Source organism: Furipterus horrens, unplaced genomic scaffold (genome assembly GCF_987537825.1).
Source record: "Furipterus horrens unplaced genomic scaffold, mFurHor1.1.pri manual_scaffold_6, whole genome shotgun sequence".
NCBI classification, from domain to species: domain Eukaryota; kingdom Metazoa; phylum Chordata; class Mammalia; order Chiroptera; family Furipteridae; genus Furipterus; species Furipterus horrens.
The window spans coordinates 153,551,430-153,623,518 of NW_028327176.1; the positions used below are offsets into that span (position 1 = coordinate 153,551,430).

The following is a 72,089-nucleotide window of genomic DNA, read 5'->3' on the forward strand; positions in this document are numbered from 1 at the left end:
ATTTGCAAAGAAAAAGAAATTTTATTTGCATTTGATTGATGGGGAGATTGATGGGAGGATGACAGCTAATAATAGTTTGGGCTTTGGAGTGTAGAGAAAACCTTTCCCTGGAAAATAGTGTACATCCCCTTCCAGTAGAGCCTAAGAAAATTAGAAATCCAGCTTGTATAGCCCATTTAGCTCATTTGTCCATTCGGAGTATAACTTTTAAAATACTGATGAATCTCCACCACTGGAGGACACAAGGGTGCCCTCAAGCATTCGAACTCATCTGAATTTAGTCAAAGGCAACACAAGTTTAAACTTTCCTGTTAGACTGCAGAATGAAGATTTTTGAAGTATATTTCTCACTTAAGGTCACAGCCTAAGTGCAATTTTAAAAAGCAAAAAAGGAGAAATTCTTATTTCTTTAAGTTAATTTACCTATTTAGAATTCTACTATTAATTCTAGTTTTAGAAATAATTAACTTACACATATCTCAACTTTAAAAATTCTTAAATTATTAAATAAAAGAGCAAATAACAGAATCTAATCAAGGAATCTACTCTCCCTCATAATTCATTCCACTAGAAGAGAATTTATTAATAAACCTAACCACAATGCTGTAAAGTGTCATAACTTCAAAGATTAAAGAGGCTAGGTATTTAGTTAAGTAACAGAAGTTGTGGAACAAGAATCCAATGCCCCTGAATATTCACTTCACTACACTAAGCTACTTTTCTTACAAATAAACTTCAATTATCCTTTTCTATTGTGTATATTAAATGACTCCACCCCAAGCCAAAATAGAAAATTAATCTGGTTCTAATATTTATTTCTATTCCATTTGACTAGAAAGTCAAAAGTATTCATTTACTACCATATACTCTACTGTTTTATGAATGTAAAGTTCATGAATTAGTGTTATAATTGTTCTACTTGAAGAAAAACCCAAATCAGTACACCAAACTGTAGCTTAATTCAAATAGTATTGAATCCATTACTGCATTCAAAAAGAACCTGATAATATGTGTTACTCAACTTGTTAAATGGACCAAGTGACTACAGGAGAAAAAGCACAATAGAAAAAAATTTAAACAATGGAATATTGCCATCTTGTGGTTGAGTGGAGAAGTGCAGCAATTGAGTCGCTTCAAAATACTGTTAACTCTCCTGAGCATCAGAGCGACACATTAACATTGCTACTCATGTAAAGAGCCAATATCAATATAATAGTCTTATTTTTTTCCATAATCCGTTTACAACCATTTTGCTTAACAGATTATCTTCAAGTAAATTTTAGTGGCATTAAGGTCCCCTTAAATATGCCAAACCTTATTAGCACCCTTGCTAAAATTTTCTCAAAAGATTGCTTCTCTATCCATCATGACCTAGTACTTTGATACTACTAGGCAACAAAAAGGCTCAGGTGCAATGCATTTGGTGTCTAAAGAACACCTGAAGAATTAACTCCGACCCCCACCCCACACCATTTTGGCCGTCTACCTTCCTGTACCTAATACTTGAACCACAAGCACAACAGCTGCTAGCACCTACTGAGAGTGTTTACGCAAACTCAATCCTCACAATCCTAAGAGGTAAGGACTATTATCATTTTCCTTATTTTAAATAAGAAGCAACTGAGGAACAATGAAGTTAGTAAACTGCACAAGAGTATGGTGAAGAAAAAAGATTATGGTGAAGAAAAAGGGATCTTAAGCTATTGAAATTTATAATAGCATACAAATCAAAGTTTTCATGTAAAACCTTGAAAACCCATCTTGTTAGTGTGGAAGAAAAGGGGCCACGTATAAATCTGACAAGCTCAGGGGAGGCCTGCGTGGCGACCTTACAAACTCAGACCTAAAGTAACCACAAAGGATGGTCTAAAATTAAAACTTAGTACTGTAACTAAAAGCAGGTAGTCAAGTCCTAGGCTGGTATTACTCCCTAACTATGGTCAATCGTTACCTTAATTGAGCCTGTTCATTGTCATTTTGCACCTATGATAACATACCTTTGGAAGGTCAAGGTAACTTCCCTTTTTCTAAAATTCTTGGGCACAACCTCTAGAGCTGAGAACACAAATCCCCTCATTATCATGTTAATTGTAACTGCTTATTATCCTTTACCCACCTCCGTAAAAGAAGCGTCATTTTACCTTTTATCCAATTCCAGAGGTCCCCCTTTGCTTTCACCCACCTCCCTATCTATCACCAACAGGTTCCCTGTAATTCCCTTATGTTGTATAAAATACGGTGCTAAACTATTTTCTGGAGCATTTCTCAATCCGTTGAGATTTGCTTCCTGGGAATGAATTATCATCAGTTTGGCTCAAATAAACTCACCAAAAATTCTCTAGAGGTTTGAATGTCTCTTATGATGACATTAGTACCACAATATAAATAAGAAATGTTATGAATCCCAGATATCAGAGAAGCTTCAGAAGTTAGAAACCAGATGCAGGTTAAAATTACTTCAACGCAAGAACTTCAAAGAATTTCTTATTGACAGCAATGCTAGTAGCTTTGGTAGGAGGGCTAATATTAGTTGTATAACCAGCATTAACTCATGCCAGGAAGAGATGTCTTCATTAAAGGACATTTTCCCTCAGGGTTGAGGTCTTAAAGTGTGATTTTAAGAAATGAAATGACAATAATAGTTGATAGCTACTTTACCCCGACTGGGACAACATTTTTCCCAGATGATTTTTATGATATCTTTGGTGTTGGGGTTTTCACCACATGGCAAGTCTTCCTTCTCCTTGTAAAAAATTATACTAGAGCAACACTGACTTGAATGTACCTGTAAATCATCTCAAGTGAGACAAGAAAAAGCTGTAAGGTTATGTAAAATTTTTATCCTTTTGATCAGAAATGTGCTTGCATTTTAAAACTTCTATAATGTATTTACGTGGTTCAGCATTCAAATCCCTATGAAAGTAGCCATGCTCATCGTACCAGATTCATGATAACCTTTGGTATTTGTGTAATTGATTTTGTGTATTTTTTTCCTTTACACAACAGGTGGTATGTCATGTGTCCCGCATCTTGTTTTCATTTGATACATCTTGAAGATCTTTACATATACTGTAGTACATAGTTCTCATACTAATGGATGTTAAGTATTTAACTTAACTTACTGAACATGCAGGTTTTGATCTATTTTAAACAATGTTGCATAAATTCTGAAGCTCCCTTTGCAAATTACGTTTAATTTTCCAAAACGGAATTTTGATATGTGAAATTAAGCTCAAAGGGTTATAGTGACTTACATACCCTACTGGAATGACTATTTCCTCAAATGCTTGTCAACTGTTTTTTTTTTTTTTTTTAATTTGTAATGATAGGTTTAAAAAATTAGGTTAAAAATAAGTATCTTCATAGTTCTGAATTTCTTAAGGTTAAAGATCTTTTCATATTTAAGAACTACTCGTGTTTCTTTTGTACTAAACTGCTCACATCCTTCTTGCTTAACCTTTTGAGTGCCAATGTTGCTCTGAGCAACACTGACAAATTTCCCAAAAGTGCCAGTGTTGCTCCCAGACTTTTCTCGATGGCTTTAAATGTAAATAACAATGGAATAATTCGTATTTTGTTTTGTTCTTTTTGTACCTCAGGTTATACATGGATATAATTTTTCCTCATGTTGATCCAAATATCAAATTACGTATGGCAAAGAGGTAAAACAAACTTTCTCTACTATCTTTAGATATTGACCTGAATAGTGAAAAGATGCAATTTGAAATACCACCTCACCATTTGATTTTTCAATTTGTTAGCCTACAAAATTTTAGTTAAATGTCAATTGTTTTATAGTTTGGGTTTGCGGTCATGCCCAGGAAGGCCTTAGTTCCCAATATTATGGTTTTATTTTCCCTTTCCAATTAATCGGATTTTTCTGGTCTATGTCATAATAATTTTCCCCCAATATGGCTGCCCATTATCCCAACAACACGTTAAGGAATCTTTATTCCCTAGTAGGAAATTTCATTTTTATCTAGTGTTAATTCCCAAGTGCTTAAGGTTTTTCTCAACATCTGCAGCATGATCCTTCTCATTATATACCAGAACCATAGCTTTTACTTTCAGAAATTGATTGCTATTGTCTTTGTTCTTCCAAGGTATCTTCTGGTTATTTTGACATATAGCTGGTTTCTATGTATTTTTCTTGTACCAAGTAACCTGGCTGAATTTGTTCCATACTTCTGAGGCTTTAGTTTTATATAAATACATACCATGTTTCACAAACACTACGTTTCACTATTTCTTTAATAAAGGACTCAGTTTCATAATTTCTCATGTCATGAAGGTTAAAATGCTGACAGATATGCAGCGAGAGTAAAAACATGGGTAAGAAAAGCACAAGTTCCAGAATACTGGTTACTTCTGAAGAGCAGGAAGGGAATAAAATGGAAAAGTGCACAGAGTGCTTCAACTCCTTCTGTGTAAGTTATCTGAAGAAAAAACTTAAGGCAAACATGCCAAAAGTGTAACATCTGTTAAAAGTGATTGACTGACTGTTCATTACAAAAGTCCAGGTACTGCCGTCAATGCCTGAAATAATTCTGATAACACAGGGCTTACCGAGAAGCATTTTTGACTGATCTATCTTCTAGCATTCTATAATTTTTCTCTCAAAAGAATCAATTTGGGCATGGCCATAAAAAGAAATTTCACTAATTTTGGCAAATCCCTAATTTTTTTTTCCCCTTTGTACACCTTAGAAATAATGTCATTTGTCTGCTTAATATAAATACAGGAAAGTTCTGGTCAAACACAATCGTATAATTCCTTGTCTGCTTGGTATATAGTGGGGGTTGGCAGAGCCTGTATGAAAGTTACAGATTCCTTCTGTTTATGAATTTCTTCTTTCAATTCAGAAATTCCATTTACAGTTTTGGGGAATCTTTGGTTCAGCTCAGAGTTAATGACTATATCTCAATTGTATAGCTGTACTATTAATTTCAGAGATGTCAAACCACTGATATTGACTAGCTAACTTATAGGGGACAAGATGGTAGAACTCCCATTCCATTAAATATAATAACTACTGTAAATATTCTTTCCTGAAGAAATAGTAAAGAGATGTCTTTGAAGTTTTAATCAGTATCTTTCACCTCTTTGTGTTTTCTAATTCTACAGAAATGGTTATGTCATTTGTCTCTGAAAAAGAAATGTCATGTTATAAAAAAGACAAAAGACAATCCAAGAACAATTTTTTAATAAAGATAATTACAAAAGATGGAAAAATCAGCTCAGAAAGGCCAATTACTTCTTTAATAGATCAGTTTTTGCCATAATAACTCACATCAATTTTAAATACTATCACATAAAGCATGGTGGAAAAAAAAAATTTGCTTCATAATTAGAAACTCACACTAAAACTTGCCAAGGAAAAAAAAAAAAGCCATTTAAAAAATAAATACAGTCCATGCCAAAGTAGTAGAAAATGAAGCCAGAAGTCTTAAAAACAAAATTTTCTTCCAAATATTTCCTCATGTTTTTTGTTTTCTGAAATTGGACACTTTCAAATTCAAGGGTTGCTGAGCTGTTCCGATTTGGCTCTGTTAAAAGAGGCAACATGAAATGTTAAAAATGGTACAATCTCTGTCTAAATACACTGACCTGTCAATCAGGTCCTGCATGCTCATACCAAGAAACACATAAGCTGACAGTAACGCCTTAGGTGCTTTTGGAGTCTTGCCTGCCTCAATAGATAGTAGTTTATTATAATTGTTTTCAAGTTCTCCTATAAAGGCTAGCCCGAACTTTATATACAGAAATAAGCACCATGAAAGACCATTAAGTGCCTGTACAAAAACAGCAAAAAAGGTCTGAGATAAATTATGTAAAAGAATACAAATTATTCAGTTACAAACTGATTAGTACTGATCTTTGTGATTTTTTTTTAAGGCAAGCTACATTCATGACAGATGGGCAGCTAAACAGATGACATATGAACTGTTGGTTAAGGTGACTTATGTTGTCTTCTGTGTCAAGCGACTAAAATTCAAAGCATCTTATCTAACTTCCGGATGTTCCTGGGCCCAGTCTAGTACCTCTAAAAAATATACAAACCCAAGTAATTGTGTTTACTATTTGCATAGAATATAAAAATAACTAGATAAGTAATATAATTTACCCTTTGGTATCTGTTTTTTCACCACTATTATCCTTGGATTTATCTTCTTCCTTAACATCTAAAAACAAAAATTAGAAGAGATTAAAACCTATTTTGAAATATAACACGTTTTAAAGTATTCCTTACTTAAAGTATAAAAAGCTGTCATATATCACCTTACCATTTATGAATTCAATAAGTGAACAGGCTTTGTGTTGGGCACTATGCTAAATGACAGAGGTTCATGGTACCAATGTTATCAACATAATCCTTGTCCTCTTGAAGTTTTGCTTCTGTGGGATCACAGTATTACAGACGGAATATGTGCTATGAGGAAGTTAAACCAAGAGACATAAAGAGAGCCCAAGATGATCGGAAAAGGCTACACGACATGGCATTTGAAAGTTTCCGAAAGATAGCTCTTGAGTGAAAAAGGTGAGAAGGATTTTGAACACAGGAAAAACTTAAAAGAACTTTGACATAATGTCCCAGCCAGTGTGGCTTAGTTGGTTAGGCATCGTTTTGTAGGGCCAGGAACTGTGGCTTGATTTCCAGTTGAGGCAGATGCCTGGGTTGCGGGTTCAGTCTCCAGTCAGGGCTCATGAGAGAGATAACCAATAGATGTTTCTCTCTCTCAATGTTTCTTTCTTTCTCTCTCTCTTTCCCTTTCTTTATCTCCAGAAATAAAATCTTTTCAAAAAAAAAAAAAATTTTTTTTAAAGAATATGATACAAGAAGGAATTAGCAGGTTGGTGGGAAGAACTGAAAGACCAGTGACTGGAGTACAGTCAGAAGAGGGGAGAATTAGAAAAGATGAGCTCAAAGACACAATAGGCTAAATCCTGTTGTTTATACCATTTGTTTTTAACCTTCATTTTAACTAGTGAAACTTTAACGTAATAAAAAAAATGAAATGGCAGGGGTAATGCTATAAACTCAAGATTGCTAAAGAAAATTAGCCCAAATGTGCTGAATATTTTATTTTTTTAAACTGAAATTACTCCTATTAAGTTTAATATTTTTATTTTTTAGAAGGGAAGGGAAGGAGAAAGAAAAGAAGAGAAACATCAATCAGCTGCTTCTCACGAACCCCCCCACTACAGACCTGGCCCACAACCCAGGCACATGCCCTGACAGGGAACTGAACCAGTGACCTTTTTGTTCACAGGCCGGCACTCAGTCCACTGAGCCACGCCAGCCAAGGCTGAATATTTCCTTTAAATAAGAAAATACACCAAAGCTGTGAGGCAATGACCTAATAATAAAGATATATTAAATGATAAATACTGCTATTAAGCATTCTACATAGACATTTCAGGGACTGGTCTCAGCCAGAATACAAACATGTGGCAACATGGACATTAACACTTATTTCGACTTCTGGCTTAATTTTGGATATGTAAACTTAAAAGTACAAAAACAGGATTGGGGAAGAAATGGCCCTAACTTAAATTTTTAAAAGTTTTCCATGGTAATATTTCATCTGTAGGCCAAGATTTTAACAATTGCAAAGCCCTATAAGAATATTAAAAACTGTTTTAAGTTAAAAAAAAATGTATCAAGTAATTTCGATGATACAAGTATGGAGGAGCTAAGATTAATCTACTACCAGGCCATTAAGCCAGACCAAAGGTACTGTCATTTTTAGCTAACAGAGCAATGGCAGACAAACATCCTAGTGTACTCACTTTCCCATTTGGAAAAAAAGACTTGGAAATGAGAAGAAACACCAAAAAAGGACAGACAAGACGACACACTGACAGTGAGAAAAAAATACAAATACTAGAAAAAATCCTACAGCTAAAGGTCAAGTCCTCCTTACTTCAATCACTGCTAGGATTTTTGAATGTCAATCAGTAGAGAAGAGCAGATTGAAGCCATAATTGTAATATATTGGGAAGTTAAAATTATAAAATGGGAGACAACAGTATATAGAGGAATAAATCCACAAGTAAAAGAACAGAAACTAGACGTGTCGAGATATGCTATGAATTCTCAACTCTAGTAAAAGAAAGAGAAAAGAACCTAAGAGCCAGCTTACTTACATAACTTCAATGTGATAGATACAGGATAAGGATGCTGGACCTGTATATCCGAATGTCAAAGTTCACAGGTCAACTAAAACTCATGCCCATCACCATTACTTGTTTACAGGTATCAGGCATCTATTCAGGAAATGCACCAAGTGCTGAAAATCCACATACTTAAGACACATCCCCTAGCCATGAGCAGCTCAATATAGTAGGAGATTATGTAAAATCCTGTGAGGTACTATATTATGATGTGTTAAATAAAATGACTGATGCGTGTATAAGTGCTCTGGGAACTCAGATAAAAGATAATAGATTCTCATAGCAAATTCAATGCCCTAAAGCATCTATTTTCTCAATAGATGAACTGACAGCATTTTTTAAGTTAAGACATCAGAAAGTAGTATCTCGTCCTCAAGCCAGCTCCCAAATCCCTTCCTATCTTTCCTCAGAGTTTTTGTTTTCTTCAATTTCTGAAAAGTCTATTCCCTGAGCTTTTCCAAAATCAAACTGGTCTAACGATCATGTTACTCTTCTTGAGTTTTATTCCCAGCAAATAAAACTTTAAGGAGTTAAAAATTATCCTAAATTTCAGTTTCGCTCACAGACTCTAAATGGACGTATAACTACTTTGTCTTCTCTCTCCCCAATCTATATCATAGTACAATGTTCATTATGCTAAGCCCATATAAACCATGAGAAGGCAATAAGGTTTCCTACATTATAAAAGCAAAACTGATTAATAACATTTAGAGAGCTCTAAATAAAAGTTAAGATCTAAGCACCACTTACATGGGAACAAGTCACCTACCCAGCACCCCACACCTCCAATGCTTGTATAATTGACTTCAGGATCTCATAAAAACTGCAGTGCAGCTCACTTTTTAAAAAATTACAACTTTAAAACACATTTACCACCCCCAAAACCTCACCTGCTTTTTTGTCCTCTGTCTCTTTCTTGTCTTCCTCAATTCTAGCTTTTTTCGCTCCTTTCTTATGATCAGCCACATTCCTACGACCTCCTTCTCCTTCATCCTCTGAATCTGAGAATTCTTCATCACAAGCTATCCGTTTGTCTGAAGCTCGAACTGATACGTAAAAATTTTTAATGTAAGTTTTGACAGAAGTAGTCCTAAGTTTTACAATCATTCTAGCATACTCTTGTACAAATGTATTAATTAGCCACTACATTTAAAAGTAAAGAATAACAGACCCTTAATCTTAAGAAGAGAACTGAATGCATGGTTTGCTAAATACTAAAAATTTGGCTTTGATATAGAAAGAAATAATTCAAAGAAACATGAAAAACATCTGGGGATCTTAAAAAAACTTTACAGAGGAAAAAGAACTGTTCTAATAGGAGGCGAGGATGATATCATAATTTAAAAAGTAACCTTTTATTTCAGAGCTGAGGAATAGACAAAATAAATATACTATTAATACCAAATATGTCAATTTCTATACCAACAGCATAGGTTATAAATCTAGCACTCGTATTAAATAAAACAAGAGACTGTAGAATCCATCAAACGGACGGTGCTTCAGGCTATTCAATTTACTCTAAATAAATGGTTTACCTTCCAATTTATACTCAAATATACATAAATGGGTAGTAGTTTGCAGAAACTTCTGATCCTATGTAGTCATATAAACTGAAATTGCTGACACTCAAATCAGTCTTTGAGACATAAGGAAGTTAAACTATGTCAGGTTAAAAATGGAAGAGACAAAAACAACAGTGTGCTAATGAAACACGACCCATTGTGTTCTTGGGCAACTAAAACCTTTAGTTTGTAATGTTATTTTAATAAATCAGAAGAACAAATTAGAATACACATCAAGGCAGTATCTTACTAGAAATTCTCTTGTCTGGATCTTCTCCATCTTCATCTCCACTGTCTTCATGAACAGCATCTTCCGGAATAGCTTGCATTTGGACGCCAGGTGCATGAGGTAACATGCGTAAATTTTCAAATAATCTCTGTCTAAATTACACACGCAGTTATTAGACAAAATTCACTTCCTTTCAAGTTCCTTTTCAGTATTAAGAGGAAACATTAACCAAAAAATTTCATCTTTCATTTAGCGAACCAATGACTTAAGTAACAAGTTCATCGAGTACCAATAACTTTATATATTATTAACCCATTTAATCCTCAAAAATTACAATGTAGGTTAACTATTTCTTCCCCCATTATTTCATTGGTAAGGAAATATAAGCACAAAGGCAAATTAGCTAATGTGTGGCAGAGAGAACACAAACCGAGGCCTGTGTACAGCAGTCCCTCTCTATATTGTGGTTCACTTATCGCAGCCTCACTGTATCGTGGGATTTAAAAAACTATTATATTTAATTCTTTATGCGAATTTTTCGCTTTATTGCGGGATTTTGTGGTACTGTATATGTATGTTGTTAAAGTTACGTAGGTTTAAGAGTGCAGAACATGTTTAAGAACATAAGTAGTGTTTATAAAAGCATGGAAAAGGTTAGTAAGGGAGTGGGAAAGGTTAATAAGGGACTGGGAATGGTTTCTAAGTGTGTGGGAAGGGTTTATAAAGCCTTAATATATATATAAACACTAAAATAAATGTAAGGTTCCTATTTTGCGGATTTTCACCTATTGCGGGGGGGTGGGGGCGGTGGGAGGGTGTTTGTCTAGAATGTAATACCCACAATAAATGAGGGAATACTGTACTACCATGTCTTAAACACTTCGTTCTTCAAGACAAAGCTTTGGTATATTTTAATGAAGATCATTTTATTTTACTTTCATTTAAAGTGAGGGTATATAACATAATAGTGTCCCTTGCCAATTAAAAACTGATTTTTTAAACTGATAGAAAATTTACATATTTTTGAGCTATGAAGCTCATACATTCTCCATTATGTTAAAAACAAAGAAATCAATAATCTTATGGCTCCAAATGCTTTTGAAAAGGCCAAAGGAAATATCGTTTGTATAAAGCTAACATGACCTACTGCACATGACCTTCTAAAGGTTCTTAAAGCTATCACAAATGTTTATGAAAATAATTCACTGATGTCTTACTTTATCTTTTCCATGTATTCTGGAGTGTTCTGGTTCGTCATATTTGAAGGACTAATATGCAGTTTGAAGTCTGGTCCAAAATACTCAAAGTAATCATTATATGGCAATTCTATTAAAAACAATGAAATGAAGTTACATATTAAAAGCTTAGTTTTCATACAAATCCATGCACAAAAATCGAGATTCAACTTGAGAAATATTTCCAAAGGAAATGTTTAAAAGTGAATGCAAAGTGAATTCATTAACTGACTGCTCTCCTATTCACATGGTTTCAAAATCTAAGCATCCATCCATTTCTATATATTGACAGTCCATTCAATAACGATATCATAGTAAGAATACTTACCATTGGGAATCTCACAATCAAGGGCAACTGCAGTCTCATATGTCCAACAGCGAGCAACATTACGAATTGTGTATCCACCTCCCCCAAGCATCAATAATGGTAAATTGAAAGTTTTTACAACTTCTACACATTTAGCATGACCTAAGACAAAGAGATTTGGGTAGCAATAAGTTTGTATTGTTAATAGTTGAAAATAAAAATTTAAAAAAGACATTAGCCCTGGCTGGTGTTGCTCAGTGGATTGAATGCTGGCCCGTGAACCAAAAGGTTGCCTTTTTGATTCCCAGTCAGGGCACATGTCTGTATTGTAGGCCAGGTCCCCAGTCGGGGGAGTGCAAGAGGCAAATGATTGATGCATCTCTTGCACACTGATGTTTCTCTCCCTCTCTTTCACCCACCCCCTCTCTCAAAAATAATTACTGTAAATAAAATCTTTTTTAAAAAAGATAGCAAACACAGAAAAAATTTTAATTAACTGAATGGCTTTTTAAAAATAACATAGAAAAATTTCAAATTTTTAGTCTACAACTTTTCAGTGATACACAAAACCCAGTAAGACATTAACTGGCTATTTTAGCAAGTGTTCCTGACAGAAAAGTCAAATATACAACTATATTAAGACTGAAATATAAATATAACACTTTTATTAACACAGGAAGATGTTATGTGATGTAATGATGTTCTGTTCATGTGAGATTACATGGGGGAAAAGAAATCAAGTAACAATGAAACATGTACAATGAAAGGCTATCCAACAAATTTTAATTGTAGATTATCTTTAGGTAGTGGTATTACGAATAATTTTCTTAAGATTATAAAATTAATATGCCCTGGCTGGTGTGGCTCAGTGGATTGAGCACCAGACTGAGAACCAAGGGTCACCAGTTTGATTCCCAAGTAAGGGCACATGCCTGGGTTGCGGGCCAGGTCCCCAGTTGAGGGCATGTGAGAGGCAACCACACATTGATGCTTCTCTCCCTGTCTTTCTCTCTCCCTTCCCCTCGCTCTAAAAATAAATAAATAAAACCTTAAAAAATAAAAGATTATAAAATTAATACCTATTACTATTAAAAATAACTTCAACAAATTTCTGTCTGTAGAAATCTGAATATAAAGTAAGCCTAACATATTACTATTAACTTCTTAGAATATTATCATTGCGGTACGTAAGTCAATCTTTAAAGAAAGAAAAACATCCTTCAATTATAGAATAAAGCCATGCCTGTTAAAAAGTATTTGGAAAAAAAGCCTACATAAAACTCCACTATCCAGTTAGTTTTTAAAAAAAATAGTCCCTTTCAATTCCCTCTGAGTTAATTTTTAAAAGTTTAGTGATGTTTTTTCTTATAATTATATATTGTGAGCATCTTCATTTAGTATTTTTCAGTAGTTGTATTATATAATAACTCAATTTTTATTACTGCTAATAGAAAAATCACAGCTTTTTTATAATAGATAGTAACTGCGTATTTTTAAAGACAAAACATAGTTAACTTACAAACTTCCTAGAGTGGATAGCTGGCTAAACAAAGAAATTTACTTCCCCTATATCTCAAAACCTGATAAAAATGACTATAAAGGGAATTTTTTAAGGCTAAAATCTATAAAAATGGAAGACTGAGACAGAACACGACAGTAACAACATAAATGGAGGTAGGAAGGAAATGAACAAGAGGTAACTGACTAGCAGACCTGAGAAATCTGAATAGAAGATGGCAGTGGAAAACATTTACACTCAAGTTTAAGATTGGGGATTACAAATCTCCTTATATGCTTTATACAAATGAAATCCTGTCAGTTAAAATAGATTTATTATTGTAAAACGCTACAGTTTATAATTATAAAAGCTATTGCTTTTAAGTATGAAAGCATTGAGAACTTTCAAAGAGATAAGCAGAAAAACTGACAGTGAATACATATTTTAAGAGTACGTTAGGTAGAAAATTTTTGGAAGATCATATACATTTTGAGGCAACAGATGGTTATCAACACATACGAAGTTCAACAATATAAAGCAGCTGCTACTTGATCATCGTTAACCTACCAAGAAAAGGGGTAATTAATGCCATCTAGTTCAACCTCAAAAAGCAGAAAAATATATTATACCATAACTCATGCTAATTGGTATGGTAGCAAGTATTAACAGTAAATAAAATAGTCTTTAATGTATGTATTTAGCTATTTAATACCATCAAGGCCAATAGTCATTCTGAAAAAAGTTCTATGTGAGAACTCTTCAAATCTATGAGGGAATTCAAAGCAGAATATCAACTTGTTACCAAAAATATCACAAGAAAAACAACTCCAAAATCATGTACAATATCCACAATGATCTTAAGAACTCATTAAGTAAAAATTTCAGATTTATTCTTATTCCCTAGAAGTTCATTCCATAATGGTCATTTTTTTTAAAACTTTGGTCTGCACTTCTAACATATGTTGATTTCAACACTTGATCTATTTAAGTGTTGGCATAATCTCCTAATCTCCCACACAATTTTTCTCATGGAGCCACTTGAAAATGTGCTCCACCAAAATGAGACAAAATTCAGAGGAAGGTCGGGGAAACCACAACAAGGGGAGCCAGTACAATAGAGAACCAGGTCTAGAGAGGATACTCATCCAAACAGGACCAGATCAGAAAGGGGTTCTTTAAGGTTAAACTGAGAGGATACTTGATGCATCTGAACATATGAAGCTACTTAGACATGGTCATTTACTAATATGTAAAGAAAAAATTAAGTAAATGAAAAATCAGACAAAAAGAGCAAGTTATGCAATAAAGAAAAACTGATAAGCTGAAATGTACTTTAATGTTATTGATGATGCTATAACCACCAGCTTTTACCATAACCTAAGCTCTGTTATAAACACCAGATTTTAATGGTAAAAATAGGAGATACAGGATCAGAAGGGTGTGTGCGTATTGGGGATAAAGTGGTGAAAAGCTGAACTCCTTCATAAGAGGAAGTGAAGAGACAGGCTAAAATGAAAAATTATAAGTAGCAAAGCATATTATTTATAGAAAGACACACACCAAAAGAATCAACTGAAAACAGTTCTCCTGGCTGAGATTGCAACAAGTCATATAAAATTATTCATGTATAAATGTAGACAAAATAAAAAAAGACCTGAACAAGACCTTCCTGGAACAAGATTAATATTAGTTATAAAAATTAATTCCAAATACATTATTTTCTGGGACTATCACCCTTTATTTAAAAATTTTTTATTGATTGATTCTGAGAGAGGGAAAGAGAGAAGGAAACACAGATTTGTCATTCCACTTATTTAATGCATTTTATTCACTGGTTGATTCTTCCATGCGCCCTGACCAGGAATCAACCTGCAACCTTGGCACATTGGGTTGATGTTCTAACCAACTGAGCTACCCGGCCAGGGCTCTTATCACCCTTAAACTGCTTACCTTTGACCGTCAGATTGAAGCAACCAAGCCGGTCACCAGACAGTGAGTCTGCGCCACACTGTAACACCACAGCACTAGGTTGATACATCTCCATCACTTTTGAGATAATCTATGTACAAGATAAAAAAATGTTATTATCTATAATAAGATTTTCAAATTCATTTCGGTTTTGAAAATAATAATACTTACAGGCTTAAATATCTGCCCATAAGACTCATCATCTATACCATCTCTCATTGGAAAGTTGACAGCATAGTATTTGCCTTTTCCTGCACCAATATCCTAAAATACAAAGTAAAATAGGTCTTAAGAGAGTATTTCATAATAAAAAGTTTGACATACTTATTAAAATAATTTTTAAGAGATTAAAAGAGGAGGCAACAAGAACCAAATCTGAATTCATCATGTAGGCTGAGAAAGGAAATAACATGGAATAGAATAAGTGCACATTTTAACATTTATAGGCTGCTTATAAAGCTGAAAAGAGCCAATTCGTTAACCTGTAATGATTATTTTGGGGAGATTACCATAAACAAGGCAAATTGAAGTTATATATTACATTAACCTAATACATTAATCATAAACAAGAGTATGCAAGAAAATTTTATGAGTAAAACTACAGAAAAACAGAGCCAAAGAAACCTGAGGAATAATTGTCTCTGTAATGCAGAATCCTTCTTGTGGCTCATAATCTGGCATGAGTTTACATATGATGAAAAAAAAGCCCAGATTTTCTTGAAGTTTTAATAGCTTCAGACTAAAGCATCAATATCTGTTCTCTGATTAGGCTTGAAATAAAATTTTTTCTACTTGTTGACGAAGTACCACTCTAGGCATTTAACACTTCCCAAAAGAAGCAAAGGAGAGAAGTTGATGACTGGGTTGCAGCTAACACACATACAACAAATATACATATGTATTTATTTGTGAATGTAATGCATGTGTACACATAGGTATCTCTGTATGTGTATATGTGGATATATATGTTTATATTCCTAGAAGAGATGGAACAGAAGACATTTCTTTAAAACAGTGCTTTAACAACAGCAAAGGACTGGAGGTGACGGATTCTTATGTGTTTTAAATTACAACATTTCAATAAATATGAATCTTTATTATTATTAACATTTGTACTTCCCTTATCTCTTATGGAATGATCTCAGCTTGAATCCAATTTTTTGAAAAGCATATTTTATCCTTCAATATTAATGTGATTATGATCCAACATTCCTTTTTATTGGAGTGACACACAGATCAACAAAATTGTACAGGTTTTAGGAGCACAATTCTACAACACATCATCTGTACACCATAGTGTGTTTACCACCCCAAATGACCCAACTTTTGATGAAGAAAAAGCAAGCGGAATTACACGCACAATTTTTCTTAAAGAAATCTAAATTTTTATATGTAACTAAGTAAGAACTATATAAATGTAGATAAACTAAAGTATTGTGAATCCCTAGACTCCTGCACTAAAAACACAGTTGGAATATATGCTATACTCAGTTTGAGGGGGGGAATCTAAAAACACCCAGACTTTATTTTTTAAAAATTATGTATTCATTCTTACATATAAAAAATTATGTATTTATTCTTACATCTTTAAACTTCAGTCACCTTTAAAATACTCTCCATTGATGCAATACACCTATTGAGACAGTTTCCACACTGCTCAGTTTTTGAACTTGTCGATTTTGATGCCTGTTAGTGCTTCCGCTGGTTTTAGTTTCACCTCTTCCACATTGGCAAAATGTTTCCCTTTGAGGACTTTTTTTTCAACAGGGAAAAAAGAAAAAAGTTGCTTGGGATGAGATGAGGTGATTAAGGAGGGTAGAACATGGGGGTCATGCCATTTTTGGTCAAAAACTGCTGAACACTGAGCACAGTGTGGGCAGGTGCCCTCATAAATCACCCATCATGAGATGGGCAAATGCATTGAAAGTCTTCAAAAAATTGTTTTCACTGAGGCTGAATATAGCCAGCCTCTGATAATGAATGCCAGCTGGTACACTGATACAGATGGGTTCCTAGAATACTCACCTAGCAGGAGAAGCCTGTATTGTAAGAGGCCTGCCTTCCAGAAGTTAAATCCGTTTTTTGGGGTTCCCCCCTCATGCAGTAAGTTGATCAGCAGTTATCATTCTAGGCTCGCAACTCAGAGCTGTTGCCCTTGTTGGACCAAGCTTTAACCCTTTCATTTCTTACTCCACAACCGCTACTTTATCACACCTTTATTTTTATTCTTCCACCTAGACACTACTTATCTGATAAAAGCAAGCAAAGTTTTAACAATGATCTAAGTTCAGAGTAACCTTCTTTTCTGATTTACAATTAGTTATCAGGTAGAAAAGGGAATGTTCATTAAAATGCCATCCAAAGATACCCCTAAGTTTCACGAAAATCCAAATACAACTACATATACAATGTAATGTTTTATTTTAATTTCCTCACAAAATTTTGGGGACACATATAATATCCAAAAGGAAAAAATTATGATGGCTTTTCACATAGAGTATAAAACCATAGTGAGGAAGAGATGTTCAAAGACATTCTCAAATCTTTTTTAAAACAAGCATTCTTTAACAGCTTCAAACAATCGAAAGAATACTGTCAAAAATTCAGAGACCCCATTTCCCATTTGAGATGAATTAGAATTATATTACAAAGACATTATCCTTCCTTAAGCTTAAAGTTGAGAAACCTTTTTTTCCCTTTGATTTCTATAGGGATGTGATGACTGTAGACAAATGAATTCTACTGGTCTAGAGTAGTGACTCTCAGTTTTCCAATGTTAAGTGTGCAGAATAAACCAGAGTTTCTGGACCTGATAACATGTGCTTCTAACAAGTTTCCAGCAGATGCTAATTTTTGCTAGTCTTAAGGATACAGTGAGAACCAAGTGGGGAAAGGCTTCAAAGAAGATAACTAGCAAAGAACTAAAAATATAAGTTTGCAATTTTAAAAGCAACATAATTTAAAATGAAAAAATTAAATAATTAACCTACGATTTATAAGTAAAAAAAAGGTTTTACTATCACAACTATTACTGAAAGAGCATCGCCTTCTGATCCAAGTCACATTTCATACATGGATAGCCTCTTCACACAACCACATCAATATTACAACTAAAATATAGAACAACCATCACTCAGAACTGTCAGAAATCCAGTTGAAAGGAAGTCTGACAACTATGGAACTGAAGAAACCACATCCATCCATACTGGTAGGAAGGACACAGACATGGAATGGACAGGACCCACACCTATGTGTGGTGGATAAAAATTCAGGGGTATCTTGGGACTGAGGAGTCCCAGCCCCACACCAGACCCCCCAGCCCAGGGTCCCAGTGCCAGGAAGATAAGTCCCCACAACTTCTGGCTGCACAAACCAGCAAGGACTGAGTCGGTGAAAGAAACTGCTAGAGCCCCAAGCAGTACATGTTAAAGAACCCACATGGACCTACTCAGACTCACTCCCTCTGAGCTCCAGCACCAGGGTAGCCGCTTGAAAGGCACCAGTGGTACACAGGGAAAAACTGAAGTGTCTGGCATCAAGGTGAGCAGAGGCCATTGTCCCTTTACTAAGCCGTCCCCTTACAGAGCCAGCATGTCTGACAGTCCATCTACCTGGCTAACACTTTTTGACCTGCCTTGGAGACCCCCAGAGATTCTGCCCCACCCAAACCTCTTTTCCAAATGAATGGCTAGCCAGTCTTGGCACATGGTACACAACTTCCTAAATCCTCTCAAATAAGCAACAGCTGGCCTCAGCGAGCTCCAGGCCTGACATTAGCAGCAGCCAGCCTACATTCACAGCTTGGGAATCTTCAAACCCAGCACAAAGAGCAGCCATCTCAGATCTGAGATTGCTTTATAGCTCAGGAAGAAGGGCCAGGAAAAACAAAGGTGTGTGCTGACGCTGGCCTGCATCACCTGGGAAATTGCACCGCCAGCTCACCCAGAGGACAGCTACAGACCACATAGGAGAACTACCACCTTTCTCCTGTCGAGCTGATCCTCCACGGAGGGTGGAGATTGGTGATCAGTGGTCATAGCCAGCTCACAGCTGACTGTCCTGAGTAAATCCCTCTGACTGATCTGTCAACAGCAACCAAGGCTCAACTACAAGAGGAGGGTACTCAGCCCACATGAAGGGTGCACCTCAAATACCCAGCTTGGGTGATAGGGGAAGCTGTGCCACTGGACCCTATAGGGCACCTACTACATGAGGCTATTCTACCAAGACGTGGAGTCAAAGCAGCTCTACCTAATAATAGAAACAAACACAGGGAGGCTGCCAAAATGAGGAGACAAAGAAACAAGGCCCAAATGAAAGAACAGATCAAAACTCCAGAAAAAGAGCTCAACAAAATGGAGATCAGAAATCTATCAGATGCAGAGTTCAGAACACTGGTTCTAAGGATGCTCAAGGAACTTAGCGAGGACCTAAGGAGCTTTAAAAAGATCCAGTCAGAAATGAAGGATACACTAATGAAATAAAGAACAATTTACAAAGAAATAACAGTAGAGTGAATGAAGCCTAGAATCAAATCAATGATTTGGACCATAAAGCAGCAAAAAAAAAACCAACTAATCAGAACAAGAAGAAAAAAGAATCCAAAAAATGAGGATAGTAAAAGCAGCCTCTGGGACAACTTCAAGGGGTCCAACATTTATATCATAGGGGTGCCAGAAGAAAGCAAGAAATTGAAAAGTTATGTGAAAAAATAATGAAAGAAAACTTCCCTACTTTGGTGAAGGAAATAGACATAACAAGTCCAGGAAGCACAGAGAGTCCCAAACAAGATGGATGCAAAGAGGCCCACTCCAAGACACATCATCATTAAAATGCCAAAATTTAAAGATAAAGAGACAATCTTAAAAGCAGCAAGAGAAAAGCAGTCAGTTATCTACAGGGGAGTTCCCATAAGACTGTCAGCCAATTCCTCAAAAGAAACTCTGCAGGCTAGAAGGGATTGGCATGAAATATTCAAGATCATAAAAGGCAGGGATCTACAGCCAAAATTGCTCTGTCCGGCAAAGCTATCATTTAGAATCAAAGGGCAGATAAAGAGCTTCCCAGACAAGAACAAATTAAAGGAGTTCATCCATCACCAAACCGGTATTATATGAAATGTTAAAGTGACTTATTTAAGAAAAAGAAGATCAAAACTATGAACAATAAAATGGCAAAAATATGTATCTATCAATGACTGAATTTTATAAACAATCTAAACAAACAAGAAGAACAGAAACAGAATCATGGACACAGAGTGTTTTGATGGTTGCCAGATAAGAGGAGGGTATAGGGAGCTGAGTGAAGAGGGGAGGGGATTAAGAAGTATAAATAGGTAGTTATAGAATAGCCATGGGGATGTAAAGTACAGCACAGGAAATGGAGTAAGTAGCCAAAGAACTTATATGCATGACCCACAGACATGAACAATGGTGGGGGGATTGCCTGAGGGAGTGGGGGTTGCTGCGTGGAGGGGGAAATCAGGACAACTGCAATAGCATAATCAATAAAATATAATTAAAAAGTGAATAAATAAAAAGGCACACATTTAAAGAATACTTTAAGGTCACGCTAAACTTTTGGTTACTAAATACAGTAAACCATAATGACATATCAATATAAAAAATAAGTTTAACAAAAATAGTTTAAAATTAATGTTAAATGCTATGCTGAGAAATGTCCCCTATAATCCAGACTGAATTTAAGAGTTTACATTTCTGAATTAAACTTCAACTTGTATGTGGTTTGTTTAAAACAAACAAACAAACAAACACTAGTGAAGCAAAAAACCTTCAAGAAGTTTGTAGAAAGAGGATTTTACCAGTGGTTTTTATATTCGTAAAATATAAGAGTACCAAATGAAAGAAGCTAACAGATACATAATAGAAATAAATGCACTTCATGTAGTAGCCAGCCAAGATAAGCTATGGCATTTATCTACAACAAATTTCCTCAGCCTAAGAAAAAAGATATTAAAATTAGACCTATTAAATCAAGACCAACCATAAAAGGAGGGCAGTACAAGAACCTAAGAAAAGACTTAGTCAATTATTTTATTCTATCAATCTTTCTAATAAATACCAATGTAGGCTACCAGTAAGTACATTTTGAAGGTTCATACTGTACATTAGGAAAACTGCTTCATGCTTTGTTGATGTTCAAAAATATTTATTCAACCAAAAATAGTTAAGCAAGAGAAAGTCCTGTAAGTTCTCATTAACCTTTGCTTCTCTGGGTTGGGGGGAGGTTAGGGGGTGGAGGGATTGAGGAAAAAGGACTCATGGACATGGACAACAGCGTGGTGATTGCTGTGGGGAGGGGAGTACCACGGGACTAAATGGTAATGGAAAAAAAAAATACAATACAAATTAAAAAACAAAACAAAAAACCCAGAAAACCTTTGCTTATAATAAGCAAAACTGAATCCTAGCAGATGTTATAGTTCATAAAATGACTCAATTCTGCACATAAGCTTCGAATTAGTGACTTGGGAAAAATATTAGTTTAAGTACAGGATTACTAGCCTCCTAGGCTAATCTTATATTTATCGAGACAGAATTCAGTCTTACCCTCAAATCCCCTGTTCCAGGAAAGTATTCCCCGTATTTATGGAATGATACAGTCATTACACGATCTGTCGTATAAAAAGCTTCTTCAACACCATCACCGTGATGAATATCAATATCAATATATAAGACTCTCTGATGATACCTGGAAAGAAAGTCATACTAAGTTATTTAAAGGTTTTAAAACAGGAAGAATCATCATGGACTTTGAGTTATTGAGTTCCGGAATGCTTAATCCCCCTGAGAGACCATTTAAATATCTGAATTTACAATCTGAGCCTCAGACCTTTAAATCCTCCCTTTAGGCCTTATCTAGGTGAGAAAATATACTTGCTATGAAATCTGTCCTATGTGCTTTAAAAACATAATAAGTACATGTTTCTTTATAGGAACAACTGAAGATTATACCATTTTTAAGGTTGTTACTTTTTAAAAAACATCTCTCTAGTAAATATCCAATCTTACAAAATAGGGTGTGGCAATCTATGGTCCATAGTCCAAATTTGGCCAATAGCCTCTTTCGTACAGCATTTGAGACAAGAATAGTTTTTACATTTTTTAAATGACTGAAAAATAGAATCAAAACAAGCTTATTTTATGATACACGATGAATAAATGATACTAAAATTGCAATGCCCATCAATAAAATGGCATTGTAACATGGCCATACTAATTTGTTTATGTACTGTCTATGGCTTCTTTTGTGCTTCAGCTGCAGAATTGAGTTGAGTTGTCATGACAGAAACCACATGTGGTACTCTTATCACTTTACAGTGCTGCTTGGAACACTATAAATCCCAGTAATACAGTTTTAACTCAAAGGCATTTTAAAAGCCACATGTATCACAAACTGCGACATCTTATTACCAGTGCATACCCATGTCGAAACAAGAAAAAAGGAACGTGAACTTCAAATGTCATCTTTTCAAGGCACAGTGAAACGAGGATTTTTGAATTAGATGGCAGAGCACTGTATTTAGATTACAACGATACTACAGCTTTGTTAAAAGATTACAATATAAACTGACATTACCAGACTAAGTACTCATAAGAATGTTCTTAACTCAAAGGAAAGGAGTATTCAGAAACCTTAGAACATAAAAAACAGAGTATCTCACCATAGCAGAATTTCTTCATAAAAATAAAGCTGTTAGCAAAAAGTCTGAGTGGCTCATGAGCTGTTTAACCAACAGTCAATTAAATCATGCTTGATTGCACCAATATAGAAATGTGTCCAGAGAAGTAAAATTAAGCTTATTTAAGATTATTAGCATGTGAGCAAAAACTGTTGCTCAGAGATGAAGACATAGGAACCAACATCAATAGTGAATTAAAAACAAGGCAAAATTTCAAGTGGTTTTCCTGGGCTCTTAATTAGTCAACTGACAGAGCCCAGTTGTTGATTTGAGGAGTCAACACAAAACTTTAAGTGACTGAAAAATCAGCCTCTATAAATAGTGTGCATGGAATAACTGCAGGCAACATATTCAAAAGTGAGAAAACACTAACTCAATACAAAACGAAGTGGAATCTGCTCAGATGTGCTACAACTGATGATGGTAAAAAAAAAAAAATCTAACTTAGTTAATTCTAAAGTCACATGTACCTTTATAGGTATCTCTCAAGCTGCAATCAGGGATAACTTTAACTCCTTTAGCAACTTACAGATAATATCCATTTTTAGAGAACAGGGAGCCCATACTATGGAACTAGGCAGTTATAAACATTTAATTCAGTAGGTAACCAAATTTTCTTTAACACAGGTTTCAAATATTTGCCATCAGAACTTTAAAAATGTACAAAATTTTAGAACATAAAATGTCCAGGGTCATATCATTTTTCATCAGTTGACTGTAACTCAAATCTAAATTGCCAAACTATTTCTAGTATTTTTTAAAAGGGTACCTAAGGGGAGTTGTTTTAGACATTATGCATTTCTCATCCTTAACAATCCAAGAGTTAGGCAAATTTCCTCTTATTTCTACAATGATTTGTAATAAATCCTTCAAAGATTCATCATTAACTATTTTCAACCTGATTACTTGATGCTGTTTTAAAAAGCTACAGATTTTTATTGTTTTAATTAAACTACTTTTTCACAGGAAAAATATCATCACAAATTAACTTACTTTAGTAATTCAAGGATGGCAAGCACAATATCATTAACATAACAGAATCCTGATGCTTCTGATTTCTTAGCATGATGCAATCCTCCGGCCCAATTAACAGCCATATCAGTTTGTTGTCGGTTTAACTTCACAGCCCCAGCTAAGAATCAAGATGGGATAGACTTTTAAAATGTTTAAAATTAAAAATAAACACACCTAGACAAAAGCCCTGTTAGGAAAGAGTATGCCACGGGTAAACCAAGAGTTTAAACTCATAAAAGGCAAGAATCATTGTTCAGAGCTCTAATAGTCAGCAGTTTCTCCTTAGATAAATATGTTCCTAAAGTTGTGATCTGATTGAATATATGGAAAGGGGTAAGGTAGCTAGAAGAGAAGAAGGAAAGTCTGTAAGTGAAAATGAAATGGCAGTTAAGAAACTAAAAAGTACAAAAAAACAGACAAACAAAAAAACCCAGACACAACCTTGGAGGCACTATGATCATAAAACATGTGGGGCTTTAGCTAAACAAATACTGTAACCCAAAAGATACAAAGTGTATATCAACTTTAAGACTGAATCAGGATACTTACCAACTGAACCACCAGTTGAGAGCTGACAAAACTCAAAGAGTCCATCAAATACTGGACAATCTTCTCCAACATTAACTGTGAAAGATGGATTTCATTAATTTCAATACATTCTGTGAATTACTAAAAGCCTTTTCTTACAAAAAGCATTTCCAACAAATACTTCTTTATATGATTCCACCATAAAACATACACACATCACTGTAGTAATCTAAAGTTTGTAATTTAAAAATATAATTTATATTTTATCCAATATAACTGAAGTGTTATATTACAAACACTATCACCAAATCTTACCAGGATTATCTGTGGACTATTTTTGCTCTATCAAGAAATCATTATCCATCAAAATATAAAAGGCATTTGCTTTTATTACATTAAAACATAAACTTAAACTTTCTAGGCATTTCTCAAACATACAACAATAAATTAAGATTCTAAAAAGTTTAAGTAACTTCAATTGCTTTGTAATTTACTTAAAAAAAATCCTAAGTACACAGAACATTCCTAACTGAAATGCATTTTAGGGAGCACTATTAGGATATAACAGTTGGTTGCCTATGCCTATGGTTAACTGTGATCTTCAAAATGGTAAAAATTACCTAGGTTCATGACAGCCAAGATATAGAAGGGTCACTGTTAAGGCACAAGGAAACAAAACATACAGATGCACATAGACACATGAAACATCAAGACATAGTAGTCCTTAGTAATTAGAGAATGAAAGGGATGTAGATGTATATGCATAACACATTCTCATATTCTCCCCACTCCCCAAATTATAGCCTCTTCAAAAAGCATCGTGATTTTATATATAGTTTTGTACACCCTTAAATTTTGGTTTCTTACTGCTCAGATATGATTATAATCTTAATATAATCCAGTATTATGTAAGTTTTAAATCAATCTTGTTAAGTCATTTGCCCTAGGGCTACTCATGACTTCTTAATCTAAACCTGAATGTCCACTGGGGGAAAAAAAAAAGATACAGTATTCCCTCACATATTGCGGGTATTACATTCTAGACCCCCCCGCAATAGGTGAAAATCTGCGAAATAGGAACCTTACATTTATTTTAGTATTTACATATATTTTAAGGCTTTATAAATCCTTCCCACACTCTTATAAACCGTTCCCAGTCCCTTATTAACTTTCCCCACTCCTTTATTAACCTTTTCCACACTTTTATAAACACTACTTATGTTCTTAAACATATTCTACACTCTTAAACCTACGTAACTTTAACAACATACGTATACAGTACTGCAAAAATCCCGTGATATAGCAAAAAATCCACGATAAGGAATTAAATATAATATTCTTAAAAGTCCCGCAATACAGTGAGGCCGCGATAAGTGAACCGCGATAGAGGGACTGCTGTAATATCTATCTTATTAAATAAAATAAACGATACAAATGTATATAAAATTCTACGAATGAGATTTCTCACAAATACACTTAACAGTATTACTGAAACTGTTCATTTTTAGACATCATCACTGAAGTCCATCAATAAAAACAGTGATGAGAATGCAATCCAGTATCAAGCTTTAAAAGACAATAGTCCAATCATTTTAGGGTAAATTTTGCATTCCACCTTCAAGTCAATTAATCTGTAGTAATATACTTTTCATTTATAAAAGAGAACGTTATGTAAAAGAAAATTAAAATCTTCATGAACATCATAACAAAGGGAAGTAACAGAGTACATGTATTTACAGTCCAGATTAAGTTAACCACCCAAACAGAAGACAAGAGGTATATACATCAAGCTAAGGCCAAGCAAAGTATAATCATTTTTTTAAAGCAGGGGACTGAGGTCTCCCTACTAAGAGCCATTATCCCGTTAACATGGGACCAAAACGAAGAACAGGAGAACATCCAAATAGCTCTTCGGCAGTATGGCAGACCAAAAGACTTCAGTAGGTTTTTAGGAGTAGCTTTAATATTTTTACATTGACCTTTCATGTCAATAAATAATTAAAATAGTATTTTAAGTCAGGAAAAGTACCTAGATTTGGATAACTCTAACGAGAAGCTTCTAAAATACCCATTTATATACTTATCAATACTAATATATACTTTTAACATAAACGTACATCTCTGCATCTGCTTACTATACTCAGACATGTTATCTGGTCTTATTGAACGTAGAAATTTGATGTACTCATCACTGTGGTATTTTGTCATTTCTTCAGCAGTGGCTTTATGGGGCCTCTGTGAAGAAAAATGTTAGAAATGTTGAATTTCTGGTTATATCAGAGTTATCAAACATCAAGTACAAATTTTCCTTTAACAGTTCTCTCAAATGAACCAGGTCTTCCAGAACAAAATAAATTCCAAAGCTAATTCATACTTCTTTAAAAGCATTAGACATGTCTTAACACAAACTACAACTTAATCACTTTTTATTGTAGAAATAGGTCAACCCTTATTAAAGTCAAATTCATGTTCATAAGTGCTTTCTTTTTCAATCATAAACCTGCTCTGTACCCAATGATTTTATCAATGACCTCCCAGAATGCGACTCATTCTCCATTTTAACTCTTTGTTCACAATCTCTTCCTTTTCTTTTGCCTAGCCAAATCATCCTTGTTCTGAAGAGCTCCATTTCATTTATGACACACTTCTTCCCCAAGGCTTTCTGATTAGACAATCCAGCTCCTCTCCTTTTTTAAATGTCTACACCCAAAGAAAAATCTCATACATATTCCCTAACACTGTTAACTGCTTCAAGACTTTCTTTTCTCCCCAAATAGGTATGAATGTTTGTGTCTTGTATCTGTCTATACATGTACTCTCATCTTTATCTACAAAGACATTTAAGGCAGTTGTTGTATCTTATGTTATTCTGTACTCTGCTCATCCACTGACACCAATAAATATATGTAGGATTAATTTTATGTGTAATTCTTTTGTAATAATCCCAGATCAACTCTTCAGCAGCATAGACAGATCAACAATTATTGCAACAACAATATTTAGTACATTAAACAGTTATTCTCCAGAAATGTAAAAACCTGTGGTAGGAGAAACCATTTTTAAAACTGTTGAAGGAAAAAAAGAAAAACAAAGGTACAGGTTCCACTCTCAGTTTTCTCTGAATAAAACAAAAAGAGAAGTTTCTATTTTCTTTCAGACCTTTTCATTAGTTAAATGCCCTCCTCAAGGGGAATAATAAAGTTTCATAGTAGTGTTAAAAAAAGTGCTATTTACTAAAATGTATACTCACATATATTTCCATTTTTCTATATAAGCCATAATTTAGCAGCAAGTTATGGGTCATGCGGATTCTATGAGGTTTCATAGGATGACCCTGTCCATAGTAATAATTTCCAATATCACCTAAAATAGAAAAAAGACAAATTTGAATAATGCAAAAGAGAATCTTCATTAACTATGTAAATTTATGGTGTTCACCGTTAAGAAGGCATTTACCACCTAAACAAGATTTATTTAAAATCTTAAATAATAGATTTTGCAACTTTCAAACTATTATGCACACTTCTATATGCTGATGACTCCATTAGTAATTGTTTATTTATAGATTAAGGCAAGCAAGTTTTTCTAATTTATAGTTTACTTTCTTCTTTAGGATTAGCCCAAATGAAATATTCTTTACTCACTTACAAACATAAATTTTTGTTTCTTAAAACAATACCTACTTTTAGTATTTGATGATAAATTCAAATGCTTAAGGTAAATTCTCTGAGTTTCACTGGCATAATTTTAAAAGTTTACAGCAGATTATTATTTCTTGGATGATTTGCTAGTACCCCAGAAATCCCTCTAGCTATTATTATGGGAACTAAATTGCTTTATACCCAAATCAGTCTATAATGGAAATTTTAATAACAAATTTGGATCCTAAACAAAAGTTCTGCACTGATGATATACTCATGACATTTTTTAAGGTATTAAGGGTACATATTTTGTCTTAAGTTATAACTACTAGCCTATCTTTTTGTAATATTTTATACCCCAATATCTTAAGATTTTAAAATAAACACCAAAATCACACCATTTCAATAAAATCAATACTTTTAGGTAAAGCTTTATAGTGTTTCTGTAATAAAGTTTTAAGGAAGCCTCTCAAACATATTTACGTACTATTTTTCTAATGTACTGGGCATTTTTTACAACAGCCTTTATTAGAAATTACTTTTAGTAATAACTCTAGTTTTAAATGAGCAGCTTCAAGAGTTTGTTAGGATAGCGAAGATGATTTTAATGGCTTGAAGTCATTCATTTCAACATGGGTTTACATAATAAAAGCTAAAGACAAATAATGCCATTTACTCATCTTCAGGATAATACCACCTTTCAAAATCTTCCCTAAACACATAATTTTTTTGTTCAGTGGAAACTGGGAACTCAAAAAGCTTTTGTTTCTCTTTTCCAAATATATAATAGTACAGGATGAGTGTTCATTTTTATTAACATACTTGTATCTAATAACATTACTACTTGATTTTGTTGATATACCTCTAATTTACTTAACCCTTCATTTTCAAAACAAGTTCCTTTCTGAAAGCAATTTATATATACATGGTCATAGGGAAAGCCACATTTCTTAATTTAAGTGCCAACAGCAAAGCTAAGGCAATATAGACAAGCAACAAAGCAGAACTACGAGGATATGTAACATGCCTGTGCATTTATCACAATTCAGAGGCTGTAAGTGTGGGAAACAATCGACCTTTCAAGGAAGAATCTGCTATATAAAGTTCTGTCCTACATGGGGCAGTAGATAGTTCCTTAAAAGCAGCCCGACCTTAATGAATTCTTACATATGGAAAGTCCACTAGTTACGAAGCATCATGTACCCAAGTTAGTGCAAGAAAGGTGTTTCTAAGTTACCATCACCACCAAAGATCATGAGAGAAGGACAAAGGGCTTCTAGTCTTCACCGAACTTCCACCTGCCTCTGTGTAAAAATTACCAAGATGAAATGTTTCTAATACAACCATATCTTAAGATCAAATCCCTCTAGAAATGAACATATTGAATATCCAATGAAAAGCCACCAATAATCTAATAATGGGAAAGATCCCCAATAACCTATATCACAGCTGTGATTTCTCGTCAAGCGTGTTTGAGAGAAAATGATTAGCAGTAATTAGAATTTATTGAGTGCTTCCTGGGAGGCAGTACTCCACACACTTCACTTCTCTGTTAATATTCCCAACACCCCTATGATGTAGTAATTATTATTACTGTTTCTATTTTATAACAGTGAAGAAAGGTGAGACGCAGACAAGTGAGGTAATATTGCCAAGTCACAAAGCTAGCAAGGAGAGGAGCAAGATTCAAACTTAGGCAGGGCACCTCAGCCAATCTCCCGAATAGCTACTGGGAGAGCAATGGCACTTACAGTCACTAGAAAGAAATGGTAGGGAGAAACCTGACACAAAAAGGACACACGGAGGATACAGTATTTTAATAGGAAACTACCTCTCTAATACATCAAAATTACTTTGTCAACAATAGGGTCCTCAAATTATGGATGTACATAGGTTTAAGTAAGTTTCTCTGCTACAATTTACAGGCTCTACTCCCACCAAGAATCTGCACACTACCTATTGACACATGTCCACAAGGGCAGCCAAGCAACAAAAAGTTGCTATTTGGTTTATTAAGAATTGTTCCAAAATGCAATGGGGGAAAAATGGGAGAATGGTAACAGAACAAGAATTTAAACAAACAAACAAATAAAAAAACTGTTCTAAAATGTAAGGGGTGTTAAATGAAGGAACCATTTCCATTTTTTTTTCCTGCTTAATCCCACATCTCAAAATTCTCTAGAAGGCTGTTTTGTAGCCATTCACTTATCTTTCTATCTATCTTTATCCTCACCTGGGGACATGCCCATTGATTGCAGATAGGGAAAGGGAGGAAGGGAGAAAATCATCAATGTGAGAAACATGGATGAATTGCCTCTAAAATACACACCCCAACCTGGGACCAAGCAGACATGTGCCCTGACCAGGAATTGAACCCACAACCTTTCAGTTTACCGGACAGGACACTCCAACTAAGCCACGCCGTGCCATTCACTTTTTAATAGACAAATGTCTCTTCTTAGTTTTTATGAACCTTTGGCTTTTCATTCATCTTATTTAAATGGCCAGTAATAAAATTTGGGCATTTTAAATGTTATCCTGATATTCCTCAAAATAATAAAAAATGCTTTACCAATGAAGTAAATATCCAGAAAAATTAGCTCAAGGTTGCTTCTTAAAAAAAGACACACTTTGTTACTCAAAAGAGATTACAATAAAGAAGTAGTTATCTGCAAAATTTTATTAACTGCCCAATCTTCAATAAGCTATCAGAATGGAAATGGCTACTAAAGCCTACAATATCTTATCTAAGTCCTTAGGACTAGATGTACTTCAGATTTTTTTCAGATTTTATAAAAGTGATATGATCGTCGTCGGCAGCCGTCCGTCTCGAGAGACGATGGTGTAGCTTCTTAAGAGTCTATCTGCACCGCCGAGAATGGCTGTGCAGTCCGACTCGGGAGTGACACGGTATCTGTCTCCTCCCGTGTTGAATCGACATCTTGCGATGTCGCTGGAGTGTCCTCTCCAGTGAAGCTGAAGCTACAGAGCCTGGGCAGGGTGATATGGAGGGTCTGCTGTTGCCCATGCAGCAGACCCCCCCTCTCTTCGCAGCTGAAGGATCCAAGGGAAAGACGGAGTCAATACAGCTTGGCTTCAGGTGCGCCGCAGGAGTTGCCGGTGTTGACTACAACGTCAAACCGCCTTAGGGACTCCGGCTCTGGATTTTCTGTCGGGGTTTACTCCCTTAGCCTTTCCCCTGAAGAGGTATGCCGCAAGGCAGCGGAGGTTTTTTGGAGTCAGAGTTTTCCTTCTCTGATGTGCCCTGACTGGAAGATCGAACCAGCGACACTTAGCTCGCAGGCCGACGCTCAATCCACTGAGCCAAACCAGCCAGGGTTTAACTAGTACTAGCTACCAAATATCAGACTATTTAGATTTCTTCTGGAAGACTTTACATGTTTCCACAAGAGACACAGGTGATTATTTTATATAAACAGGTATTAAAATATCCATCCTTGCCCTGAAGAGATACATTACGTCCATTTCCTAATTAGAATCTGACCTAGGCCTCTAAAGTCTTTCCACCTCTCTAAGATTTTGTGATTTATAATAGACCAAGTGTAAGAAACAGCTTCCAAAATTTGTATTGCTTCAGACAAATCAGGTAGGACTTTCAGGTCGTTAAGCCTACCTTCTTTGTTATATTTTAGAATTCCTTCGCTAGAGAGTAACCTACTAGAACTATTTACCATGTTAAGCTCTTTGTGAAATCTTTGAAACAGGTTACTACTCTATTTAGTATAATTTAAACTGGCTCTTGAAACGTTAATTTAACGTTCCCGCTCAAACTCCAAATTAGAAGAAACCCTCAAATTAAAATCTGACTTTTATAACTTACTGTATGTACCATGAACTCAAGCTTACCTAATTCTTGAGTACTTCTGTATCACTCAAAAGTTTTCCTAGAGCAGGACTCCCACCACCGAAAGCTCCAAAGCAGGGTGGTATTTCCTAATTGAACAAAGAGCTACAAAGAAGTGGGTGGCAACCACCTCTCGGAGAGGCCGGCCAGGGGACCCATGCAGCCTTGGCCACACACGGACAGTAACAGCCCCACCTTTCCCTACCACCGTCCTCGTTCCCGAGAAGACTGCCTGCCTCAAACTCGAAAACCCGAGTTTTCATTGAGGAAGTGAAGCAGCCTCTTCATTTGAATGCTGAGAAAGTGGCGCTCAAAACACCGGCGAACAAAAGCATAGGGGATGGAGTGCACGCAAAATATCGGCGCGAGCGCGTTCCCAGCCGAACATGGGTCCCCACCCTCAGTAACGACTCTGCAGCCCCCACCCGGCTCAAGGGGCCCGGGAGGAGGCTGGAGGCGGAGAAAGAAGCAGGCGCTCCGCGCAGCCAGCGACTGGGAGGGGAACCAGCCGGGATGGGGGTGGGGAGCGGAGCGGACTGGAGGGGCGGAGCTCCTGCGGCCGCCGGGCTTTGTGTGGAGTCTGGGCCGGGGCAGATGTTTCGACCTGGGGGGAGGGGTCGGAGGCAGGGAGCCGGGGCAGGACACCCCCAAACCTCCGCTCCCGTGAGTTGGCTGGCGAGAGAGATGCCAGGGAGGGTCGTCCCCTCCGCAGCCACAAGCACGAAGCTGGGGCAGGCCGGCGCCGTCCCAGAGGCAGCACACTGGCTGCCCTGCCGGAGAGAGACCGTCAAGAGGGAAAGGGGGGCGTCCCCCCGGCTCGCGTCGCAGAGTCCACAGGGACGGCTCACCGCGAAGGGGCTCCCACTTACGGTGTGGGTCCGCAATGGGTTAAGATTCGGGCAAGCGTCGATCCCACCCCCTTCCCACCCCTCAGCACCGGCGCCCTCTCGCTACCCGGGCCTGAGAGCCCGGCGCCGCTCAGGGGCTGGCGCCCCCGGCCCTGCCCTCCCGCGCTCCCGCCGGTTGTGCCTCTCACCATCGTAGTAGTAGCAGACTTTCTTTTTGCCGCCTCCCTGACTGTACGCCATGGGCTCCCCAGCTACCGCCGCCTCGGGGCTCCTCCTCCTGCTGTTGCTGCTGCTGCTGCTGCGGCCGCCGCGGCTCGGCAGGGAGAGACAAGGGCTGGGGCTTAGGTGGGGCCGGCCGTCTCACGAGGAAGAGCAGGCCGGAGGCAGGAGAGGAGGGGGCGCCGGAAGGGCTCGGTACGGCCCGGCGGAGGGGCTGGGAGCGCGGAGCGCGGGGTGGCAGCGGCGCCAACTCGCGACACTGGGGAGGGGGAGGGAGTCTCCAAACTACCTCCCGAGTCCGAGGGTAGATGGGACCCGTCCACTGTGGCCTCCACAGGGGAGGAAGGCGCGACTAGAGAAAGAGGTCCCTTCGGTCTTAAGATGAGGGGCCTTCTAATGATAACTCGGAGAAGGCAGGGGCAAAAAAGTCGTAAAATTAGGGGAAAAAGGCAGGCTTTTGCTTTTTAAGTCGCTGAAAAGGATGGAGCGGGTGAACGCTCTCCCCTGTTGGATGTTCGCACAGTGGTCGCGCCTATCTGGAGCCTGCGCAGTCGGGGCCTCCCCAACCGTAGCCTGGGCCGCCCGGACCGCCCGGACCGCCTCCGCCTTCGCCTTGTCCCTTGTCCCCCCGCCCCCACCGTCGCGAAGCTATCTCGGGAGCCTACCATGTGCTGCAAGCCCCGCGGGGAGGAACCCCTTTGGCACGCCTCCCGGGCCCAGGAACCCACTAATCTGTAGCTTGTGGCGCTTGTGCGCCAGGGCGCCTCAGTTTTCTCTTTTATTCATTTTGTCTTGCTTTTATTTTCACCAGTACTTGCTCCGAGGGTCTGAGGTCCTGCTTAAGTGACATCACAGACGTCGAGAAGTAGAGTGTGCTGCCGGGGTTTGAATGAGCATTTATGTGTTAGGCACAGGCCTAAGAATTTTCATTTGTGTGTTACACTGATACCTAGTGGACTCATTTGAGACTTCCATCAACCCTGAGACGTATTATTTCTAATCCTTCTTTAAAAATTGGGATTAAGGAACTTGGTCCTCTCAACTGTTGATTTGTGGGGTTTGAATTCAGTCTCCAAAATACACACCCCCGAGCTACTCCACTGTACTGCCGCTGCTGGCTGGTCACTGGAAGACCGGAGCAGAAAGATGAGAGAAAAGGTTTTCGAATCTCATGGAAGTTATGAATACCTGTGTCCCTCTGTTCAAGTCAGCATTTATGGAGCACCTACGCTAAACGAGACACGGTGCAGAGAGGGGGATGGGCCGCTGCTGACAGTCTTTAACGGTAGCACTGGTATCCCAACGATATCATTTACCATGACCTCCAAATACACACTCTCCTACTCCCCCACCCCACCCATCAAACAAACGAAAACAAAGAAACCCTTTTTGAAGCAGGAATTATTTGGAGCCACTACCAAAAATATCTCCTTTGTTTAAATATTTGACTTTAAAATCCCCAAGGTGGTCATACTTAAAACAGCAATTTTCTTGGACCTCTCAAAATTTAGGAAAAAATAAATCCAGGACAATCTCCCCCCACCCCAACCCCTACCTCCAGTCTGTTTTTAACAAGCACCCCAGGTAACTGAAGCAGTTGTTACAGTAACCAGTGTAAGAAACATTGATTTAGAAGAAGAGTATTGACTTTTAAAGTTTTGCTCTATCAAGTATAGAACAGAATAAATTAATTTAGTAGAAATTGATGTGCTTCTCAGAACCAACATAGTTAAGTCTGACATGAGACTTAAGGAAACTCCCCTCATACTACCTCTACCACTGTGCCCCTCATGAGGTGGTTGTACCCCTCTAGCTCAGCACTTGCTGTGTTTCAGTTGCCCACAACTTCTCAGTAACGTTCTCATTAGAATAGAGTTTGAGGAGAGTGCTGCACATGATTGTATCTTTAGTGTTGCTCATAATTGTATCTTTAGTGCCTATGACTGGGGATGAACTTAAACACTTGCTTTATCTGTAAAATGGGGCAATATTACTTGGAGGATAAATTCTCATGAATATTGAATAGCTCAAATAAAAAAATAAATATGGGGTAATTTTTAAGCAATAAAGAACTACATGTGTTATTACAATTACTGTTATAATAACAATTAGTATTGTTATTGTTTGCATCCACAACACTCAGACTTGAACTTGTGAGAACAACCTAGACATATATAGCTGGTTGGCTGAGAAACTTGTTATATTGTTTATTATTTAATAATTTTAAATCAACAGAAGCAAATTATGTTACCCTTTGAAACTGGCATTGGACTCCTGAAATTAATCCAGTGATTGAGCAGGTCATGAGAATTATGTACCTAAGCATCTATAATGAGTTTTAAATCATTAAAAGTAAACGTAGAATCAGTTATTGAAACCTATTGACAAGCTCCAAACTTCACTTACTCTTTTCAAACTTTTTTACCTTTAGAAAAAAGGGAGTTTTAAACAATATATTGAAGAAAACACGTTGAGAACATAGTTCATTCATAGAATGCATAATTGAAGATTGTCTTTATTCTTAAACTATTTTTCTTTAGTTCCTGCTCTGTCTATATGAACTTATTTTTCCAAACTTGAAGATGTTTAGTGCTTTGAGATTATTCAGTGAAATGGTTTGTTAAACATAAATGGATTATTTAGAAATAGGACTACAGTTATGCACTACTTAACAATGGGGATATATATGTTCTGAGAAATGTGTTGTTAGGTGATTTCATGTTTATGGGAACATCATGGAGTGCACATAAACAAACCTAGATTGTATATATATATATATATATATGGCATACTATCGGTCGTCGGCAGCCGTCCGTCTCGAGAGACGATGGTGTAGCTTCTTAAGAGTCTATCTGCACCGCCGAGAATGGCTGTGCAGTCCGACTCGGGAGTGACACGGTATCTGTCTCCTCCCGTGTTGAATCGACATCTTGCGATGACGCTGGAGTGTCCTCTCCAGTGAAGCTGAAGCTACAGAGCCTGGGCAGGGTGATATGGAGGGTCTGCTGTTGCCCATGCAGCAGACCCCCCCTCTCTTCGCAGCTGAAGGGTCCAAGGGAAAGACGGAGTCAATACAGCTTGGCTTCAGGTGCGCCGCAGGAGTTGCCGGTGTTGACTACAACGTCAAACCGCCTTAGGGACTCCGGCTCCGGATTTTCTGTCGGGGTTTACTCCCTTAGCCTTTCCCCTGAAGAGGTATGCCGCAAGGCAGCGGAGGTTTTTTGGAGTCAGAGTTTTCCTTCTCTGATGTGCCCTGACTGGAAGATCGAACCAGCGACACTTAGCTCGCAGGCCGACGCTCAATCCACTGAGCTAAACCAGCCAGGGCAAAAGGATTAAAAGTATACTATAGTAAATACATAAACTAATAGTTATTTGTTATCATTAACAAGTATGGACGATATAATTAATGTGCTGTACTTTTTCACAGCTGGCATGCAGTAGGTATGTTTACACCAGCATTAACACAAACACATGAGTAATGCATTGCACTAAGATGTCACTAGGTGATAGGAATTTTTCAGCTCCATTATAATCTATGGGTCTACTGTAGTATATGTGGTCCATTGTTGACCAAAATGTTACATGGTGCATGACTGTATTTAGAAGCCAGTTGCCTATGCTTATGCTAAAAGTTAAACCAAATGCAGCAGATAGTTTAATTTTTAGTTAGTATAAAATAATTATATAAGCTAAAGATTTCTTGGTGTTAAATTCTATGTAGCAATTCCATAAGGTAATACAGAATATAGAGAAGTATAATGACTAACACTAGGGTGTTGTCACTAACTAAAACAGCTTCAAGCTGAATTCTAATCTCAGAAGCATGGTGCCTATTTTCACACAGTATTTATCACAAGCTGTAACTCATAAATCTGGATAATAACACCAAACAATGAAAGATTCTAGAGCTATTGGAACCATGTATTTGTGTAATAAAATTTAAAATTGCCCATTTTCATTAAAAATATATTTTTGAATCATAGCTTACCTACCAAATTACTCATCTATATTGAACTTTGCTAGTATTTCCTACTCACCCTGTATATGTTCTAATTCTTCCTCTTTTCCTCAAATCTGATAATCACTCCTCTCCACTGAGCATCAGAACAGTACATATAGAAGTGGTGTATGCACGTTTGGACCATCAAGTGGAAAGCCAAATAATGAGGGTGGTGGAACAGAAGGATAAGGACCTGGGTCCTTGGAGACTTCCATTATATCTATACCAGACCTGGAGTGTCCACTTCTGGATTCCTGGTTACATTCAGAAAAAAAAAAATTAGTGCATTTGGTTAAATAACTGTTGTCAGGATTTTGTTATATACAGCTGAATACAAACCTAACATGTAAAATATAAATTAGAATATAACGAGTACTAAGAAACTATAGGTTTCGTGGTGGGAGACACATTTTCATAGTTTCTGAATATCTTGAGAGCAGAGGTACTGAATGCCTTTAGTTCCAAACAATTGTCCTCAGAGTTGTTTGTAGAGTGAACAGCTGGTCATTCCCATCAGAAGAGATTTGGGTTCCCTCAATTTGGTATTCTCCTGTAATGCAATTCATTGCAAGTGCGGGTGTCATTTGATGCTCTTCCTCTTGGCCTTTAGAAATTGGGACTGGGCAGCAGCGCAAAAACTAATACTGATACTTGGGTCACTGCAACTGCCGTGGATAGTAAATCAACATAGATTTAACACCGGAGTCTTGTGTTAATACTAGCAACTATGAAAATTTGGCTGGCTAGTTTGTTAGCTTGCAAATAAGGTAAAATCTCTTCACATTTCTTGACAGTTTTTGGTGATGAGGCTAGGATGCTGAGAGAGACTTAGAACCAGCTTACCAATTTGAGACAAGTTAATGGGAATTGGTAGCAAGCATAGTGACCAGATTGCATGGTCAAAGGGGAATTAAATGATTCTCCACTTTACTGCCTGTTAATGAGGAGGAATTCAGGGGGCATTTGCAGAATCGATACCAGGAAGTAGGTTTAAAGATAGACAGCAAAACAGTGTAGCCTTTGCTGGTGTGGCTGAGTGGATCGAGTGCCAGTCTGTGACCCAAAGGATTGTTGGTTTGATTCCTGGTCAGGCCACATGTCTGGGTTGTAGGCCAGGTTCCCCGTGGGGGCCATGCGAGAGGCAGCCAATTGATTAAGTCTCTCACACATTGATGTTTCTCTCCCTTTTTCCTTCCCTTCTCCTCTCTCTAGAAATGAATAAATAAAATCTTTTAAAAAAATACAATAAAAACCCCAATAAATAAACAGTGTACTACTAGGTGTAACCTTTCTCCAAGTCAGGGGTTCTTCTTTGTGTTGTCAACCTGTGCTCTCAGACTTAGTTCAGTCCCTTTAGGAAGCACTAATGATTGTAACCAACACTTTCTAGGGACATCCTATTCACTCCCAGGACTGTACTTCTTGTGGGGAAACCAGGCATTAATATCTTGATTTCCAAGATCACAGTAATTTGCACTTTTCAAGTGTTTAAGGAACTACCAATAGACCATAAAGCCCTCAGATAACTCAGAAGGATAACTAACTCATTTATGTGCACTCTGAAAAGATGGTGAGAAATATGTCCCCAAGTTAGCAAAAGTGATGAGTGATACCACCTGAGCCTTAGAAGGCAGTCAGCTTTGCCTTCACTAACTAGCTTGAGTTGTTATAGATGATAGAATTGCCCTAGATGGCAGATTCTGAACCATTTGTAATATAGCCAGCTGTGCTTGGATTAATGCCTCGACCAGCAGAATGGTCAAATCAAAGCCAGTGGTTTTTCTAAGGCAGACCCTGCAGGATTATGGGATTTCAGGAGTCAGGGGGAGGGGGGTGCATGATTGAATTCAATACTGCAGATCGACCTCATCCTGCTGCTTGGCTGTTGTTGATAGTACCTTAATTAAATGAAACACGAGACAAATGGAATAACTGTTAGATTAATCAGAGTGGTCAACGAAGTCATATAGCCACATGAAAATCTGAGTTTTGCTAAGAACATGTGGGGTAGATTGTTTGAAGAGGCAGGTCTGTCCTGGACTTGAGTGTTCCTGCACATTCTTGCTGAGTATGCTGGCTGGTGAGGTTTCTCTGTCAACTGAGCAGTTTCTTTTGCTAGTCACATAGACAATTAAGTAGGTCAAGGTGACTATATTATGACTGTCTTGTAATTGCCTGCTCCTAGGGTGAGGAAAACTGTCTTGTTCACTGCTTGCTCAAGAAGTGTGAACCCTTGGTCCTGGGTTTCTCTTTTGCAGTGCGACCTACTCTGTGTTCTGGTGTCATCTGTGTCCATTCCATATTCCCCTTAGGACTTGGGAGCAAGAGAAACTGATGCAAATATGTTGATGTTCATTCCTCTGGCTGTGCTGTGAACAATAAAGTACTTTGTCTCTGACTCAGGAGTCTCTGACTCAGGAGTCTCCTGACTTCAGCCAGAGACCATGAAACTAGAAGGTTAACTTATTGTTTGCAAGAAGGGATGCCTCACAGTTCATGACGATAGAATGCCAGAGCATTGTCAGCAATAAGAAGTTTATCCTTATACTGTGAACCCACAGAGATTTTATTTCCAGCTCAACGTAAATCCTAGATTCTTCTTCCTGATTATAGGGGAAAAATGCAAAAATTCCTAGGAAACTGCATGTTAGTTTTGGATAGGTTTTACTATCTAAATTGATATGCTCTTATCTCATTTGTGCTAATGTTAATACAAATAAGTTGAGGTATTAATCAAAAACACTTGAATGGAATCAGAAATTATTGAAGATTCAATATCTTTTTTCATAGGAATATGAACAGGAAATGCTGATAATCTAGAACAGATATTATTCAGGAGCAGCCGAGGTTAGATTTTGCCAAATGAGTTTTTCTTCACCTCTTTCTCTTTCTAACTGACCATGTTTTCTTTTGATTTCTTTTCTTTTTCAGTTTTATTGAGATATAATTTTCACATGACCTTGTTTTTTTCCTCCCAAATTTTCCATTGCTGTGCCCCAAGAAATGACCATACCTTCCTTAATATAAGGGTATGCACAGTCATAGAAACTGTGTTCTTTGGTGCTGCTCACTCTTTTTTTTCTACCGTAAAATTTTCATGTTTTTTTAAAGCGTTAAACTTTTCACTGTGGACTCTGGTCTTCGTTGTGCTAGTAGCACTCTTTCTTTAGAGGGTGTTCAGTTGATGGCTTACTGTTATAAATTTACTGCCTTGCTTTGCAGAAATACTTTGATACTAGTTTTATATTCTATCTGTTGACATAATAAATTTTTACATTTGTTGGTATATTAATATGTTAGAAAGTCTCTGTCAGGCAAAACTTTAAAAGCAGATGTTAAGTCTTGGTTATTCTTTTTTCTCTCATCAGGTGCTTTACAGTTTGCTTTTATTGCATTTCATTTGTGATGGTAGGTTAATTCGCCACACACATTTTCATTTTTTCTTACACCACTAGTATTTATATGAGGTTCAAGAAAAGATCTTGCTTAAAATAAGACAAAAATACCTAAATTCATATAACATTTTTCTGACTCCTCTTTCCTAATGCTTCACTTGTAACCCCCCCACCCTCTATGCAACTTATATCTTAGCATCTATATTTTTCTTGTATTTATCCATACTTTAATCCATTATAAAACTATAGGATCATTGAAGACATGTTTATTAGTTTGCTAGGGGAGCCATAACAAAATACCACAGACAGGGTGGCTTAAATATTAGAAATGTGTTTTCTCATAATTTTGGAGGCTGGAAGTCCCAGATGAAGGTGTGAGCAGGTTTGGTTTCTTCTGAGGCCCCTCTCCTTGGCTTGCAGATGTCCTCCTTCCTGCTGTGTCCTCACATCTCATCCCTTTGTGTTGCCTGTGCCCTAATCTCCTCCTCTGGACAAATATTGGTATTGGGCTAGGACCCACCCTAACAACCCCATTTTTATTTAATCACTGATTTAAAGGCTATATATCTTGAAGTAAATTTGTATTCAATGGTCCTGGGGTGAGTGCCTCAGTATGTGAGTTTTATGGGGACAAAATTCAGCCCATACAGGAGAAATCTTGTCATATTTGTCTTCAGATTTGGAATAACTGATGTTTATATAGACAAGTCACTGTGTTCTAAAATTAATCCAGTTTTGTAACGTATCAAAATAGCCCCACTGAACTTCCCCTGAAATTTTTCACATTGGTCTGGGCTCTTGGTTGTCAATTCTGGTTACCATAAGCATAACAAGAATGTGTTGGAAGGGTGTAGGTAGCTGACAAAATTGATGGGAAACCCAGAGGAACAGGGTCGGAAAATTGACAGGAATCAACCAAGTTAAGACAGATAAAACACAGCTAAATATCTTTATGTGCGGGGTCTGGTTACAATGTTTCTTTCTCAATGGGAACTGGAAACTATTAACTGCTAACACCAGTGCTTCTAGCTCCAGACCTTGGAGTCAGCTGCCACTGTCCTACACTTGACACATGCTGCCCCTCCCTTCTCTGTGACTTCACTTCAGGATAAAAGTCCTGGGTAGGACCATTCAATAAACAGTTTTAGGTCATATGCGCCAGCTGTCAGAAATCAATGTCTGGCCTTTTTGGTGACAGATGGGAACTTGACTTTCATCAAAATGCACCAAAGGTACTGCCCTCAAATACGTAGAGGGTTGAAGTGCCAGTTAGCCAAAAATGTCCACCTCTTATAGGCACTTCTTGATACAAATGACTGATAATGAACTCTCATAGTTTTCTGTCTTATTATACTGCAAGGTTTTTCTTTCTTTTCACAAAATAACCACTGTTTATCTCATAGACATCATTATGATGGTTAATTTTAGGCGTTGACTTGGATGGGCCACCTAGTGTCCAGATATTTGGTTAAATGTTATCCTAAGTGTTTCTGTGAGGATGTTTCTAGATGGAATTAACATTTGAATCAGTAGATTTGAGTAAAGCAGATTGCCCTTCAAAATGTGGATGGGCCTTTATTCAATCAATTGAAGGCCTGAATAGAACAAAAAACTGACCTTCTTCTGAGCAAGAGGAAACCCTGCCAGCAGACGGCCTTCAGACTTGAACTGCATCATTGACTCTTTCTGGGTATCCAGCCTTGTGGCCTTCGGACTTGAAGGATAGCATCAGCAATTCCGTGGGTTTCTAGCCTACTGACATAACTTACACATTTTAAATGTGACAATTTATGTAATTGCAGGAGCTAGTTCCCTAAAATAAATCTCTTTCTACAGGTACATCTTCTTCACTCTGTTTCTCTGGAAAACCATGATTGATACAATCATATTCGTCGTCGTCGGCAGCCGTCCGTCTCGAGAGACGATGGTGTAGCTTCTTAAGAGTCTATCTGCACCGCCGAGAATGGCTGTGCAGTCCAACTCGGGAGTGACACGGTATCTGTCTCCTCCTGTGTTGAATCGACATCTTGCGATGACGCTGGAGTGTCCTCTCCAGTGAAGCTGAAGCTACAGAGCCTGGGCAGGGTGATATGGAGGGTCTGCTGTTGCCCATGCAGCAGACCCCCCCTCTCTTCGCAGCTGAAGGGTCCAAGGGAAAGATGGAGTCAATACAGCTTGGCTTCAGGTGCGCCCCAGGAGTTGCCGGTGTTGACTACAACGTCAAACCGCCTTAGGGACTCCGGCTCCGGATTTTCTGTTGGGGTTTACTCCCTTAGCCTTTCCCCTGTAGAGGTATGCCACAAGGCAGTGGAGGTTTTTTGGAGTCAGAGTTTTCCTTCTCTGATGTGCCCTGACTGGAAGATCGAACCAGCGACACTTAGCTCGCAGGCCGACGCTCAATCCACTGAGCCAAACCAGCCAGGGGTAAATCATATTAATAGAATGGATACTAACTATGCCACTGAAGAATAAGTTTTGAGTTGCATAACTAAAATCTGGTGCACTGCAACTCTCCTATAGTAAAGCTTTCTTTAGGCTATTAGAACACATAGAAACAAAGGAAAAATAACTGAATAGATAATTTAATTTATATATTTTGCTGAGTTTCCTTTTACACTGTATTTCCAAGTAATTTAAAAGTACTTAGAATAGGCAATAAAGACTTTGCTACTCCAAATGGAAAATTATTCAGTATCTTTATTATAAAGGTTCACCAGAATTTAGCTTAGCTCATTTTATTCTATTAAACAAAACTTTTCATTAAATTGTTTCCTTTATTACTTACTGCTTTCCACTACATTACTTGCATGCACTCATTGATTAAGCAGAGTTGAAGGAAGGTTAATTATTAATCTTTTATTTCTTCACTTAATTGTTATTCTACTAAAATTTTAAAATAATAAGAAATGCCTAAAATTGTAGATCTACAAAAGTTAATTTGTAAATTGAACTTTGACATATTAAAATATATTTAAAATCATTTAGAAAATAACTTTGATGGAGTTTTCTGATTATAAAAGTGCTTTCCCTAAATACTTACTTGGTGCCTAGCAAAATTCTAATGAATTTTTCTTTCTTTCTTCTCCTTTCTCCTTCCTTTCCTTTTCTATTCCTTTTGAAACTGTCTATATTTTCAATATTATTTTGCTAAAACATAGACATTATAATCCTAGAATGGTTTCTATAATGTGAGTTTTTGTGGATTTGGTAACTTTTGATCCCTAAAATTTTGGAATGTATTCTACTAGGGAAAAAATGTTGAGCCCTATATGTAATAAAATTATTCTCTCTTTCAAATTCAAGTATACTTAATGACAATTTATAATTGTCTGATTAATGTTGTAATTGTAATGTTAGACAAAAGAACTGTGCTATTAATCACAATGATAATTTAAAGGCACCGGGAAGCACAATGATTCTCTCTTGGCAGCCCAGTCACTCCCCTGTCATACTGTCCCTCCCTTATGATCTCTGAAACAGGAGTCCTCATGCTTCAGTGTACATAAAAATTCCCTGGGGGACTTACTGAAAATGCCAGTCCTTCAGACTATCTCCTAGACTGCTGAATCAGAAAGTCTGGAATGAGACCGGAGAATCTGCAGTTTAGCAAAAGCAACTGTAATATGGGAGACTCAAGACCCACACTTTAGGAAGCATTACTAACACTTGCTGCCCTGGCTGGTTTAGCTCAGTGGATTGAGCGTCGGCCTGCGAGCTAAGTGTCGCTGGTTCGATCTTCCAGTCAGGGTACATCAGAGAAGGAAAACTCTGACTCCAAAAAACCTCCGCTGCCTTGCGGCATACCTCTTCAGGGGAAAGGCTAAGGGAGTAAACCCCGACAGAAAATCCGGAGCCGGAGTCCCTAAGGCGGTTTGACGTTGTAGTCAACACCGGCAACTCCTGCGGCGCACCTGAACCCAAGCTGTATTGACTCCGTCTTTCCCTTGGACCCTTCAGCTGCGAAGAGAGGGGGGGTCTGCTGCATGGGCAACAGCAGACCCTCCATATTACCCTGCCCAGGCTCTGTAGCTTCAGCGTCATCACAAGATGTGGATTCAACACGGGAGGAGACAGATACCATGTCACTCCTGAGTCGGACTGCACAACCATTCTCGGCGGTGCAGATAGACTCTTAAGAAGCTACACCATCGTCTCTCGAGACGGACGGCTGCCGACGACGACGACTAACACTTGGTATCCAATCCATTTTCTGCAGGTTAACGCAACCCACTGATGTTTTTGGCCAAAGTTTCTTATTGACGGAATCATTTAGTTCAAATTAAGTAGGGAACCTAGTAGGACCTGACACCTGCCTGCTGCCACCATCGCGAAGTTGAATGCCCACAGGCACTGTTACCAGAGAAACCCTGGTTCTTCTTGATGATACAGTAAAGAATTACAGATCAACAAGCCTATTAGCAAGCACGCAAAGTTTACTAATGAATGGGAGAGCAAAAGCAAGGATGGCTAGAGCAAGGGTAGCCAAAGGCCAGGTGACCAGCAGTTGTGTGGTCTAGGTGGTCAGAGTGCCAAGGGCCTCCCATGTGGCAAAAGGGCCAAGAGAGAAGAGATTCAGTCCTTTGTTCTGAGGACTTATATAGTTGGTGGGATGGGGGTGAGGGAGTTACATATTGATTGACAGGTAAAGATGGTGCCAGCTTTCCCGGGGAGCCGTGACTACCCTAATGTAGGTGTGGGTGGGGGTCTGTTAGCCCAAATCTTTATTTTGCTCCAGACTTTATTTGTTCCTTTTGCGTATGTGACGGGAGGCAGGCAGTTAACCGTCGTCGGCAGCCGTCCGTCTCGAGAGACGATGGTGTAGCTTCTTAAGAGTCTATCTGCACCGCCGAGAATGGCTGTGCAGTCCGACTCGGGAGTGACATGGTATCTGTCTCCTCCCGTGTTGAATCGACATCTTGCGATGACGCTGAAGCTACAGAGCCTGGGCAGGGTAATATGGAGGGTCTGCTGTTGCCCATGCAGCAGACCCCCCCTCTCTTCGCAGCTGAAGGGTCCAAGGGAAAGACGGAGTCAATACAGCTTGGTTTCAGGTGCGCCGCAGGAGTTGCCGGTGTTGACTACAACGTCAAACCGCCTTAGGGACTCCGGCTCCGGATTTTCTGTCGGGGTTTACTCCCTTAGCCTTTCCCCTGAAGAGGTATGCCGCAAGGCAGCGGAGGTTTTTTGGAGTCAGAGTTTTCCTTCTCTGATGTACCCTGACTGGAAGATCGAACCAGCGACACTTAGCTCGCAGGCCGACGCTCAATTCACTGAGCTAAACCAGCCAGGGACAAGGCAGTTAACCAAAGTTGTTTTAAGGGCTCTTCTTTGGGCTCTTAGTCCCCCGCTCCCCTTCCAGGCCTTGGGATGAATACACAGTCTCGAGGTTTTCCTTTTCCCAGCTAGTGGAGATGACACACGCAGATTTTCAAGGGCTCCCCTCCACCCCTGCACTATCATAGTCTACTTGTGTTGTTCAGAACGCCTGGCAGCCTTATCAGACCAGGCTCAGGATTACTGGGTCAACAGGTGAGAAGTGTCTTCCTTTGCTTCAATGGTGAGGATCCTGCCTTTGTTTCCTCTCTGGCCACTCATTCAACTGTTACAACACCATGCTAGTTTGCAATGGATTAGTACTTGCAACTCAAGTTGAATATACAAATCTTTGAGTTATATAGAATTTTCATTTTGCTTTATGTATAGTTCGGTAGGAAAATAACATGTAAATAGGTCAGTATTTTTTAAATTATCTGTCCTCTATCTCTTTCAGGCCTGAATAAGCCTTGGGAACATTTTGTTGCATATTTTTTCCTACTTTTAAATGTATGTATGTCTATGCAAGCAGGTTAGAAAATATATTTTAAAACTAAAATAGGGATTTATTGTTTATATACTGTTTTATAAGTACATATTGCTTTAAATTTGCCTTTCCCTTCCCAATAATGAATTTCTGTATAAATAAATGCAACAACATTCCAATAATAAAGTAAGATTTGTTTAAATGCCTATCAGATTTTTAAAAACCTTTGGCTTTTATAAAGTGGTGTATTCTTTAGATCTTTATGCATTTTTCCAATATTTTCCTTAAAGAGTTTTAGATATATATAGTTATCTATGTTTAGGTCCATTAGAATTATAAAACTGTGCCTTTATGAGCATAGGGCAAAATTGTAGCTATAGTTTTTATCCGTCTACCTCCCTTTCCCTTCTTCCTTCTGGTTCTTTAGGTAAACTGTATCCCATAACATCCTACTCTATCCCCATCCTGGGCCATGATTCTTGGAGGGTTGCAAATTACATGGCCTTCTTTCTCCCTTCCCAGGCCTGTGTTCGTTCATGATCCAAACTGGACCAGAGTATTCTCCCAGACACTGCTGGTGGTACAAATGGAGAGACTTCTTCTATCTGCTTTTGGCTGTTTTCCCTGGCCTTAAGGACAAAGCTGTTTGTGCAAAGAGCAGCTGACAGAAATATAAAGGGAAGTAGAAAAATGATGGAAGGAAGGGAGGAAGGAAGGAAGGAAAGAAGGAAGGATGGAAACATTTGAACCTCTGTATCTAATCATGCTTGAGAGAACTACCTCTGGACTCCCCAGTTTTATGAACCAATAAGTTACCATTTTTGCTTAAATTAGTTGATTTGAATTGCTGTCATTTATAACCAAAACAACCTTGATAATACATGAAGCATTATAAAAAGATAAAGCTAATAAATATGTACCAGTCTTGTAACACATTATTTTAGTAGCTTACAAACACATTTATTTCCTATCATGTGGTCCACTGCTTTAAAAACATAGAATTTCTGCTCTCAAGCTTGCATGATTTATCACTAGCTTCTACCTATCTAAACATTCAACTTTGTAGGAATACTGCACTTAACATGATTTTTTCAGAGACTAAAAATTGGATTAGAAAATGAAAAACTATTTTTTCACATTTCAAAATGTTATTCTCTAATATTTTTTTACATGTTCTTCATAGTGCAGCAAAAATATGGTTTCAATTATAAAAATCCAATTTAGTATAGTTTTTCAACAACACATATTATGCAAATAGACTATTACATAACTTTGTTTGCAAGTTGCACTTTTCCCATTTGTGAGAACTTATCAAGTTGGATTTTCATCACCTAAGCACTTGCATTCTTTTTGACACAACTGTTGTATAGGGGCACATAAAGCTAAGGAAGTATGATTGGCATCACCTCATAAAATAAGATACACAAACTATTACATATCTTTATTTCTTACCTTTCTTGTTTGAAGACTTAGGTGCCATATTTAATAGGAAGCATAATATCTCCAACTTCACATCTTTCCTCCCACATTGCCTGAGAACTGGGAGATGACTGATTTAAAGGTTAATCCTGACAAACAGCGATGGCACTGGAGGGTGCAATAGCTCCTCATTGCCACAAGATGTCAGAGAAGGAAGAGCTTGCACAGACTGACTGACCACCAACCTCCTGTTAAACGGACATCCTTGCTGGTCTAGTACCCAGAAAAAAAAAAGATTGCTGTCCATAATCCACGACATCCTATGTAGTTTGTTCTCATTCCCTGAACATCATCCACTTTTCCCCAAAGTACAACCAGCCTAAAAGCATTGCTGAACTTAGAGAAACTTCGAGGAGAAAGTACTGCCTGTGCCCAAATCAGCTGTATCCTACGAACACTTTAGTCCTTCTTTTCTTTTATGGGGGTAGGGGGTTTGAAAGAGCTTTTGTTGTTGTTGTTGTTATAATTTAAAACTTTTAGAGTAATTGCAAGGATAGTGTAAGAAACTCCTACATATCATTTTCCCAGATTTGCCTGTTATGTCTCATAAACATTTTTTTCCCTGAACCATTCAAAAGTAGGTTGAAAACATTTCAGTGTGTACTTCCTAAGAACTAAGACATTTCTTTACATAACCAGAGTAGAATTATCAAAGTTAGGAGATGTAATATTTATAAATACCGTTATCTACTCCAAAGTCAATATTAAAATGTCTACAACTATATTAATAATATTTTTGTAGCCATTTCCCCAAGTTTAAGAGCCCATCCAGGATCATGAATAACATTTTTAAAAATTATTTTTTATTTTTTTATTTTTAAATTTTAAAGTATATATTTTTGATTATGTTGTTACAGTAATCCCAATTTTTTCTCCCTTTGCTCCCCTCTGACCAGTACCCCACTTCCCTCCAGCAATCCCACCCCTCTTAGTTCATGTCCATGGGTCGTGCATATATGTTCTTTGGCTTCACCTTTTCCTATGTTATTCTAACTTCCTCCTGTCTAGTTTGTATTTACCAATTATGCTTCTTAATCTCTGCACCATTTCCTTATTTCTCCCCCTCCCCCCTCCCAGCTGATAACCCTCCAAATGATCCCTATACCTATGATTCTGTTCCTATTCTGGTTTGCTTAGTTGGATTTTGTTTTTATTTTTTAGATTCAGTTGTTGATAGTTGTGAGTTTGTTGTCATTTTAACGTTCATAATTTTAATCTTTTTCTGAAGTAAGTCCCTTTGACATTTCATATAATAATGTCTCGATGAGGATGAACTCCTTTAGCTTTACCTTGCCTGGGAAGCGCTTTATCTGCCCTTCCATTCTAAATGATAGCTTTGCTGGATAGAGTAATCTTGGTCATAAGTCCTTGCTTTTCATCACCTTGAATACTTCTTTCCAGTCCCTTCTTGCCTGCAAAGTTTCTTTTGAGAAATCAGCTGATAGTCTTATAGGCACCCCTTTGTAAGTAACTCTCTGCTTTTCTCTTGCTGCTTTTAAGATTCTCTCTTTATCTTTCACCTTTGGCCTCTTAATTATGATGTGTCTTGGTGTGGTCCTTTTTGGGTCTAGCTTGTTTGGGACTCTCTGTGCTTCCTGGACTTGTATGTCTATTTCCTTAGCCAAATATGGGGAGTTTTCCTTCATTATTTTCTCATATAAGCTTTCAATTTCTTTCTCTTCCTCTTCTCCCTCTGGCACCCCTATGATTTGGTTGTTGGCATATTTAAAGTTGTTCCAGAGGTTCCTAAGTCTCTCCTCATTTTTTTCAATTTTTGTTTCCTCATTCTGTACTGGTTGACTGTTGTTTTCTTCCTTATGTTCCAAATCATTGATTCGAACCCCAGTTTCCTCCCCTTCACCATTAATTTTGTGTGGATTTTCTTTTGTTTCATTTAGCATAGCCTTCACTTCTTCCCTTATGCGTCTGCCATACTTAAGCATACCTGTCAAGCATGTGAGCATCTTTATCACCAGTGTTTTGAACTCTTCATCTGTTGGGTTGGCTATCTCCTTGTTTGTTAGGTTGGTTATCTCCTGGTCACTTAGTTCTCCCACTGGAACCTTGATCCATTTCCCCTTTTGGGCCATACTTCACTGTCTCCTTATCTTGATAGGCTCCTGTGTTTGTTTGCCTCCATGTCCTAGGTAGAGCTGCCACAACTTTTACATTGTAAGGGGTGGAGCCTTAGGTTTTCTCATCAGTACAGGGTAACTTGTTTCACCATGTTGTGGCGCTGTATGTGGGGGAGAGGTCTGAGAAGGAACAATGTCACTTGCTCAGCACTCGCCCTTTTTCTAGGCAGTTCTCCCACTTTGTATGGGACTGGCGCCTCTCTAGTTGTTGCCCTGGCTGTTGTTCCCAGAATGGGTGGGTCTGCAGACATTCTAGGACCATGGGGGCCCTTTAAACAAGCAGACTCTGCTGAGAGATCAGCAGTTTCTTCCTCAGCCCTAACCCCCACTGGTTTGCACAGTCAGAGGCAATGAGGCTTGATTTTTTCCTGGTGTTGGGACCGTGAGCTGCATGGTCTGGCCTGGTGCTTGGAGTGCTCCCCAGGTGTCCCTCCCAACTTTTAAATCATGGGACTGTTCTTATCAGCAGCCTGCCACTGCCACCACTGCTGCTGCCACCACACCGCGTACTCTCTGCCCCAGCCTCACCGCTCCTACCTGTCTGGATGAGTATTTCTTCTTTATATCTTTGTTTGTTGAACTTCCATGCAGCTCGATTTTCTGGAACTTATGGTTATCTCTAGTTTTGAGGTAGTTGTATTTCTTCTTAGTTGTGGAGGGAGATGCAGCATGTCTGTCTAGGCCTCCATCCTGACTAGAAGTCCTATCAAGATTAACATTTAGTTGTGATGTCTATTTAGTCTCTTTTAATCTGGAACAGTTCTTCCATCTTTGTCTTTCTTGATTTTTCCCATTCTCGGAGAGTACAGACCAGTTATTTTATAGGATGTCATTTTCCTTGGGTTTATATGATGTTTCTCATTATTACATTTTTTTTTTTTTTGGTAGAAATACCACTGAAGTGAAGGTTGTATCTTTCTTAGTGCATCGTATCAGGAGACCCATGATAGCTATTTTTCCCAATTACTGATCAAGTTAACTGGGTTGTTAACTTGGTTAAGGTGGTGTCAACCAGATACTGCCATTGTAGTTTTTATTTTTCCCCCCTGTAAATAATAAGTTATTTGTGTGGAGGTACTTCAAGGCCCTCTATCTGGTTCCTTCATGTCTCTCACAACATGGTGACTGAGTTCTAAAAATGAACGTACCAGGAAAACAAAATTGAGGGACATGAACGTTTTTATGATCTTGCCTCCAGAAGTCACATAACTTCATATCTAAAGCAGTTTCTGGGATGAGGCAATAACAAAAGTGTACCCCAATTCAAGGTCAGGGTACATAGAGCTTACTACTTGATGGGAGAAACATCAAGGTCACATTTCAGAAAAATATTAAGAATTGAAAGTGTTTGCAGCCATTTTTTAAAAATGCTGTTGGCCACACTAGGCAACACTGTGCCTACTGAATCATAGCTCGCTTCTCCCAGCAGTATCACCCCTCCCACTCTGTCCAGTCTAATTGTAGGCCTCTGTGAACCCTCTTAAGATTGGAGTTCTTTCTCAGAGGAACCCTAATCTTAACCTCCAGTGGATTTGTTGGGGATAGTCATCTTGTGTGACTCTTGCTGCATCTGGCATAGCCATCTAGATGAGAGAAAGCTTATTTTTCTGAGCCATGTTGGCAAAGAACACATGCAGAGAAAATCCCTCATTCTGACCTCAATCCCAGAGCCACTTACAAGCATTGTTGGACACTATAACCTCCTTGTCTTCAGTTCCATTTAGACACCACATTAATACTCTGGTCCTAGGATGTATAGATATTAAATAACAATTGACTTCTTCCAGTCCCCTGTCTCAGGACCATCTAAATTTCATACTCTAAGATTCCTAAGTCAATGGAAGTGTTTGGAATCAGACTCCAGTCTCTATGTTCTACTCCTTGAATAGATTGAGGCTTATAATTTTCTCCTAGTAAGGAATATTTAGCAGCTGTAGAGATAAAGGCTTGGAGGATGTTATAATCTGCCTCAACAAACTGATAGAGTCTGATGTAGCAAAAAAAACTGTATTTTTAATTAGAGAATATCATATGTATATGTATATTACAAATGGGCAAAACATCTAAACAGACACTTCAAAGAAAATATACAGATGTCAGTTAAGCACATAAAAAGATATTCAATCACACATATTAGAATGGTTGAAATGAAAAAGAATGACCATACCAACTGCTGACAAAGGTGTGGTGGAAACGTAAAATGCTAAAACTGCTTTGAAAACAATTTGGCAGTTTCTTTAAAAAGTTAAACATATATCTTTCACATGATACAGACAGTCCAAACCTAAGTAGTTACCCAGGAGGAATGGAGAAAGAAAATATCATACAAAGATTTGGACATGAATGTTCATAGCACCTTAATTTATAATAGCCAATTACTTGAAACAATTCAAATGTCCATTAACAAGAAAATGGATAAACAAATGTAGTATATTCATGCCATAGAATGCCATTCAACACAAAAAAGTAATGAACTGTTGATATATGAAAGAACATGAATGAGTCGAGAATTAATTACTCTGAGTGAAGGAAGCCAGAAAAAATATACTGCATAATTTTATTTATATAAAAATTCTAGAAAATGAAAAATGATTTATAGTGACAGAAAGCAGAGAAGTGTTTGCCTAGAGATGGGAGGTGCAGTGGGGAGGGGTAGAAGAGAGGAAAGAATTACAAAGGGACAAGAGGAAACTTTTGAAAGTGATGTTAAAGGGACTTCCAGTCAAGATTGGGGCAAAGGTAAACACACTTTGCCTCCTCCCACAACTACAGAAAAAATTACCTCTGGACTACAAAACAAATATCACCCAGAACCATCAGAAAATCAAGCTGTATAGAAGTCCAACAACCAAAGATTTAAAGAAGCCACATTCATCCAGAGGGTTAAGAGGGGAAGAGATGAGGAGATAGAAGGAGAGGTGCTGAGAGGTGCAGAGCCACGGGAGTAGAGTGGAGAGGTGGCAGAATTGGGGTGGAGGGATCCCATATTCATGTGTCGTGGATAAATTTCAGGAGGAATATCTTGGCGTGAGAGATCCTAGCCCCAAACCAGACCACCCAACAGCCTAGATTTACAGTGCCAGGAAGATAAACTCCCCATAACTTCTGGCTATAAAAACCCATGGAGGATGGGGTGGCAGAAGAAACCACTGGATTATCAGGAGACTCATCTTAAAGGGCCTGAACAGATTTAGGACTTATGCAGATCCACCCCCTCTGGGATTCAGCACCAGGACCACAGCTGGAAGGGCACAAATGGCATATGAAGAGAAAGTGAGGAGATGGGAAACAGGGTAAGTGCTGGAAGACAGCCTCTTCCCAGACAAACCTCCAGAAGCCAGGCAGCAGCATTGTCCCCTCTCCAAGCCCTCCCCAACGCAGAGCCACAAAGTGGTGAAAGGGGTTGCCCCACCCTGGTGATCACCTAAGGCTCCACTCCACATGATTTACAGGTCTGCTCTTCTACAACAGGTCACTCTACTAAGACAGGGAGCCAATGCAGCTCTGCCTCATACACAGAAACAAACACAGGGAGACTGCCAAATTGAGGAGACAAAGAAATATGGTCCAGGTGAAAGAACAGAATAAAACTCTAGAAAAACAGTGAAACAAAATGGAGGTAACAACCTATCAGATGAAGAGTTCAAAACACCAGCTATCAGGATGCTCAAGAAATTCATTGAGTATGGCATCAGCATGAAAAAGGCCCAGGTTGAAATTACATTAAGTGAAGTAAAGAAAAATCTACAGGGAAACAACAGTGGAGGGAATGAAACTGAGTATCAAATCAATGATTTGGAAAATAAGGCAGAAAAAAGCATTCAATCAGAACATCAAGAAGAAAAAAGCATTCAAAAAAAAAATAAGGACAGAATAAGAAGCCTCTAGGATGTCTCAAAATGAACCAATATATGAATCATAAGGATAACAGAAGGAGAAGAGGAAGAAATTGAAAACTTATTTAAAAAAAAATAAAAAAAAACCTTTCCTAATTTGGTGAAGGAAATAGACATACAAGTTCAGGAAGCACAGAGAGTCCCAAACAAGCTAGACCCGAAAAGGACCAGACCAAGACACATCATAATTAAACTGCCAAAGATGAAAGATAAAGAGAGAATCTTAAAAGCAGCAGAAGAAAAGCAGAGAGTTACCTGCATAGGGGTGCCTATAAGGCTGTCAGCTGATTTCTCAAAAGAAACTTTGCAGGCAAGAAGGGACTGGCAAGAAATATTCAAAGTGGTGAAAAGCAAGAACCTATAACTGAGATTACTCTATCCAGCAAAGCTATCATTTAGAATGGAAGGGCAGATGAAGTGCTTCCCAGACAGGGTAAAGCTAAAGGAGTTCATCATCACCAAGACATTATTATATGAAATGTTAAAGGGAATTATTTAAGAAAAAGAAGAAGATCTAAACTATGAATATTAAAATGACAACAAATTCAGAACTATCAACACCTGAGTCTAAAACAAACAAACAAACAAACCAAACAACCAGAACAGGAACAGAATCATCGTTATGGAGATCACTTGTAGGGTTATCAACTGGGACGGGGAAGGAGGAGAATGGGGGAAAAGGTGCAGGGATTAACAAATATAAATTGGTAGGTACAAAATAGATAGGGGGATATTAAGAATAGAATAGGAAATGGAGAAGCCAAAGAACTTATAGGCATGACTCATGGACATGTACTAAAGAGGTGGATTATTGGAGGGAATGAGGGTACTAGGTGGAGGGGGACACAGGGGGAAAAATTGTGAAAACTGTAATAGCATAATCAATAAAATACATTTAAAAAAAAGTGATGTTCAAAATAAGTGTTTATTATCTTAATTATGATAATTTCTCAAGGATATATGGACGTCAAAGCTTATCAAATTGTATACGCTAGTTGTGTGCAGTCTTGTACATCAGCTTTATGTTAATTAAACAAAAAATAAAGAGTACTATGTACTTTGATGTATAGATCCATTACACATGCTTCTGGTATGACTATGTTTCAATTCTCAGGATGGGGGGTAAACATGATGACATATTTCTTTTTAAGGAACTCCTATTTTCTCTATCCTTTGATCTCTTTGGGATCCCCATTGTGGTACATGTAAGAATACTAAGAGTAACTCATCCAAAAGAATCATAGTTGCTATCATGAGAAAGTCTAATTGTCCACTGAACAGCTCCTTTGTTGCTGTTGCTGTTCCCCTCAATGAGTCCTCAAAGAGCCAGGTAAGGAGAGGCTTCAGCATCAGCCACAGTCTGTGCCCAGAACAAACCTTCAACTCCCAGTTGATTTTCAGGAATGCACAGTCTATTTCCTTTAACTCTGCACAGGTTATTTGCTCCATGGAAGTTATCAAGTACACTATGGCCTAGAAAAGCATTGTTGATCATTGATTCATTATATTAAATATTGAAACCTTTTTTTTTTTTGAGGGATTGGTCTGACTACACTCAATCAATGTTTATTGTTAAAATCTGAGGTGCTACTATAGCATCTGTCCCTATTTAAGGTGACCTCAAACTAAACTCTGAAGAAAATGGATGGTTACTAGTTTTATCTTTGCATAAATAATCCCATTCAGTTTTCCAAAAAGAAGGATGTCCAACCCAAACGTAATGGTACCTTCATCGCTAGGGACTGAAACTGTCATTAACTGTGCAAAATGTCATTCCCTTGTTGAATTATAGTTTAACAGGTTTTCTTCAAAAGAGGCATCACACATGTTCAAGGACAGGAATTGGGAACTGGCCTTGGGATTAGTGGAGGATTTGGCTCTCTGTATTTTTGGGTGATGGAAATTTAGAGGTCCAGCCACTTTTAGGGCTCTATATAAACCAAATCCACTCCTTTCCTCTGGCACAGACTCACACTCACCTGCTGAGGCACTCACAGAAACTGGAACCCATTGCCCATCCACCTTCCCTTATGGGAGGCTTTTAAAAAATATTAAAGATATTTATTTATTTTTAGAGAGAAGGTAAGGGAGGGAGAAAGAGAGGGAGAGAAACATCAATGTGTGATTGCCTCTTGCACGCCCTCAAATAGGGACCTGGCCCACAACCCGGGCTTGTGCCCTGACTGGGAATTGAACCAGCAACCATTTGGTTCACAAAGCCAATGCTCAATCCCTTGAGCCACACCAGCTAGGGCTACAGGAAACTTTTAAATGCTGGCTATAAAGGATACTCAGGAATTTACAGGCTGCCCGCTCCTTGGATGCCTCTTCTATTTCTGCCAGTACATTTGGAGGATGGTGCCTGAAGAAGAGTTGGCAATGAGCAGCTTATGAAGATGCTTCCGCGTGACTTCTCTGGTCCTTTCCTATTGGCAGTGGCTGCATGCTTTTGACATCTGAAATGGTCACATCATCAGAGGAAGCAGAATTGGTCATGGACCATCTGGAAGGCATGGGGCTCTCATGTCCACACAGGTATTAAGTTCCATGAACTTAAATCTTTTTATAGCAGACATGGAATTGCCATGACAGGGTTCCCCACAGACTACCAAAGAAGCAGGTACTCAGAAGAGTGACACTTTGGCTTCCAGTAGCTTACACCTGAAGTTATCCAGACCTATGGGAGTACATTGAATTCACCAAAAAGCAGAAAAATCTAAATGAGGAGCAGATGGAGTAGTCTCTAGTAGCAGTAACTTTGGCCATGAAAGGGTTAACGAAGATCTGAGAAGAATCTGAAACCCTAAATGTAAATGCTTGTGATTATCTGTGCTCTATGGCCATAACACTGATTACTAAATTTGCATGTAATACTTTGCATTTCACAGTATAGTATTATTCTATGAATTATAGGGTTAAAAATCTATAAAATAGAATAAGACACTAAATCAGTTAGAATGCTTTGGGCTGAATGTAATTGAAATCATAACTCAAAAATGGTTTAAATAATAAAAACATTTATTATCCCTCTAACAGGGAATCTAGAACAGGATGGACTTCAGGGTTGGCTGATCCAGCAGCTCAGCTATTTTGACAGAGGCTAGGTTCCTTGGGTCACTTTCTCTGCCATCCACAGAGTCAGCCCTATTCTCAGGCTTGCATCAGCTTGGGCAATGAGCTTTCTTTTTCTCACCAAGAGAAAGACAGAATAAGGTGTAAGTCCTTCTTGTCAACCCCCTTGGCCATTCTTAATCACAGATTCACCTGAATTTATAGTGATAACTACAGAACAGAATCCAGAGCTTCCCACCTTGTGCTGAGAATGGGACAAATGTAGAGATATTGACCCCACAGGCCTTGGGGCTGCATTTGTTCCTACCCCAAAGCTTCTGTCACATGTGGCTAGTCATCTCCAGCCTGAATGCCCTGTTTCCTTTATGTCACTGTGCCATACAAACACTATCATTTTCCACATTTGTCACATCATGTAAAAGGTGAAAGAATCTGATGAATTTGTCTATTTCCATATTATATACAATATGCCTCTCTATAGGTAGATGGCTCTAAAATACTTCCATAACATTAATATTTTTAGTAGAGTAGATGTTTTATTGTTTAAGAGTTGTTAATACTTAAAAAACACCCATCCATATCAAGCAATACTATATTAATTTATGTAATCTTCACAACATGTCCATGAGGAGGTTCCATTTTACAGATGAGAAAATTGAGAAGTAGAGGGATTAAGCAATTTGCCAGATAAAATAGCTAGTGAGCACTGGAGCTTGTGATTGAACCCAGTTAATTTAGTTCCTGAAGTCTTCCTTTTATAGTTTGATTTGGGATGCTCTGGAAGAGAGTGGTCTAATCCAGTGGGTATTAATTGACCTTTTGTTTATGACCCACAGTAAAAAAAAAAAATTATTATGACCCAAATGCACACACTAAAAATAAAAAAAAAGTGAAAACAATACTTAATAGGGAGGCAAACATTCTGCTGTTTCTATTCCATTCCATTTCACTCCGTTTAATGTTCTTCTATTCTTGAGAAAGCTGGTTGTGACTCCCAATAATGGGTTATGATCTATGACTTTAAAAACCCTGGTAATATAATGGGATTGATTATAGTGTTGATTTTAGATGCTCGGTAATAATTTCTGAGCCATAACTCCAGTTCTTCAAGAAAAGTAGGGAACAGGCAGAAAGGAAAAGGGGTAACTGTAGTTTCAATGCAAATTAATCTCAAGATTCTAAGAGAGTCTTGAATGGTTGTGAATTGTGAGTGAGTGGCTGGAGATGAAGATCTGAGATTCAGCATCAAATATTTGAAAAACCAATCAAAGCTAAGAAGATGAGCTCACTGGAGAAGAATGTGTAAAGTGAGAGGTGAAGAGGCCCTGGACAGGCGACAGAATGACAAGCACCAATATTTATAAGAGGGGGCAAAAAAGAACCTGTAGGAGCAGCTGGAGAAACAGGATGTCACAGGAAGTGTGGTCCCTGGGGAGCAAGGAAATCAAGAGAGGCTGGGGAGGTTGGTGGTCGTGAATGGGGCAGAGCCATCCCATAGCAAAAACACTGAAAGTTGTCCATTGGATCTGTTGTTATGATTCAACAGTTGGTGGGAACTGCGATGCATTTTCTATTTGTGTTTCCAACCTCTGCTGTTTTAGACTACATACCTAGCTGGCAGCATTGACTCTTACTGATCACTGGTTCTTCCCCTAAGCAGCTTCTGCCTGAAATCAGCCTGGACTCAGACGCTTGCATGCCACCAAGCTCTTGCCTGTGATGGAAATGAATTTATATTTGGTGTCATCTATGGGCCAGGTGTATATTCATCCTGCAAAAAGCAGGAATATTTTCCCTTATTTTATGGATAAGAAAAATGAGCCTTAAAGAAGCAAAGACATGTTGCAGTATTTGCCTAGAATTACCCTTATTAGTCCCTAATTAGCTTCCTTACATCCTCAACCTTCTTGCCTTAAATCCCATGTCCTGCTATGTATGTCCTCAGAGGTCCAATTCTCCTGTAGCCTCTGGCAGAGGCTGCTCATTCTGCCTTAGTTCAGAGACCATGGGGAGGAGAAGGACTATTGGCATTTTTTAAACTCCTCATTGTATCTTTCAGGACCACTTCACCTTTAATATTAATGCCATCCAGATTTTTCTAGCAGTGCTCATCACACAGGAGTTGGCACTGTCCTTGTTATACAGTCTGCCTATGCTCAGAAAGAGAATTTGAGGAGGCAAAGGAATCTCTGGGTCAGTGTCTATGGCAAACATAGAAATGTATAAAGTTTGTGCACATCAAATTCTTGATTGCTAAGAGGAAAAACACTAATTCCCTCCCAGTCTGACCCCTCGTTAGTCTCAGTACTTTTCGCCCCACCACCAATTGTTTCAGCTCTACCATTGCCATGGAGGGTGTGGGCAGCCAGAAAGATGTAGCAGAAGACATGGATGGTGAAAAGTCCACTCTGGAAAGACCAACAATCCAATGAGCTCCTGTAGCAGAATTTCAAATGCTTACATATATCCAAGGTATAATGCTCCAGTTCACTTAAACTTCTCAATTATGTGATCATTTACTGATGATTCACTTCAGAGCTTTGAAGAAATAGTTTTGTATTTGTATTTCTGAAAACAGTTCCAAAATTCAATATTCTTGCCTATCTCCAATATTACCCTATAATTGGTGATTCAAGGTCAGCACATTTTGCAGGCTGTCTAGAAAGAACTTATTTTTCTATAAAACTGTCTAAGTTTCTTTACCGCTTATTAGATTTATAGCTGATTCTTTCAAAGCTGACTTTCACCTTGACCTGCGCACGATAGCAGAATATGAATTTTGGGGAAAGTGATAGCACTATCTTTCTTGGACAAAGTCTGGGTCTCCCACCAAGAATAACTCTAAGAAATGTTGCCAGTCTAACACAGATGGTTCACGTAACTCCCTTACAGGCCCTTTTGTTTTTCTTCCTTTTGATTTGTTTCTCTGGGTTTACCACATTTGCATGTAGCAGTTATTGAATGCTGTGCCACTCAAATCCTCCTCCATCTGATCACAAAAATATGCATGACAAGATGTGTTCTTATTCTGAGCTGAAACCATCTTCAGGCAGATACTCTGGGGCCTACAGTGAAGAAATGGGTGGAACAGACATCAATAAAGAGCCGCCAGGGTGCGGTATTTCTGAATGGCAGAAACTGTGTGGGATATGCAGCATATAAAAGTGGCCTTTTGGAGAACAATTATTCCCTTAAGGTCCTGTGTAGACATTTCCAATGGGCATTTCAGGCAGGCTCGGCTTAGTTTAGGCTCAGATTATTTTATTTCTGAACAACTGAAAGAAGCAAGAATTGGGCAACTCCATGCAAGTTTGCTTCTTAAGAATGAAACAGTCACAAATATAAGTAACAGCTGTAAGAGCAGCGAGCACGGTTTCCTCTTAAACGAACACCCCAACTTGGGACACACTGTCTGACAAGAGGTAAGGATATCAGAAAACGGAAGTGTTACTGAAACAGCCCCTACATAATTTTTTTACAATTTTATAATACATTATCTGTATATTGTCTTGTGTGTTCACCAACCCAAGACGTCTTCTTCAATCACCATTTATTCCCCCTTTACCCTCTTTTGCCTCCTCCTCCTTTCCCTCTTGTAATCACCATACTGTTGTCTATGTCTGAGTTATTTTTTTCTTAATCCCTTCACCTTTTTCACCCAGCCCCATAACCCTCCTCCCCTCTGACAGCGGCCAGTCTGTTCTCTGTACCTGTGAGTCTGTTTCTGTTTTGTTAGTTTATTTTGTACATTAGATTCTGCACAGGAGTGAAATCATATGGTACTTGTCTTTCTCTGACTGCCAGCCAGGGATTTTAAAGTGTGGTTACTGGCACAGCTGAATCAGAGTCACCTGCGTGGATGATTTCCGATAAAGATGCCCAGGCCCCAAGACTCAGGGGGTTGGACTGGGGATCTGAAAACTTAAGCAGCTGACCTGATTCTTCTGCTCACTAATGTCAGAGAACCCCAGCCCTCTGTTCTTCCAGTAAAGGCAACAATTGTTTTAAGAGTGCTACGGGACAGCTCTCCACTGGAGGGACTGTTCTCATTTCTTCCAGGCGAGGTCCCCCTCAGCCTGTTCTGACAGCTGGCTCCTGCCTGCTGCCTGCGCCGGCTCTGCTCTCTCCAGTTCCACCAGGCAGAGCAGCAGTGCGCTCCTGTGGGCTCCACCTCCTCTCCCTAAAAGCCTAGGTTTGGGTCCAGCATTTACATTTTACAAGCACACCTTCTTTTTCTTAAAGGGGGAAAACCATTTTATGTCTCACCTTAAACATAATAAAAATCACCACCAGGAAACTATACGAAAGGTTTTAAGCAGCCTTTTGAGCCACTGATTCAGAAAACAAAAAGGAGGCAGCTGGGCCCTGTGCCAACGGGACTTTCTGTCCTTTCGTGATTAGAGACAGTATGATTGAGCTGAGATGCCAATTTTACTTAAAAAAAAAACAAAACTCTTTTTTTAAAATGAGAGCTTTATCTTATTAACTAAACTAAACAAGTTTTGATGTTAGATTTTTATTTTTGTAACATTTACAGAAATTGAGTAAGAGCTTCTTACCCAATACTGAGGTTTACCTATTGGTTATCATAGTGGATGAAATTAATTTATAATAAATGTACAACCAAGACACCTGATTTGATTTCAGCTCCAAAAAATAATTAAGGGCACTTGGAATGTAAATATTTTGTGTGGTTCACTAAACATATGCCACATTTTAGGAGTTAGGATTTCTGGACCAGCTTCTACTTATTACCGACCTCTTGATATTTATGGAACTAGTCATTTCCCAAATATTTCAGCTCCACTCTTCCATTCATTAGAAGAAAAGAAAAAAAACACCATAATAACATTAGAACCTCATCCCCTTGTTGGAGAAGAAATTTTTTCTTTTACCCTTCTACTTTCTTTGGCAGGTCTAATAATTAAATTGACATAAGAAAGATTAACAGGAGAAAAACAAATTTAATATCATATGTACAGGAGTCTCACAAAAATATGAGACCCATAAGCAATCAGGCAACTGAGGCTTATAAGCCATCCTCAGCTAAAGAACAGGACAGGGGCCTGGGGTTTCAAAGGGGAGGAAGACAATCACAGGAAGATGAAGAGAGCAGATGTTTGGTAATCAGTTTGCCTTGCCGAGCAGGTAAGTCTTTCAGATAAAAGAAGTCTTCTCTCATAATAGCTCTCTTTCTGGGCCAGACCCCCTGTCTGAATTTTAGGCAGTAAAGGGAGAGGTAAACTTTTTGTTCTTAGTCTAGTGGGTCTTGAATGCCTTCAACTTCAAATAATCCATACACCAAAGTGGCACATTTTGGGGTGGTGTATTCTGCTCCCCTTCACCCTCAGAGCATTAGCAAGGAAATGAGAGAGGGAAGAAAGAAAATGGAATTGTAGAACTGGGCAAAGTGTAATGAAAGGCCAAATGTGATTTGAAAGAGCAATTGGCAAGGGAGGAAAAAGTGGTGGAGAAGACAAATTCATTCGGCCTTCTGTATCTGCAGGTCCTGAATCCACAGATTCAACCAATGGTGGATGGAAAATATTATTTAAAAAATGTTAGACTACTGCTGTCATGTACTATGTAGTAAAGCCTGTGGTGGTTTTGTTTATAGACTTTTTTTTCTTGTCATTGTTCTCTAAACAATGCAGTTACAACAACTATCTGCATAGCATTTACCTTGTATTAAATATTATAAGTAATTTAGAGATTATATAAAGGGACTTGGTAAGACTACAAATACGTTTTAATGAAAATAGAAATAAATTATCTTCTATTATCACATAAGAGGCCACAGCCTCTTTCAAAAAGAGCACACACATCATTCTACATTAAATTTTATACATAAAAAGAAATTAGAGTGAAATTCCTTTCTATACTCATGACCTGACACACTTAGAAATCTGCATCCTCTGCCAACTTAGAGCAAAAAGCAAAATTGGAAAATTATGGTACAAAAGACCATGAGGAAAGAAGACCAAATAGAGTCCACAGGACAGAGGCTCCTGGTGTGTCTATGTCAACACAGTTTAAGACATAGTCTATGCTAATCACTGTCTGTAAGCAGAGACCACAGCTTGCTTGACTGGTAGCAATTCTTTTCACTGGCAGAAGCTGTCTTTCTCCTTTCTTTTCTTTTCTCTTCTCTTTTCATTTCTTTTCTTTTCTTTTCTTCTTTCTTTTCTCTTTTCTCTTCCCTTTCCTTTCCATTCTCTTTTTTCTTTTCCTTCCTTCCTTCCTTCCTCCCTTCCTTCCTTCCTTCCTTCCTTCCTTCCTTCCTTCCTTCCTTCCTTCCTTCCTTCCTTCCTTCCTTCTTTCCTCCCTCCCTCCCTCTCTGTTTTTCTTTCTCCAGCTCTTCCTTTCTTTTTCTTTCTCTCTTTTTCTCTTTCCTCTTTCTTTCTTTTTATTTCTTTTTTCCTCTTTCTTAATTTTTGCGAGTAGTTTTATCTCTTTTCCTGTATGCTATAGAGAGAAATGGAAGCCTACTAGCAGAATACATCTACTCACTTGACTCTGACATAGTAACCTGCATTTCCCAGTTTATACCACCTTCCTTTACTGAAAGATTTTTCATTGCATTTGGAAGACAAAAGACCCTTTAGTGATAACAAAGATCCTAACACGGTGGCAGACAGTCATTTTCAGAAATTGGAGTTCCACCTCCAATCAGCCACAAAACAGTAGTTCAAACAAAACACTTGGCCACCATTTGGGGGTGGGGGGAGACCTTGTGGGCATCTCTCTCTTTTCTTTTGTATTTCATTGCCTCTTGTCACTCACAGAATATGAGCATGGCAGGATTAAGACACCACCGTCTGGTGTTCCTGCAGGAGGAAAAATGTTGGGTTTTGAGCCTAGATCCCCAATTTATGTCATTGTACATGTGTCCACCATTTTCTCAGTTTTGTTGCCTAGGGAAGATAAACTGTTTGCTTAGGAGAAGGTGGTTATTGCAGCCATTTGAATGTAACCTCTGGTCATTGGGAATTCATCCATTCGTTAAGCCTGTGGAAGGATGGAATATGAATGGAGGTAGCAGTTTTGATGAAGTGTGACTTAGAAAAGATTAAGTCTTCTCAGCGGTGTAACACACACTAGGGCAGTGCTGGTACCAAGTGAATGTAAGGTTTTGTCCTTGCAGCCTTTTCCACTGTGACTTGTTGCAGTGGTTTGAACAGCATGAATTTTTTTTTTAAGGGGAATTAGCAAGTTGTAGTATTTCTCCAGAATAGAGAGTGCTTTGGTAAGAGCTCAGCTACAAATGGAATGTTCCATTGTGAGCTTGTTTTGTTTTTTAAGAAAGTACAGCAGCATTGATTTATTATTTTGCTCTATTTTAGGGATGCTCCCTCTTTCGAGACTCATTTTTAGGTGTCATGCTTTCTCTCTCTTCCCCTCTCTTGGGTGTGAGGAAAGCTTTGCAATATGTTTCTGTGAGTCATCTCAAAAGTGATAAATGAGATTTTTAATCTTCTCATTCAAACAGTAACTGCCTGAAAAGCCAAGAAGTGGAGTGAGGGGGTGGAGTTGAAGGTGACAGATTGATGGAAGATAAGGAGAAATGAATCTGGAAAGGGAGGGAGGAGCAAACCCAAGAAGAGTTGTAAAAAACTAGAAAACTAATTCTAAATTCGATTTAGAAATGGCAGGATGACAAGGTGAAGTTTTCTATAGGGAGAAAGTTGCTAGGCTGCCAGACTTGAGACAGTCTGGATTTTGTGAAAAGTGAGAATTTTTTAAAAAGCAAGGGAAGGGTGATCATTCCCTAAGAAGCAGGAATTGATAAGAGTATCTGCAGAGGCAAGCCTAGAGAAGCTTCTCTGGAAATGTTTACTCAATTCTGGGTTGATATCAGATCAAAACAACTTGCTTTTCTGTAGAGAATTAATTGCACATCAAACATGAGTCATACTTAAAGTCATAGACAACTGCCCACAGAAGCCCTTGCATGAATTTCAGATTTCAAAAGACCCCCTCACTCTTGCCTTATCTATCTATCTGTCTATCTATCTATCTATCTATCTATCTATCTATCTATCTATCTATCTATATCTATCTATCTATCTATCTATCTATATCTATCTATCTATCTATCTATCTATCTATCTATCTATCTATCTATCTATCTATCTATCTAATTATTTCTATGGCTTGTGCTACTATCCTGCTCTCCAGTTTTCTCAAAATTGCTTAGAAAGGAAGGATCCAAATGATCTAGCCCCTTCAAATTTACTGCCCCCTCATGCATCCTTGCCCTGACCCTAACCTAGATGTTGGCATGGTTAAAGGAAAACAATTGGAAATCTCCATTGGGTCCTGATGGAGAACAAGAGTGTTCAGGTTCATCATCTTTTTGGGCTTTCTTGGGGTCTCTCCCTTTGTCTCCACCAGGAACCTTTTGACACACCTGCTCCCATACCCGGGGATCTGTTGTCCTTCAGAGTCTCACTGTCTTTAAATATTAATGGTGCCCAAAGCAAGAGAACTAAACAAGCCCCATTTCCTTACATAGCTCCAAGGTTTCTAGTGAGAACCAAAAACAAAAACAAAAGCAAAAAACCAAAAACCAAAAAACAAACAAACAAACAAAAAAACCATACATACAGACTTTCGGTCAAGATGGAGACATAGACAGTCATGCTGCATTTCCCTCCACAACTAAGAAGAAATACAACTACCTCAAAACTAGAGATAAACAGAAGTTCCAGAAAATTGAGTTGCATGGAAGTCCAACAAACAAAGATATAAAGAAAAAGTACTCATACAGACAGGTAGGAAGGGCGAAGCCAGGGAGGAGAGGACACAGTGTGGTGGCGGCGGCAGTGGTGGCAGTGGCAGGCTGGTGAAAAGCACAGTCACACATTTTAAAGTCAGGAGGGACAACTGGGGAGCACTCCCAGCACCAGACCACGCAGCTCACAGTCCCAGCACTAGGGAAAATAAAGCCTCATTGCTTCTGACTGTGCAAACAAGTGGGGGTTGGGGCAGAGGAAAAAACTGCTGCTCTCTCAGCAGAGTCCACTTGTTTACAGGGCCCCCATGGTCCTAGAATGTTCATAGACCCACCCACTCTTGGCACAATGGCCAGGGCAACAGCTATAGAGATGCCAGTCCAATACAGAAGTGGGAGAAGTGCCTGGAAAAGGGGTAAGTGCTGAGCAAGTGGCATTATTTCCTCTCAGACCCCTCCCCCACATGCAGCACCACAACATGGTGAAACAAGTTGCCTTGTACTGATGAATACCTAAGGCTCTGCCTTTTACAACATAACAGGTATGACAGCCCTACCTAAGACACAGAGGCAAACAAACACAGGAGCCTGTCAAGATGAGGAGACAGAGAAGTATGGCTCAGAAGAGGAAACAGATTAAGGTTCCAGTGGGAGAACTAAGCAATGAGGAGATAGGCTACCTAACAGATGTGGAGTTCAAAACACTGATGATAAAGATGCTCACTGATGATAAAGATATGCTTGAGTATGGCAAACATGTAAGGGAAGAAGTGAAGGCTATGCTCAATGAAACAAAGGAAGATTCCACAAAACCAATGGTGAAGGAAAGGAAACCAGGGTTCAAATAAATTATTTGGGCCATAAGGAAGAAAACAACAGTCAACCAGTACAGAATGAGGAAACAAGAATTTAACAAAAATGAGAGGCTTAGGAACCTCTGGGACAACTTTAAATATGCCAACATCCAAACTGTAGGGGTTCCACAGGGAGAAGAGGATGAGCAAGAAATTGAAAGCTTATGTGAGAAAATAATAAAAGGAAACTCACCAAATTTGGTGAAGGAAATAGACATACAAGTCCAGGAAGCACAGAGAGTCCCAAACAAGCTAGACCCAAAAAGGACCACATCAAGACACATCATAATTAAGAGGCCAAAGGTGAAAGATAAAGAGAGAATCATAAAAGCAGCAAGAGAATAGGAGAGAGTTGCTTACAAAGGGGTGCCTATAAGGCTGTCAGCTGATTTCTCAAAAGAAACTTAGCAGGCAAGTAGGGACAGGCAAGAAGTATTCAAGGTGATGAAAAGCGGGACTTATGACCAAGATTACTCTATCCAGCAAAGCTATCATTTAGAATGGAAGGGCAGATAAAGTGCTTCCCAGACAAGGTAAAGCTAAAGGAGTTCATCCTCAACAAGCCATTATATGAAATGTCAAAGGGACTTACTTCAGAAAAAGATCAAAATTACGAACATTAAAATGACAACAAACTCACAACTATCAACAACTGAATCTAAAATATAAAAACAAAATCCTACTAAGCAAACCAGAGTAGGAACAGAATCAAAAGTATAAGGATCATTTGGAGCGTTATTAGCTGGGGGTTGGGGGGGGCAAAATAGGGAAGTGGTGCAGGGATTAAGAAACATAATTGGTTGGTACAAAATAGACAGAGGGAAGTTAAAAATAACACAGGAAAGGGTCACGCCAAAAAATGTATATGCACAATCCATGGACATGAACTAAGTGGGGGTAGGATTGCTGGAGAGAAGTGGGGTACTGGGAAGAGGGGAGCAAAGGAAAAAAATTGGGACTACTGTAACAACATAATCAATAAAATATACTTAAAAAAACATATATACAATGGTGCCTTGTAAAGTAACACAAGCACAATCTATATGTATATATAATATTCATATAATTATAGTATTATTCTTAAGTCTCACTCTATAACTTTTTTTCTTGCTTTGTCTCTCTCTCCTTCTCTCTCTCATTCTCTCTCTCTCTCTATTCTCTCTCCCCCTTCTCCCTTTCTCTTTCTTTTGTATGTATAACTGCATGAGAACATGAGTGCATCTAGGTAGGGGTACTTGCAGTTTCTGGTACCTTATTTTTAAAAAGTTTGTCCTATGCCATTTATGTAAAACTTTTATAGGTTCATATTCCAATTAGTAACATTGTGCATTTACAAATTATGCTCAACTCTTCAATATAAATAAAGGTTAAATGCAACACATATTGAACAGAACAGCAACTGGAGAAAAGTGCTTCTATAATGCGTATCCTTTTTCATCAGCCTCAGCATTCTCAGAACAAATTGAATTCAGTAATCCCCATAAGGCCTAGAGATGAACTACCCCATTTTTAAGACAAAGATGAACTCAGTGTCAGGGTTGTGCAAGAATATTATTGCTATTTCTTTTATTATCATATATAGTACCTTTCCATTGAAGAGCCAAAGGCATTTTACAAAACCTGACAGTGATCCTCAGAATGTCCCTCTGGGTTGAGTAAGCTTCATTACAAACAGTAAATAATAACTGCCCTTTTTTTGAAATGTCTCCTACAGAGTGGAGTGGATAGTCAATGATTCATGGATTCTAAAGGGAATTTAGTTCATGGGAGTTAGAGAAGATGGTAATTTCTTATGGATCTCTATCTATTCTAGTTGTGTTGACTCAAGAAGCTAGTTGCATCAGGACAACTCCAGGGCACTTGAAAAGAAACACTCATAGTTGTTAAAATTTACTTTGAAAATAAAAAAAGTATAAACTATGATTACATTACATAAAGTAAATATGGAATGATTGTCCAACTTACTGACTCACTGAAGATCTGCAACCCAGACAATATAGCTACCTACTGGCATGTGTTTTGACTGAATTCTCCTGATTTAGGTTTTGTTTTGTTTTTAACTAGAGATGCCAGCGATGCCAATCACATTGCCTGGCTAATCTTCATATGCTCCTGAGGGAAGTGCCTCATACTCAGGCCCTATTGGAAGAAGAGTTTTGGGCAACCATGTTTGGTAACGTGTGTCCCTTCCTCTCCTGCACATAATTGGTTAGACTAGAATAGGCACCTGTCCCAAAGGCAGCCAATGATCTGGGCATGAAAAGATAATCTGAGCCAATAAGATGGTCTGTCTTGGGCATTTCAAGTGGGATATTCCAAGAGAATAAAGGAGTTAGCAAAGGAGAGAGAGAGAGTGAAAGGGAGTGAGGTAGAGATGGTCATAAAGGAAGAAAATTATACATGAGCTGCAGTTTTGAATAAGCGGACACTTGAAGGTGGAGAAAAGAATCACAGATGAGAGGATGGAGAAGCCAGTTCATAGGAAGAGAGAACAGAGGATGCATATGGAATGAGCTGGCGCCCTGCAGACTGTGGAACACTGAAGCAAAGATGTACTATTACTGAGGGCTCGAGAGAACTCTATTAAGATGCACCCTTCAGTTTAATCTTCTTAAGCCTTGAGCCTTGATCCTACTCTGGCTCCTCTTTTTATGTATCTGTGACATGCCTTTGTCTTTACTCCATTTTTATGTTCCTCATACCCTGACTTATTGAGTTATTTTGGACCTTTGTTTCTGGAAACCTAAAAGTTCCTTTGGACAGTGGCTCTCCAGTCTGATGTGGAGGTTCAGGTGTGTTGGTACTGAGTGTCCACTTCACCAGTGTATATATACAGTAGCCCCTCTCTATATCGCAGTTAACTTATCGCAGCCTCACTGTATTGTGGGATCTTTAAAAATATTATATTTAATTATTTGTCACGGATTTTTCGCTATATCGTGGGATTTTGCGGTACTGCATACATATGTTGTTAAAGTTATGTAGGTTTAAGAGTGTAGAATATGTTTAAAAACATAGTGTTTATAAAAGTGTGGAAAAGGTTAATAAGGGAGTGGGGAAGGTTAATAAGGGATTGGGAACAGTCTATAAGTGTGTGGGAAGGGTTTATAAAGCCTTAAAATATATATAAATACTAAAATAAATGTAAGATTTCTACTTCATGGATTTTCACCTATCACAGGGGGGTCTAGAACATAATACCTCTGATAAGTGAGGGAATACTGTACAAGCCATAGTCACTCACTTAAAAAAAAAAGAAAAAGGAAAAAGGCAAAGTGAAAGGAAACTTCAGGGACATCTTCCAACAATCTCTGAGATCAATGTCTGTTCTGTAGATGATGATTTTTAAGCAGGCTAATTGCATCTTTTATCTGGCAATCAGGATTAGGTGCTAACCTAATAAAAAAGCACGAGGATGGGGGTGTTTGTGCCATCTCAGTGCATTCTCTTTCCAGCCAATTGTGTTTGTCCTACCCAATTATATTAGCAACTGAACACATACTAAAAACACTTAACAATTTGTGCTGCGATTCATTCTTCTCCCCAAATACTACCTCTAGAACTAGCTATTTCTTTTGGTCATTTAGTATTCAAGAGCTATGCAACCATTTCTTATTACCATTCTCTGGCTTTGATTAATGCTAAATATAGTTGTCACTATTGAAAAATAAAATTAGAAGGTCTTATAATAAAATGTTCACCATTTTTATTAATGTTTACTCTCCTTGGTAATTAGTTATTAAACAATTAAATTACTACTAGCAGATGGTAATTGGAGGGCATAAAATGCAAATGTCTATGATATCAAATAAGTATATTTTGCTAATATAATTTAATTTAAATGCTCAATATTGTTGGTTCTTTTCCACCAGGAAAAAAAAAACAAACAAAAAAACAAGATTGCCTATTACATTCCACTTTGATTAATTAATACATTTATTCAAGAAATATGTGTGGTGTCATGAATTAATGATAGGGAAAGAGAGTGATTTTTGAGCATATTTTCTGTGTGATAGATAACTGCTAAGGCACAGAGCATACCAAGATCGAATAGTTTAATGCCTGTGAATGTTAGTTACTTGTTGTCTTCTTAGAAAGGATAGCACTCCTGAGTCACAAATAACTGAAATTCTTTACATTTCCTTGTGGAAGGGAATGGTTTGAGCATCAATGATTTCTCATGTTTTTTTTTTTCCCCACTAATAACCCTTTAAAAATATTTTTCCTCCATTGTTTCTTATTTTAAAAGAGTCTATCTTTATAATATATTTATTTAGTTATTGCTTCATTCAAAACTTGTATTAATTCGATATATATTTAACAGCCAATATAGACTCCTGATTAGCATGAGTGAACAATTCTTGGCATATTGACTTTATAGACTTTCAGTCAGCTTCAAAAACAACTTAACCTTTTAGCTAGTTTGTGCAAACTTTTCTCTAGGCTTGTTGAGATATTGAAAATAGTTCAGAAATTTCATCAATATCTTCCCATATTTCTAGAGAACATGAGGATGGAAACAACTGTAGTCACCAACTCTGTGGCCTTCAGATTTTCCAGGGCAACTTTGATATCAAATGTTCATTTCTACTGTCAGCTCTGATTTGGGGTTTTAACTAAATGGTTGTTATATCTGTAACACACAGATCTTCTTATCCTTTGTCCTTGCTAACAGCATCTTGATTTGGCCAGTTTTTCCTCAGGGGACACTTGTTTTAGGGAAAGCTGGCTCCTCATAACCCTCCCCAAACACTCATAATTGGCTTAGGTCTTTTCCTCCTTTGACTTTGATTGATTTGGTGTGTATGCTACCTAATTCTATCAATGAGAAATGCAGGGAAATCTGCTATTTTAAAAGAATCATGGTAAGTTTATGACAAAATTGACCAATAGGAAGCTTCATGAGATGCTTTCTTTAGTCTTAAAAAATGGAAGGAAGCAAAGATATTTTCCTTTCCCTTTGCCTTGTGTATGGAAGTGCTGTGTAGTAATGTGGTACCTGGAGCTGCTGTAGTCATTTTGTGACCATGTGGGCATGACTGACACAAGGGATAACTGGCAGGCTGGAAATATGGAAAATCTTAGCCCTGATGACTTGTTAAGCAACTTCATTAACTGATTTTGGAATTTCTCTACCTCTGGATTTCCTTTAATGTAATGTGGCTTAAGCCACTTATAGATGCATTTTAAAAGATATTTCTGTTCCATGAAGCTGAACTTAATTCAACTTGATATATCATATTAATAGTTATAATAGTTAAAATTATTATTAATAAACAAATGTACTCATGGAATCTTACAGTTGAGAGGGATTTAATGCTCACTTAGTCTAACCATTCTGTTATATTATATAAATTAAAAATTTCACAGACAGTCTATGATTACTATTAGATGTTGTGACAGTAGGCTTGCGCTGTCACTCTAACAAGGTCACAATCACTTAAAGATGGTATATTGTCTATAAGATGAGACTTGTTATGAACTGAATTGTGCCCTCCAAAATCATATGTTGAAGTCCTAATCCCAAATGTGACTATATTTGAAAATAGAGACCTTGAATGATTAAGGTAACATAAGGTAGTTAGGATGGGGTCTTAATTCAAATGACTGTTGTCATTATAAGAAGAGGAAGAGACACCAGGGGTGCACTCGTAGGAGAAAGGCCATGTGAGGACATAGCAAGAAGGTGACCATCTACAAGCTAAGGAAAGAGAACTCAGGAGAAACCAAACTTGCCCACACCTTGATGTTGTATTTCTATCTTCCAGAACTGTGAGAAAATAAATTCCAGTTTTAAGCCACTCAGTCTCAGAAAATTAATATGAGATCTAAACAAAATTGCTTTAAATATAAGGAAATTTATTATCTCATATAACGTAAGTTCTAGAGTTAAGAAATTTCCAAGATTGATTAACTTACAGCTCAATTAT

At 38.0% G+C, this 72,089-nt stretch overlaps 1 protein-coding gene across 1 annotated transcript; it reads right to left on the reverse strand.

The window, feature by feature from the left end:
• Positions 1-5,181: 5,181 nt before the first annotated feature.
• On the reverse strand, positions 5,182-33,041 carry HDAC2 (histone deacetylase 2). Its single transcript, XM_090279773.1, has 14 exons — positions 32,761-33,041; positions 27,469-27,581; positions 26,336-26,453; positions 24,240-24,314; positions 23,670-23,808; positions 21,544-21,685; positions 15,146-15,238; positions 14,957-15,065; positions 11,530-11,670; positions 11,184-11,292; positions 9,988-10,118; positions 9,066-9,221; positions 6,125-6,182; positions 5,182-5,546 (listed from the first exon to the last, which is right to left on the reverse strand). The coding sequence occupies exons 1-14, from the start codon at positions 32,810-32,812 to the stop codon at positions 5,516-5,518; spliced, it is 1,467 nt and encodes a 488-aa protein (XP_090135899.1). The 5' UTR covers positions 32,813-33,041; the 3' UTR covers positions 5,182-5,515.
• Between the last annotated feature and the right edge of the window lie 39,048 nt (positions 33,042-72,089).

Bases quoted from the DNA above. Each gene is read 5' to 3' on its own strand.
- HDAC2 (XM_090279773.1), bottom strand. From the start codon at position 32,812: ATGGCGTACAGTCAGGGAGGCGGCAAAAAGAAAGTCTGCTACTACTAC. The intron at 11,671-14,956 runs GTAAGCAGTTTA...TCTTTGTCTTAG, and splicing joins CTTCAATCTGACGGTCAAAG to GTCATGCTAAATGTGTAGAA. The intron at 10,119-11,183 runs GTAAGACATCAG...TGTGTAATTTAG, and splicing joins GAATACATGGAAAAGATAAA to ACAGAGATTATTTGAAAATT.